At 54.7% G+C, this 68902-nt stretch overlaps 3 protein-coding genes across 3 annotated transcripts; all 3 read left to right on the forward strand.

Annotated features, from left to right (window-relative positions):
* Positions 1 to 2656: 2656 nt before the first annotated feature.
* DUSP2 (dual specificity phosphatase 2) lies at positions 2657 to 6313 on the forward strand. The gene is made up of 4 exons (XM_045883736.3): positions 2657 to 3784; positions 3907 to 4028; positions 4463 to 4679; positions 4799 to 6313. Exons 1-4 carry the CDS (start codon positions 3397 to 3399, stop codon positions 5011 to 5013), a joined length of 942 nt encoding a protein of 313 aa, XP_045739692.1. The 5' UTR covers positions 2657 to 3396; the 3' UTR covers positions 5014 to 6313.
* Positions 6314 to 10289: 3976 nt separating this feature from the next.
* Positions 10290 to 23567, forward strand: ASTL (astacin like metalloendopeptidase). The gene is made up of 9 exons (XM_045883967.2): positions 10290 to 10335; positions 10984 to 11109; positions 13077 to 13138; positions 14416 to 14506; positions 14965 to 15082; positions 15807 to 15988; positions 18265 to 18346; positions 18436 to 18590; positions 23025 to 23567. Exons 1-9 carry the CDS (start codon positions 10290 to 10292, stop codon positions 23519 to 23521), a joined length of 1359 nt encoding a protein of 452 aa, XP_045739923.1. The 3' UTR covers positions 23522 to 23567.
* A 6366-nt stretch (positions 23568 to 29933) lies between these two features.
* ADRA2B (adrenoceptor alpha 2B) lies at positions 29934 to 34023 on the forward strand. The gene has a single exon (XM_045884500.2). The coding sequence runs from the start codon at positions 30688 to 30690 to the stop codon at positions 32017 to 32019; it is 1332 nt and encodes a 443-aa protein (XP_045740456.1). The 5' UTR covers positions 29934 to 30687; the 3' UTR covers positions 32020 to 34023.
* The last annotated feature ends 34879 nt before the right edge of the window (positions 34024 to 68902 follow it).

The following is a 68902-nucleotide window of genomic DNA, read 5'->3' on the forward strand; positions in this document are numbered from 1 at the left end:
CATGTGACAGCGTGAGCCACGTGTGTCTCCCCTTCTGCCACGGGAGGACCCTCTTCTGAGTCGGCCTTTCTGAAGGCTGGACGCCCAAGGTGAATGTCCGCTCTGCCCCATCCTCCCCACCGTGCTGGACAGGGCCATCTTCAAAGAGCGTGGAGTCTCTGTCCCTGCCTGGCAGGAGCCTGTGGGGGTGGCCGCCACGCCTCCTAGGCAGAGGCCTGGCACAGGAAACCTGATGTCATTCTGACTCACTGCTCAGATGAGGTTGGGGGTGGCTACAGCTCGTCACTCTCACCTTCATCCCTACCTGGCACAAGGATGCTGGCCACACCATTCATTTCTTCCTTCCCCCCTGGGCTTGGGGTGTAGGTTTGGAAGGAGGAGGAAGGCCCACATCAATACAGGGCTTGGCGCTTCATGATTGTGGAAGAGAAACCACTTTGCATGGGGGTTGGGGGGCTGCACTGGTGGGGGCAGGGGAAGCCAGGAATTCCAAAGGCAGGAGGTGAATGACACTTCACTGTCAAAACAGGTGGTTACAAATAGTACAGCATCCTTTATTCCAGTTTGGTATTTTCATTAAAAAAAGAAAAAATAACTGAAGCTGGGCCCCAAACTGACTCGATGGTGTCTGCTCTGTAACAGCCAGGCCAGGAACACAAAATAACCCAAAGCCTCCGTGTCTGGCACCCCCCCTGCTGCCATCTCTGATGGTCTAGTGATGAGAAGCGGGGTCGTCCCTCCAGATCCTTCCGCCTGTGGGGCATCGGTCTAACCGAGACCCCTCCTCACACTGTCTCCACCTGTGTGCCCAGAGCCCTGCCTCGTCTCTGCAGCGGGAATGGTGTCCCTTCAGGAGGTGGCAAAGGAGGGAAGACATCCGGCGCCGTGACCCACCAGAGGTCTGGGGATCTTTAGTCAGAGCAGGTGTGGGGGTGGGACGTGGGTTTGCCTCTCTTGTAAGGCTTTGGGCTTACACACAGTTATTGGGGGTGGGGGTTACCCCAGTTTGGGAAGAGGGGAAGGAGGCAAAAGGGAAGCCCCGCTTTCATGGCTAAGTCAGGCCTCCGTAAGCCTCTGTTCCAGAGCCGCAAAAGGGACAGCCCCGAAGCAGGTGGCATTGAGGGGGTGACATACGTGCAGCCACCTGAGGCGGAGCGCTGGGCAGGGCCCCTGGGACTGCCGCTAGAGCAGAGCTTTCACAGTGCACTCCCACTCCTGAGCGGGACTTCCCAGCAGGGCGCAGGCCGTTTTCCCCAAGGAGGGAGAGAGTCTGAGCCCGGCGTGGGACTCCGGGGTCTGCAGCCCCTACCATTGAGCTGGTTTTCACTCCTGAGCCAGGATCTCAGCTGGCCAGTTCTCTCCTCCTCCCCGAGGAGCTGGGAGGCTATGGCTCCTAGCAGGGCAGGTGACGCCAGCCCCACGGGTTAGCAAGACTGAACCTGACTATTCCTTTGCATGCTCTGTAATTTGCCCTCAGAATCAGCCATTAAGTCATTTGCTGGGCTGATGCCAAGGATAAGGGCCGCATATCAGCCTCTGGGATCTGTGGCCCAGACTCCCCGGCTCTGTTGTGGGCTTTGCCACATCAGCTTCCAGACTGGCCTGTAGGGAGGGACAGGACACTGCAGTGCCCAGACAGTGGTGTGGCCTCAGCCTTGGAACCAGTGTGGGTGAATAGCTAGCTGGTCTATTATGAACTCCCATCTTACAGATGGGGACACTGAGGCATGAGAGAGTGACTTGGCCCCAGGAATCTTTGGAGTCCTTTTGTCCCCTGGGTCCCCTCTTCCTCATAAGCACACACGAGCTACAAACTGTCTCAAACCTTGTACAACTGCATTCAGATCATGCTCCAACATACACAGACACATTGACACACCTTTTGGAGGAGTTTAGAGTTTATAAACCAAGTGGAGGGCTTGGGGGTCAACATGGGTCCTATCTGCAGCCCTCCAAGACAGTCTGGACATAGGGGACTGCAAGGGAGCTGGAAGGATCTTAACAGAGGGCACTGAGTAGTGATGCAGGCGAATGGGAGCCTAGGGGCTTGGGTTCTGAAATCCCACCCAGCTAGCGGTAGGGATGAGGGCAGCTCCAGGATGCTCTTCCATCCGCCTGAACATCTCTGCTTTGGAGTTCAGCTGTCAGTATCTCTTGCCCCCAACCCAGGGGCCCCGCTCCTCCCCACCACGCACACCTGGGCCTCACCACATCCCGTCCCTGGGCTGTCAGCCAGGGTGGGGTTGGACAGAAGGGATGTGGATGACCCAGCTTACCATTCTCAGTGCTCACTGCCTTGCTCAGGTGCCAGTCCGAGGTCCCTGCTGCCCAGGGGGCCTGCTACGGCCCAGGGAGGGCTGAGAAGGGGCACGGTAAAGGGGTGGAAGAGGCAGATTCTGGTAGTTCTTCTTCTTCCCCTTCGTGAGGCTCCTTGAAATTCCCACAAGGCCCCAGGGAGAGCCCAGCAACGTCAGCAGAGTTCCCCTTCCGAGCTGGTCTGTGACTTGGGGAAGTGCTTCACCCTGGGCCTCTGGGGTTTCCCTGGGCCCCAGGGGAAGCCTTGCCCCACTCTTAACTGGAAATGTATCATGGGCCACCTGCCTCTCCCCTGGAAGGCCCAGGGGGTCCTTCTCATGCCAATGTCCAGGGTCTTGGGCCCAGAGGATAACGGTCTGGACTAGCTTGGCCACTAACCTACTGCAAGACTCAGAGTGCTGGTCTCAGCCATGCCATGCAGGAGGGGAGGGGAGGGGAGGAGAAATTAAAGTTCCTCCTGGGCAAGGTTTCTAAGTAGAAAAAGAACATCTCAGCATGGCTCCCCATTCCCCGGTGTAGAAATCATGGCCATGTCCATTTTTGTTTGTAACAAATTCCTAGAGGGAAAATCCTGGAACAGAAAGGGAGAAAGGAGAGGAAGCGTGGCAAGGGGCACCACTGGCCCCAAAGTCTCTGGGCATGGGGATGTGCATCCGAGACACCAGTTCCCAAGGACTGAGCGGCGTGGTCAAAGGGTGGGAGCGTTCTTCCAGGCCGGGGCGCAAAGATGGGGGGCTGGCACCGGGGCCCCACTGACCCCGGCAAACCCTTTCCTTCAAGAGCTAGTCTCCGCTTCCTCCCCCGGCGCACCCTCCCCCCTCAGCCCGCCCCGTCCCCGGGGCCGGCCCAGCTCGCGCCCCTGAAGGCCGCGGGGGCGGGCGCCGGCGCCTTCCTGCGCTGCCCTTGTATGGTGACCCGGGAGGCCGGCCCCCGGGTACTTAAGCCGCGGCGCCGCCCAGGGCGCCCAGAACACTCGTTTCGGGCAGCGCGGCCGCCGCGAGAGCCGGGAGCGCGCGGTGGAGGGGGGGCGGGGCACGAAGAAGCGCCGTGAGAGGGGCCGCCGGAGCCCGGGCCGGAGCTATGGGGCTGGAGGCGGCGCGCGAGCTGGACTGCGCGGCGCTGGGCGCGCTGCTGCGGGAGCCGCGGGAGGCCGAGCGCACGCTGCTGCTCGACTGCCGCCCCTTCCTGGCCTTCTGCCGACGCCACGTGCGCCACGCGCGGCCCGTGCCCTGGAACGCGCTGCTGCGGCGCCGCGCTCGCGGCCCGCCCGCCGCCGCCCTCGCCTGCCTGCTGCCGGACCGCGCGCTCCGGGCGCGCCTGGCCCGCGGGGAGCTGGCCCGGGCGGTGGTGCTGGACGAGGGCAGCGCCTCGGTGGCCGAGCTCCCCGCCGACGGCCCGGCACACGCGCTGCTCGCCGCGCTGCTGCCCGAGACCCGCGCGGGGCCCACGGCCGTGTGCTTCCTGCGAGGTGAGCGCCGCCCGCGCCGGGCCCCCCACCCCCACCCCCACCCCACCGACCCCCGCGTTCCCACCCCCCCACCCCCCCGCCAAACCCGCCGAGCCTCTAACCGCCCCTCGCCCTCCCTGCAGGCGGCTTCGATGGCTTCCAGGCCTGCTGTCCCGATCTGTGCTCCGAGTCCCCCGCCCCGGCCATGTCGTCTGCTGGGGGCGAGAACAGCCGCTCTGACCCCAGGGCTCCCTTCTACGACCAGGTGAGCTGAGATCCGAGCTCCTTTCACTGTTCGGCACCCCCGGCCCCCCTCATTCGCGGGATAGGCACCTCTGGGGAAGGGGGCTGCCACTTGTGGATTCGAGGAGTCTCTCCATGTCCGCACTCACGTGTGTGTGTGTCCCCGCAGCAAACGGGAGCACGTCTTCGTGTGTCTGGTGCGGGCTGCTCATGAGGGCTCTGTCGGTGTGTGCCTGCAGCGTATTGGGGGCTTTGACGGGGAGGTGTGTATTTGTGAGCGAGTATCTCTGTGTGTCCCCTTGTGTCCTATTTCCCGAGCGTGATCCTGGTCAGGACAGGCTGAGGGCTCCTCTTGCTGGGGCCAGCTGGCCCTGTCTGCCCCCACGGGTGCTCAAGCCCTGGGGCGGCGCTGACAAAACCCCCTCCTCATTCTGCCGTCTCCCCCCCCCCATGCAGGGCGGCCCTGTGGAGATCTTGCCCTACCTGTTCCTGGGCAGCTGCAGCCACTCCTCCGACCTGCGGGGGCTGCGAGCTTGTGGCATCACCGCGGTCCTCAACGTCTCCCGCTGCCCCAACCACTTTGAGGGCCTTTTCCGCTACAAGAGCATCCCGGTGGAGGACAACCAGATGGTGGAGATCAGTGCCTGGTTCCAGGAGGCCATAAGCTTCATTGGTAAGAGGGGGGCCTCAGCCCAGGGAGCCCAAGGGACACCCGGGTGAGGGGCCTGGGCGCCTCTCACCTCCCCTGCGTCCCTTCGTGCCTGACCCCCCTTTTCCCCATGTGCCTTGCAGACTCGGTGAAGAACAGTGGGGGCCGGGTACTGGTTCACTGCCAGGCGGGCATCTCGCGCTCGGCAACCATCTGCCTGGCTTACCTGATACAGAGCCGCCGCGTGAGGCTGGACGAGGCCTTCGACTTTGTTAAGCAACGCCGGGGAGTCATCTCCCCCAACTTCAGTTTCATGGGGCAGCTGCTACAGTTTGAGACTCAGGTGCTCTGTCACTGAGGCAGGGCCGCACCAGGCTGCCCCCGCCCCCCCCCCGGGGGGGCGGGGGCACTGATTCCCTCCAGGTCAGGGAAAGCTGCCCCTTCTCCGAAGTTTGAAAAGCCCCCAGGTGGTGGTGCTGGGAGTGCAGGAACTCTGGACTTTCTCACCTGGTGCTCTTCTGCTAGGTTTGAGGGCTGGTCCTCTTCTGGGGACCAGCATGGAGGGCGTGTCTGCTCCCCCTCCCCCCTCTGTCTTCTGGTGGAAACTAACTGGACCGCTACACCCGTGGATTCCCACTGGTCCCACCACCCTGTTGAAGCCCTTGGCAGCCCAAGCGCTCCAAGGAACAAGCTGTGACAACCGGGAGCCCCGTCTGGGGGGTGGTCCACTACAGGCCTGGAGCCCGCGCCTTGTGCTCCTGGGGAGCGCCGCGTCTGCTGCGTGTGGGCGTCTTGCTCACGTGCGTGCATGTGCGTGTGTGTGTGAGCATGTCACGCCTGTATTGGTGCTGGAAAGTTTTTTGTGTTCAGCTGACATTTAACACTCCCTCCCCCACTTCCTCCCAGCCCTGTGGGCGGGGGTTGGAAACTTAGCACTTTATATTTATATGGAACATTGAGGATGTGTCAATAAAATACTGTTTTGTTTAAAAAGCAACGTCTCAAGTCAGTGCCTGGGAAAATGCTCACAAGCCGTTTCCTCATCAGACCTCCCCTTTCCTTGGGCGGCAGTGCCTGAGGTGTGGAAGGGAGAAGGTGCTCGTGTGAGCTCCCCCGTAGGAGGGGCCCTCCCGGCCCTGGCCGCCCTGTGTCGGTGTCCTAGCCCGGCGGCCTTCCGTCTCCAGAGCTGAAAGAGGTGGTTTCTGGGAGGCTGTCTCCAAACCTCATTCCTATTACTGGCTTTGGGCCCTGTGGGGAGAAGCCTATGTCCATGGCTCAGACCCCACTTCCTTTTTGGAACACGGATGGATATGTACGTGTGTGCACCTGGGTACGTGGCTGTTCCCGCGGCTGTTCCCGCGGCTTTGGGTGTCTGGTGTCCTCAGCTTGCACACACCTGCGTGTCACGCGTGCCTGAAGGTATCTGTGCATGTGCCCGTGTGGGGGGCTCTTCCAGTGGCCGAGCGGGCGTGTGCTAGGCCAGGCCTCCTTTTCCCCACAGTAGGGCAACACAGCCTCTCCCCTCTCCTCTCGCATCCCCAGGCAGGGCCTCCAGGCCTCGGGATGCCCGTTTGTGCTGGGGCTCATGGCAGCCTCTGTTCCAGAGTTCCTTCTTGTCCCCAGAAGCCATGTGGCCTCATGTCCGGTGCAGAGAACACGTCACCAGGGATGGGCTTAGTTGCTCTTTACACCCACCCATCTAGCATGTCTTGATTGAATATTGGTTACTTGCCTGGCTCGGGACTATGCCGTCCGGGGGTGGGGGGCGTGAGTCACAGGCCCAGCCGCAGCCAGAGTGGAGGGGTGCACGCGGAGGCTGCCGGAAACAGGCACTGTGATTTGCCTGGGAGCAGGGGTGCAGAGGCCCTTGAGGTCAGCTCTTGGACAGCTCCCCCCGCTTCATGCAGCCCCCGCTCCTGGCCACTGGGAGCCTCGCCTGGCTAACTCTTCGTCCTTCCAAACTCAGCTCAAGGGTCCCCCCTGCAGAATGCTGGCTCTTCCTCATGGCATTCTGCCTGCCTGGCAGGGTACGCCTCAGGGGTGGAGTTTGATGGCTAGGAGGCCAGTTTTGCTCCCTGTATTTCAGTTCCCTTGTCTGTAAAATGGGGTTTTGTCACTAGCCCCTGCCAGTTAGCATGGTATGGAGAATGGCGGGAGTCAATCCATTTAAGAGGCTTAGCCAAGCACCTACACATAGTAGGTGCTCAGGAAATGCTAGCTACTGAATGCCCGTGAGGAGAAGGTTCTCAGGTGTGTAGCTGTGCGTCTCAACCATGCTCCTGAGGGCAGGGCCTGTGGTCTGCTCTGCCCTCGGTGCCAGGAATCTGGCACAGGTCGGCATTCATTCCAACAGGCCTGGTGAAGGACGAGCAGCCTGCCCCGTGCCTTGTTCCCTCTGCTGTCTGGGGGTGGGTGAGGCGCTCCCTGGTCGGAACTGAGCAGAGCTGGGCTTGCGATCAAGGCTTTCTTAGGCTCTGAGTGGGCTTCCGTTTGGACCTGCCAACAACACTTAGCTTGGGGTAGGAGTGGAGGGCAGCTGGGGCTCTGAGTCACGGGGGCCTTCCCAGCACACGGTCCTACCTCACAAACAGCAGGACTGGTGGCTGAGGCCCCTGCCCATCCCACCCTCAGCCCTACCCCATCCCTTCCACCCACCCTCCCTGTCCAGCTTCCCCTACCTGTGTTTTTAAGTTTGTTTCTTTTTTTTGAGAGAGAGAGAGAGTGTGCAAGTGGGGGGAGGGGCAGAGGGAGAGAGAGAATCTCAAGCAGAGTCCACGTGCAGCCCCACGCCAGGCTCACTCTCACCACCCCGAGATCATAACCTGGGCTGAAATAGAGCCCATTGCTTAACCAACTGAGCCACCCAGGTGCCCCTTTCTGTCTCTCTCCTTCCTTCTTATTTATTTCTTTAAAAATTTTAAATTGTGGGGCGCCTGGGTGACTCAGTTTGTTGAGGAGCCCGCTCTTGATTTTGACTCAAGTCATGATCTCAGGGTCCTGGGATGAGCCCTGAGTTGGGCTCCGTGCTCAGCAGGGGGTCTGCTTGAGGATTCTCTCTGCGCCCCTCCCCACCCCCCCACCCCTACTCACGCTCTCTCTCTAAAATAAATAAATCTTTTAAATAAATTTAAATCATGGTTAAAAATATACAGCAAATCCCTCCTTATCCAAGGTTTTGCTTTCTGTGGTTTTAGTTGCCCATGGTCAACCGTGGTCTGGAAGCAGATGATCCTCCTTCTGATGTATTGCTGGAAGGTCAATAGTAGCCTAACGCTCTGTCACAGTGTCGACATCAAGCACCTCGTTTCATCTCATCACGTAGGCATTTTATCTCACATCCTCACAAGACGGGCAAGTTCAGTACAATCAGGTATTTTGAGAGAGAGAGAGAGACCCTATTCACATAACTTTAATTACAGCATTTATTAGTTGTTAATCTCTTACTGTGCCTAACTTGTAAATTAAATGTTCTCATAGATATTATGTATAGGAAAAAATAGGGTTTGGTATCAACCACAGTTTCAGGCATCCACTGGGCGTCCTGGGATGTATTCCATGTGGATAAGGGGGGACTACTGTATAACATAAAATTTACCATCTTTACTATTTGTTTTAAGTAGTCTCCACGCCCAGCATGCAGCCCAACACAGGGCTTGAACTCATGACCCTGAGATCAAGACCTGAGCTAAGACCATGAGTCGGACACTGAACTGACTGAGCCACCCAGGTGCCCCATCATCTTGACTTTTTTTTTTTTAAGATTTTATTTATTTGCGAGAGAGAGAATGAGAGACAGAGAGCATGAGAGGGAGGAGGGTCAGAGGGAGAAGCAGACTCCCTGCTGAGCAGGGAGCCCGATGCAGGACTCGATCCTGGGACTCCAGGATCATGACCTGAGCCGAAGGCAGTCGCTTAACCAACTGAGCCACCCAGGCGCCCCATCTTTACTATTTTTAAGTGTACAGTAATGTTCAGCATATTCAAGATCTCCAGAACTTTTCCATTTCGCAGAACTGCAACTCTGTGCCCATTAAACAACAGCTCCCTATATCCCCTTTCCCCTAGGCCCTGGCAACCACCATTCTACTTCCTGTTTCTGAATCTGACTATGTACCTCCTATAAGTGGAATCATACAGTATTTGCCCTGTTGTGAAGGGCTTATTTTGCTTCGCATAATGTCCTCAAGTCAAACTGCATTTCTTTTTCTTTTTTTAAGATTTTATTTATTTATTTGACGGAGAGAGACAAAGCGAGAGAAGGAACACAAGCAGGGGGAGTGGGAGAGGGAGAAGCAGGCTTCCCGCTGAGCAGGGAGCCCGATGCGGGGCTCGATCCCAGGACCCCGGGATCATGACCTGAGCCGAAGGCAGACGCTTAACGACTGAGCCACGCAGGCGCCCCTCAAACTGCATTTCTTAACTAAGAATCTGTTTCTCTATCCAAGCAGGGTGATTATTAGGATGATTTTAGCCAGCTCTCATCAGATGTGGCCAGTCCATGCATGTTTACATACACTAATATCCGGCCTGGGCGGCAGGGGCATCTGTCTGTTCTCCCCGTGGTTCCGACTGGTATCTTTTGAGAGATGTTGGATTCCAGGCATGGCAGGATGCTGAGAAGCACGTGTAGACAGTGGCTGGTGACCTTGCCTCAGCTCTGTCACTTCCCTTCACTGGGCATTGGTGGGGGAGGTCCCCAAATCCTTCACCTCCAGGATTTAAATCCAGGTGGGCCCCCTGGTGACCAAGCTCTGAGAATGGGCCTCTTGAGAGGCCCAGGAGCATAGAAGAGGAGGAATACGGGTAAGGAGCTTTAGTTTCTGGATCTGTGAAATGGGGATAAATGCCGATTTTGCACGGCTGTTGTGGGGATGACAGGAGCAGTGTCCATGCAAGAGTCCAGGTATCCAAAAGCTCCCCCATCTACATGGCAGGCTTCTCTGGGGTGCTGGTTACGCCGGGTGTTCAGTGTGTAAACTTTTCCGGATCCCTGCACTTGTGATTGTCCACTTTCCTCTATGTATATAAACACATAAAAATTAGTGACCTTTTCCTTCTTCCACAGATAGGCTGGGGGTGCCTCAGGGTCTCGGGCAGCTTTTCCCAGGTGTGAGCACAGGGCAGGGCGTGGCAGGAAAGGGGTCTTCCCCTGTTGGAGAACGAGGTCCCCTGCCCCCTCCCCCCTCCCCACCCCCCCCCGCCCACCTTAGCACCCTTCTGTGATGTTTCCCTGCCCCCTGGTGGAGAGAGGGGACCTCAGAAGAGGCACACTCCCCAGTGGTACCCTCCCTCCCTGCAGGGTGCTTGGTGCCTGGCTTCTCACCTTTTCCCCCACTTCAGCCAGGCTGAGAAGGATTTGACCGGGGTCCTGAAGGCTCCGGCCTGGGCTGGGGGGGTGGGGGCGGGGAGCACAGGTGGGAGCGGGCAGGGCTGCAGGTGGCGTTGATGGAGGCGGGGCTGCAAGTGAGGTTGGTTGGGGTGGGGCTGCAGGTGGGGGCTGGAGAAGTCGCTATTTAAGGGCTGGGTGGGGGCGGGGATTGGCGTTAGGTCTGCTATTAGGCGGGCTTGTCCTTGTGGGTGTTTGGGCTCCTGCTTGCTGTGGGGCCAGCGGGGCCCCCCACAGAGCGCGTGAACATGGGAGGCCTCTGGCCGTGGGTGCTTGGTCTACTCTCCATGCCAGGTAAGTGGGCTGCCTCGCCCTTCTCTTCTCCTCCAGCCACAGAGTGGGGGTAGAGGCAAGAAGGGTGTGGCCAGAGCCTGCAGGGATCCGAGCTGATCTGAATAACTCAGAAAACGGGCTCTCCAGGGATGCTCCCAGAAACCCGTTCCGAGGGGTGCCAAGGGAAGGCCTCCTGAAGACCCTGAACGCAGAGGGCCTGCCTGGCAGGAGGTAGCAGGTGCGGCACTCCAGACGTCCCTGTTCTGCTTGCGTGCCAGGCTTGCCCAGTCTGAGTCCATTTTCCAGAGGTCTGGGCTGAGAAGGGAGGCATGGGGCAGGGTCCAGGCTAGCCCGCACTGCCTTCAGTGTGGGTGTCTGAGGTCTGTCCCCGCCTCTCTTCTCCCTCCCCTACCTCATACCCACAGATACTCAGAGCCCAGTGTTGGTCCCCTTAAAGGAGCTCCTTCCTCAAGGTTGTCTAGCTATTGTCACCAGCTGGGACTGAGGGAAGGCCAGGAGGTCTTCCAGGACTACTTTCTGGAGGCCTGCTTTCCGTGAAGGGCCTGGCTCTGGCTGTCTGACCCCCTACCCCCCACTCCCATGTGCTATTGTCCTCTCTCACCAATGAGGGCGCTTCGGGCATCATGGGTATGCACCTGTCTGGGCCAGGTTTGATCCTAGGAGCGCCCTCAGCCTGCAGCTCCCCCGAAGCCTGTGGAACCAGCTTCTCAGAGGGCCTCAACCCTGAGGAGACCCAGACGTCCTGGGACAAGGACATCCCTGCGATTAACCAAGGTGAGGGCATGGCGTCGTCTTGTGGGGTAGAGGGGCTCTGAAGTGGTCCATGTGCTGTGGTGAAGACCATGCTGAACATGCAGCCGAGCAGAACGAGCTGAATAGGTGCCAGCTCACTGGGCTCTGGATGAGCAGCAGTTCCTAGTTCTATGGGTAACTTTTTAAAAAGTCTCTATTTCTGTATCTTCTCTACTGGATTGTCATTTTATAAGAAGATAGAAAAGCATAGGTTTTTAAAAAATGGCCTCATAAAAGTACGGGTCTTTGGGGTGCTCCAGCTAGTGTTGAGCAAAGTCATTAGTGGGGGTTTGAGATGGCAGCCACCTGGGGCAGGATGGTCTGCAGGTGTGAGGGCGTGCGCTGGGGGGCAAAGCCAAAGCCGCATGAGGCCTCACGCCTCCCTGTCTGGGGATCTCCGCTGAAGAAAGAACATAGAGATAGCCCAGGGTGCAGCTGCTGGGGGGAAAAAAAAGTCTGGATTTTGGAGGTTGGAGCTGAAGTGTTTGGGGAACAGGGTGACTGCCTGGGGGGATGAGAACCTCCCAGTGACCGCGTGGTCATGCTCCTCTTTCCTGGGAGCCCCAGCATGGTTGAGCGGGAGCAGGGCCGTGTGCCACCTTTCGGTGACTGGTCCGGAGGGAGCTAGAACCTAGAATCTGAGGCTTCCCCGGGATTGATTTTTTTTTTTTTTTTTTCAGTTGCCATAGAGGCTACTTAGCCAGGGCTGCTGGAGGCCCACTGGCTACCTGAGATGCCCTTTACTGGGAAGGACACGCCATCCCCAGCTGCCGGGAATGTTGGCTGCTAAGATCTCACAGCTGAAGGCCCTTGGCCAGGGATGGCTGGGAAGCTACTCCCTCCCCTGCCCAGGGCGGCCCACAGTGACTCGTAGGGGCCATGGGGCAGCCCCCTGCCTCAGTGTGGGACAAGTGTGTGGTGTCGGTTGGGGTCCAGAGCTCCTGTGGGGTCAGGTTGAGGCTGCACTCCAGCAGAGCCTGGGTCTTCCCCAGTGCCCCCTCAATAAATCACTTGCAGGTGCCTCCCCAGCTCAGGCTCTGCGTCTAGGGAACCCAACCTAATGTGCCTGAGGGCCAGACCCTCTTCCAGGACTCCTCGTAGGGCTGACCTCTTGGTAAGGAGGCTGGGCAGAACGGCTGCCTGCCCTGGCAGAAACCGAGGCTGGAGAGGGAAGCAGAGACAGGCTCACCGGAGCCAGACACCTTCCTTCTATGGTGGTGCGAGCTGGAATTGGGCACTTGTCACTGCGAGGGCCCTGACTATCACACAGATGGGGGATGAGGAAGGACAGGAGAGCCCAGGGCATGTTGGAGTGTGGCCGGGGTAGCTTCCCAGCCATCCCTGGCCAAGGGCCTTCAGCTGTGAGACCTTAGCAGCCAACATTCCCGGCAGCTGGGGATGGCGTGTCCTTCCCAGTAAAGGGCATCTCAGGTAGCCAGTGGGCCTCCAGCAGCCCTGGCTAAGTAGCCTCTATGGCAACTGAAAAAAAAATCCCGGGGAAGCCTCAGATTCTAGGTTCTAGCTCCCTCCGGACCAGTCACAGTCACCGAAAGGTGGCACATGGCCCTGCTCCCACTCAGGCGTGCTGGGGCTCACAGGAAAGAGTGTGGCCTGGGTTGGAGAGGGGGATGACATAGGGGACAGCTGAAGAAATGGCTGCTCCTGATTAGCAGAGAGGAAGGAGTTGGGCCTGGATTTGCGTGGGCTGGGGGAGCCATGGACTGTGTTCTAACAAGGGAGAGATGTGATTGGGCTGAGATCCATCATGCGTGTTTGTAGACTAGAGACTCAGAGGGACTGTGTGACTTGCCTGAGGTCACACAGCCTCAGGGTCCAGGGAAGCTCCACCTTCAGAGTCAGGAAGGCCAGACTCTGGGGTGGCTGCTGGGCCTGTCCCTAGAGTCTGGATTCTGGGTGGAGGGTCATCCACATCCCTCCCTTCTTCCCAGGGCTCATCCCAGAGGAAACCCCGGAGAGCAGCTTCCTCCTGGAGGGGGACATCCTTCGGCCAGTGAGTGTGAGCATGTACACACATAGGTGTGAATAACTTCACAGATAGCGTTAGAGGCCTTTGAGCTCAGCCTCCGGTGTCATGGGGGCGTGATACGTGAGGGATCCAAAATCTGTTGCTCATAGCTTGATAGATACCCTTTCTTGCTAAAGTCACAGTGAATGCTCTAGTAGGAATCAGCCAGACTGAATGGGAGGGAGGGTAACCTCTGCGGTGGTAACAGCAGTCAGCCTGGGAGGCCTTCCTGAAGGAGGGGGTTTGAGCCTTCAAGGTCCATCTTGGTGCTCTGCCCAGGGGAGGTGCTCTGCCCAGGGGAGGTGCTCAGAAAGTACTGGAATGAAGGAAGAGATGAGCACAGAACAGCAGAGGGGCTGGTGGGGCTGTAGGGAAGTGGTGGTGGGGAACCCCAAGGGTGGTAGCCATGGTCTGGGACCCCATCCTGGTAGGAAGGGAGGGGTGGAGTCAGAAAAGGAGAAGGCTGGGTGGGAACTGGGGTGACTTGCTGGGGAGAAGAGGATGCTCGGTGTTCAGGAGAGCAAGGCCATCTTCTTAGGGACTGGGTGGTAGAGGTGTCCTGAACAGGACAGTGACCTGGTGAGAGCAAGACAGTTTTGCTGGTTGGAGGCTGCCTACCATTCGTGCAACATGAGGCTGGGCTGCAGAGCCAAAGGCTGGGGCTGGTGGGTGAGGCGAGGCCCCTGTTCCTGGTCACCCAGTGAGGACAGGGAGGGGAGCGCGAATCCAGTAAAACCTGTGGTAGCCAGTGGGGCAGGACCGGCCAGGGTGCCATGGAGCCTATGCCTCGCAGGGTTTTGGTTGGCACAAGAGTGGAAAAGGAGTTGCTAAGGCCAGGGAAGTTGCCTTAACATCAGCCTGAGAAGGACCCTGCCTCATCTTTCTGTGGACGTTCAGGGATGCTCGGCTGACTGCTGGGTTTCAGGAAGGACGGGGCTGTGGCTGGAGCTCAGCCTTTCTAAATGGGGCCACCCTGGGGAGCTGGCACTCCTCATCAGCCTCCTCAGGAACAAGTGTCAGGTTTTGTTCCGCTTGACGGAATAGGTTACAGTTCTGTTCTGTAGGACAAAGGGTCGTGTTGTATATCGTAACTCACCTAGCAGGCCCCCAGATGTCCCACCCCTCTGTCCCTATCCTCCTATGCCTGCGTCCTGCTTCTCCCGTCTTTCGGGTTCTTGGGGCCTGAGACACGGCACCTCTGGGGGCAAGAAGCTTGGCTGACCTGGGTCCCCAGCGGTCCCTGAACTGCCCTCTCTCCTCAGAGTCCCTTCCGGCTGTTCTCAGCGAGCAGCAACAAGTGGCCTAAGAACGGGGGGTTTGTGGAGGTCCCCTTCCTGCTCTCCAGCAAGTACGGTGAGTGAGCGTGTGCACTCCGTCCTGGGAGCTGTGGGCCTCCCTGTGGCCTCAGCCTTATGCCCTGTGTAGCCTGGGCTCTGCTGGGGTTCTTCCCTCTGCCTCTACTCGCCTTCACCACCAAAGAACCCTTCCCCGAGAAGCCTTTGTTCCTGAGGGCCTCGGGAGCTGGGAGGGCTAAAAGCCCGGAAGAGCTGATAGGGGTACATAGAAGGACTGTTTGCTCCATTTCAAGGCCGACTGGCCCAGAGGACAGGGACCTACCCAAGGTTGCACAGCCAGGGCCTGTCTGGGACCCAGCTTCCCCTCCCCGTGACACTCAGGCTGCCCTTTCTTGACCTTTCCATTTTGGAAGAGTGCTTGGAAGCTCCGTTCCCACCCTGCATGCAGACTTGAGAGGGGTCACGAGGGCTCTGGGGTCTCTGCTGGAGGTTCAGCCGAGGTGTCGCCTCCCCCAGATAAACGCAGCCGCGAGGTCCTCCTGAAGGCATTTGCCGAATTTGAGCGCCTCACGTGCATCAGGTTTGTCGCCTACCAGGGCCAGAGGGACTTCATTTCCATCATTCCCATGTCTGGGTACGTGCTCCTGGGGGTGTCCGTGTGTCCATTGGTGGGGGGGCTTCCTCCGCGTTCTTCGGAGTTCAGCCAGGACTTAACTAAGACCTCGTCTAAAACCTGTCTCGAGGCCTGGCTTCCCAGGTCCAAAGCCGCCCTGCCCACTGAGTGGTTTGCTGGGTGGGAGCTGGACCTACAGATACTCAGGGCGGAAGGTGGAGAAGGAGGGGCAGGAGGTGCTTGACTCTCCTCACAAAACCCTGCTCTGCGGAGACTTCATGGTCTGGGGAACGGGTGCAGCTTCTGTGGGGCCCACCTGGCCTCCGATCCAGGTTCCACAGTGTAGGAACCACCTGACACGGGGCAAGAGCCTCTGAAATGGGGATGCTGGAGGTACCCACTTCCTAGCTTGTTGGGGACTGAAGATCATGTGTGAAAGCATTGACTCGGGGACCCCTGCATGGGGACGTTCACTCCATGAGCTGCTTCCATTATTGGTGCTCCTCTCCATCCCTCAGTCCTCCTTGTACCCCAGGCTGGGAATGGGAATTCAGTGTACCCATTTCACAGATGGCCAGGCAGTGAAGGGACTTGGGAACAGCAAGCCTGGGACTAGAATCTAGGATGGGGACTACCTGTTGGTGCTCATTCATCCCAGGACCTGGGAGAGGAAGGGGAAGGGGGCCTGGGTCTGCTCTGGATCTCTGGGCTGGTACCTACCCAGTACTCTCTCCTGGCCCTGCAGATGTTTCTCCAGTGTGGGACGCAGTGGAGGGATGCAGGTGGTGTCCCTGGCACCTACCTGTCTCCGGAAAGGCCCAGGCATTGTCCTGCATGAGCTCATGCATGTGCTGGGCTTCTGGCATGAGCACTCACGGGCTGATCGGGACCGCTATATTCGTATCCACTGGAATGAGGTCCTCCCAGGTAAGCCAAGTCGCGCACAGCACAGGCCAGGCCTGGGGGTCCTGGCGTGAGAAGCCAATGGCCAGGGCCGGAGTTGCCTGCCACTTAGAAGAGCTTATCCATCTTCCCCACCATCTGCCTGTCTACCGTGGGGAAGGTGGGGGCTCCTGGTTCTCTTTGAGACCGGGAGGTGGTCCCAATACTACTGCTCTGGGCTCCCAGCCTTCCATCTGCCTGCCCGTACTCCTGCCTGAGCTAGGGCATCACTATTTGCTTTGTGTCTCCTTTTTTTCTCATGAACACAGCCAGGTACCTGAGGATGGACCCTTGTTCATGGTGTCCTTCCTGTGCCAGACACTGCTGGGTGGGGTTGGGGCAGGGGGCTGTGTTCCAGGTGCACGGGTGGAGCCGAGACCGAAGCCCTGGAAGTAGTGGGCTGTGCGTGCCAAGTGTCTGATGCAGGAGGCTGAGGACAGCCTGCAGGGGCTCAGTCCTTGTGAGCTGGGTACCAATGGGCATGTGGGACAGAGGAAGCCCAGGGAGACCATGTCCCAAAAGGTGGCAGTGGTAGAGCCGAGGCTGTTCCTCCGAGCAGGAGCTGTGTGCTGGGTGTGGGGCTGAGTGCTGGGCATCTGATCTCAGGAATGGTGGGATCCCTCGCTTGTGGTGGGGGGGGGTACACAGCTTGAGTCAGGAGGTGAGAAGAGGAGAGGCCACTGCTTCATGAGGGATGGAAGTGGGGCAGATACATGATCAGGAATTTGGTCTGGGGGAATGTGGGGGTAAGGGGAAGTGTTGGAAGGCTTCCTGTAAGCAGAGAGCTTCTGGTGGGAGCACTTCCACTGCTGTTGTGGGGTGAGCCAGGTAAAATGGGTGGGGGAGGGTACTCAAGAGACCAGCATGCACGGAGCCCCGGAGAAAGGGTGCCGTGGGAGGAGGGGGCACTTGGGTAGCACCTTATAATGAGACAAGGGATGGAGTTTGAGATCTGAGATTAGCCTAAGGAAGGGGGTGATGATAGTGACTATACCCTGAAAATAGAGCCTTTATCCTTCCAAGTGCTCATGGAATACTTGGGAAAACTTACAATATGATAGAAAAACTTCAAATTTGAAAACGTTAATTTAAATGTTTTGATCATGATATAAAAATAACAAAACCCAAAACTTCTACTTAGAAATTAAAGTTTAAAAAACAACGATAATAATCCTTTCTTTTAGCTCCAGGGTTAAAGAATTGCAGGAATTCTTAGAAAAACAAAAACCCAACACACTAGAACTGATGGTTCTCAGCTAAAGCAATGCTCAGGGAAAATGTGTAGACTTAAATACTTCTATCAATAAAAATAGAAAAAATTAAGCATTTCAATCCAAATTAAGAAAAAGGAAAGCAGGAGGGAATTAATGAAGTTAAAGACAGGAATTAATGAGTTAAAAAACCAACAGCACTCAAACTCAAGTGGTTTTCTTAAGTAATTTTTCCCATTAAGAATGAAGAAAAATGAGAATATATTTGTATTATGTATAGAACAAACTGCTAAGATATACAAACTAATGACAGTAATGAACTGGGGATGGGGAGGCAGGACCTCAGAAGGGGGATGGAGTGGGAGGCTTATTATACATCTCAACATTTTTTGACTTTTGAACCAGATGAATATATTGTCTGTTCAAAACTGTTTTAATATCTTAAGGGTTTTTAAAAGGAAGAAGAACTCTGTAGAGGCAGGTATGGCAGTGACGGGGAAAAGTGGGTGTTCTGGCCAGTGGGAAAATGCTGGACTCAAACCTGGGGGGTGGGTGCGCCGGCCCAAGGCAGAAAGAACAAGGTGGCTTGCTGCTGGGGAATGGGAGTTCAACAGCAGCTGATAGGCTAGTGGGTCTCTAAAGCTGGGTTGAAGGGTAGGTACTCCATCTCTTGGGTAAGGGTGTTGAAGACACGGAGTGGTATGCGACTCCGTGGAAAAGTGTAGGTTCTACAGAGATAGTTGCATCGGGTGAGCTTGAGCAGGGCTAGAAGTGGAGGGCACTCTTTAGGAAGTCATGAGGTCCCTGTGCTTCCACATCAGCTAGTGCAGGTCTGGACCCCTCCTGGGGAGGGGAGGAGTAGGCAGAGAAGGCACTAAGGAGGTGGGGACCAGGGACTGGTGGTGGGGGGCACATCTGGCTATAGTTTTGGATCCTTCAGCTCACATAGGTTACAAGTGGCTGGAAGGCCCCTATCACCCGACCCCTCACTCCCCCACCCTCTTTCCCATCACCAAGTTTTGTGGTTGTTCCCCGCCCCGCCCCCCCCAGGCTTTGAAATCAACTTCATCAAATCTCGGAGCAGCAACATGCTGATGCCCTATGACTACTCATCAGTGATGCACTATGGGAGGTGAGGACCCCCTTTCCTTTCTCCCTTCTTCACTGCCCCTCCAGCCCCCATTGTGATCTGGACTCAGGTCCCCACTTGCTGGGTTTCAGGTTTGCCTTCAGCCGCCGTGGGCTGCCCACCATCACACCGATCTGGGCTCCCAGTGTTCACATTGGCCAGCGATGGAACCTGAGCACCTCGGACATCACACGGGTCCTCAGGCTCTATGACTGCAGCCCAAGTGGCCAAGGCCCCCGTGGGGGAGGTAAGTGACAGGGGGCAGAGTGATCTGAGGAATCTGGAGCAGGTTTCTATGTTGAGGGTGGTGTCCATGAGGGTGAAGTGGTAGGACTGAGGTTGCAGGGGTGAGCAGGGCGAAATCATCAAGGGTTTACCACAAGAGATGTAGAAAAAGCACTTGAAAATTCTCACTTATGATTAAAAACTTAGTAAACAGGAATAGAGGTCACTTTCTTAACCTTAACATGGGTATCTACCAAAAACCCGGAGCAAAAATCATGTTTAATGTAAAAGCACTAAAATCAGGACCAAAACATGTTTTTCCACTATTGTCTCATCTGTTCAATGCTGTAGTGAAGATCTTGGGCATTGCAGTACAGCAAGAGAAATAATGAAAACTCTGAGGATTGGGAAGGAGGCAAAAACTGTCACTACTCATAGATGACGATTATCTACACTGAAAGCAACAAAACCTATTAAATTATTGGAAGCAATTAGAATTTTATCTTATTCTTTAAAGATTTATTTTGGGAGGAGGGGCAGAAGGGGAGAGAATCTCAGGCGGACTTCCCCCTGAGCCTGAGGTGGGGCTCAATACCATGACCCTGAGATCATGACCTGAGCCGAAACCAAGAATGGGATGCTTAATTGACTGAGCCACCTAGGTGCCCCAGCAATAAGAATTTTAAAAGATGTATAGAAATTTCTATATTGATTATATCAGTAGTTGGAAAATGTAATTTTAAAAAACCCATTATAATAGCAATAATAAGGTCCCAAGGAATCAGTCTGACAGAAGTTCTATAAAAAGTTCTATGGAAAATTAACCTTTATTAAAATCATTAAAGATTCTTAAATACATAGAGAGATGTATCCTGTTCATTAATAGGAAGACAATGTAAAAATGCCAATTCTGATCTATAGATTCCATCAGTTCCCACTAAAAATCCCAAGAAGCTTTTTGGCAATCTTGACAAGGTGATTCTAAAACTTAAATAAAAATACAAGCGTTGGGACACCTGGGTGGCCCAGTTGGTTAAGCGTCTGCCTTCGGCTCAGGTCATGATCCCAGAGTCTTGGGATCGAGCCCTACATTGGTCTCCTTGCTCAGCGGGGAGCCTGCATCTCCCTCTGCCTGCCGCTTCCCCTGCTCACTCACTCTTTCTGACTAATAAAATCTTTAAAAAAATTATTAAAAAGAAACAAAACACAAAAGGCAAACAATAGCCAAGATACTCTTGAAGAAAACTAAAATGGTGGGACTTGCCCTAGCAGATATCAAGCTTTATAGTTTAAAAATATATTTATAGAAATGTATACCATACAAAATACATACATGAAATGTATGTATATAAAATGTCTAAATGCATAGAACTAGTGCAAGGATAGACAATTGCCCATTGAAACAGAATGGAGAGTCCATAAATGAATTCTACTCAGAAGTGGAGCCTTGATAAAGGGGCATTGCTGATCATTAGGGAAAGAATAGACTAGTCATTAAATGGCTCTAAGATAACTAGTTATCTATTAAAAATTCCCATCTCATGCACAAATACATCTCAGATATATACAAGACTTACATATAAATAGAAAATACTTTAGGAAAAAAAATAGTAAAATCCTTCATGACCTTGGGATAAGTAAGGATTTCTTTAATAAGACACAAAGCAAACCATAAGACTGGAAAGATTCACAAATCCAACTACATTAATAACTATTATGTAATTATTATAGTATAACTACTAATCAAAAGGCAAAGTGAAAATACAAATTACAAATCAGAAGACAACTTTTGTAACACATAACTAATTGTACCCAAAATACATATTATATAGTTAATATAATATACATAATAAGAAAAAGCTGGAAGTACAAAGTAGAAAACAGGCAAGACCCCTAATAAGCATCTCACGGGGGAAACCAAATGAGAAGTAAACACAAGACACTCAACCTCCTTCACTTGTATGTGAGTGCCCCTAACCCCAGTTCTAGATGACTGCCAATCTACATTCTGTCTCTCTAGGTTTGCCTATTCTGGAAATTTCATGTAAATGGAATCCTACAATACATGATCTTTTGTGACTGGCTTCTTTTACTTAGCATAATGTTTTCAGGGCTCATCCATATTGTATCATGTATGAGTCCTTCATTCTTGTCAAATGACACTCCATTGTATGGATATACGACATTTTGTTCATCAGTTGAAAAAGATTTGGGTTATTTCTACTTTTTGGCTATTATGATTAATGCTACTATGGATGTTTGTATATAAGATTTTATGCAAATGTAGGTCTTTTCCTTTGGATATATACTTAGGAATAGATTCCTGGGTCCTATGGTAACTCCAGATTTAAATGCTATGTTTTCCAAATTGGCTGCATCATTTTTCACTCCTACGAGCAGTGTGTGAAGGTTCAAATTTCTCCATGTCCTTGCCAACACTTGCTATTATCTACTCTTCAGATTATATCCATCCTAAGTGGGTATGAAGTGGTATCTCATTGTCGTTTTGATTTGCATTTCCCTAATGATATCTTTATATGCTTATTGGTCATCTATATATCCTCTTTGAGAAATGTGTTTAAATCCTTTTGCCGGTTTTTCATTTGGGTTGTCTTTCTATTGCTGAGTTGTAAGAGTTCTTTGTGTATTCTAGATACATGTCCCTTATCATACTTGTAATTTGGAAATATTTTCTCACGTTCTATAGGTTGATGGTGTCCTTTGAATACAAACATTTTTAATTTCGATGGGGGTCTAACTTCTCTATTCTTTAACCGTGCTTTTGGTGTCCTATCTAAGTAGCCTTTGCCTAATCCAAGGTCATGAAGATTTAATCCTAAATCTTCTGCATGTGACTATCCAGTTCTAGCACCATTTCTTAGGCTATTCTTTCCTATACATAATATCCAATATTACATGCTTTTTTTTTTTTTTAAGTTAAAAAGAATAGATGATGTGGCAAGAGCTTTGTGGGTGGGTATTCCAGAGGTTGGACTACTATGAGGAATGGAACTGGGAGGTGGTTGGAAGGGGCTGTGGGTCAAGAGGAGGTTAATCATAATGGTAGACATTCAAGCATGTTTGGATGCTGAAATGACCCAATGGAGACGGGAAAAAGGGTGGATTTAGAGAGCAGAAGGAATAATATCTAGAACATTTGGGTAGGAGCTGCCCTTGGTGGATAGGTCTCTGAGAATGTCTGAGATTCCTTGGACCTAATAAGGAAGACAGGAGCAGACCTAACTTTGCATGTGGATCTTGATGTGCAGATGCATGGGCTTCTGAGGGCTTTGGTCACAAAGCATGACAGGTCACTAGCCTAGATGTTGGGGAGAAGGGGATGAATGTGCGGGGAAAGGTGCGACGCTGCTGACTAGGTGGCAGAAGAACTGGCTGGAGACACCCCATAGGGCTGTGGGTGGTGCTGGGGCAGCTGGTGGCCAGGTGGAGGCGCAGCGTAGGTTGGCAACTTGGTTCTCCAGGACTGGGATTTTGTGGGCGGATGTGACAGGGGAAGGTGCTTGAGGAGTACTTGCAGTGAGGGCTGTGGAGCCCAAGTCGGGTGCGGAGAGTGGTCTGGAAGCGGGGAGGTGGTAGAGCAGGAAGACCTTGGGGTCCATGTGCTCGGTGGAGCTGAAGAGTTGTGATATTTAAACAAGTGAGCTTCGAAGTATAGGAGTGGGCAGCCGGGAATGGAGACTTCTGCAGTGGTGGTTTCTGGTACTGCCCACGTCTGGGGGAGCGAGCTGTGAGGTCAATGCGACCAGGAGGGAGAAGAGCCGCTGGTTGAAGCAGATCAGCCCTGATATGGTCAGTGTCTGTTGATGGAAGATTGGGCTCATTGTGAAGCGTTCGGTGCATGGGCAGGTGTGACGGGTGAGAGGCAGCACTGAGGGGATGGAGGGGCCTGGCCAGATATAACTTGGGCTTAAGAGGAGTTTTATAAAACTCTAGGGCCATGGTCCAGGAGTGGCCGTGAAGAGCGAGGAGGCCCTGTCCTGCTGAGTGCATGTGCCTGACCGTGATGGAGGTGGTTACAAGTGCAGGAGAAATTTGCAGGAGACCTCAAATGTGGGGTGAGAGGCAGGGGGTCGCTCAGTACAGAGGGCCCCAGGAGGTGGTGGGACAGTGGGGGCTGCTGTACTATTAGCCCTCGGCTATCCGGTGAGTTGACCGTCTGCAGCTTGGGCTCGGGGTGGAAGGTCATGGAAGATCCCTGTGGCCTGACCTGCTGGTGGTGACTGAGACCAAGAGGGGAGGGAATGGGATGGTTCTGTGGTCCTTGTTTTTCAGTGGGAGCTGAAAATTTGGGTCTTGAAGGTGTTGAGCAGGGGTGTGGCAGGCTGTCTCCAACGAGCTGTGGATAAGACTGAAAATGGCCAGGGCGCTCTACAGCGGGGCGGTGCATCTTCCCTCTGGGATTCTGGGATGTAACCTCTTATCTTTCCTGCTTCAGGGTTCCAGCCCCCCAGCGATGGTAGGAGCCCTACTCCTGTCTCTAGACCATACCTGCAGCGGCTTCTGAAGGCATTGTTGGCAGAATCTGGGAGCCCTGACACCGGTGGCCCCAAGGCTGGAGCCTTGCATGTTGCTGCAGGGCCCGGAGAGAGCCCACGTAGCTGGGAGCGCCCTGCGCCAAGGAAGTTCGCTATGGGGGCATCTGCAGGGCTGCTTCAGACCCCAGCTTCCTCCCTGAACTCCAGGCCTGGAGCAGGTGTTCCTGGTATTGCTCTAGAGACGTCCTGGCTGGCCCGAGTGCCCTCTGTACCCCCAACCACGGCTCCAGAAGCAGAAGACCAGCTAGTGCCTATCCAGGATGCTTTGGGGACCCCAGATCTGCCAGGAGCACATGTACCTGAAAGTCCTTTCAGGGGGATGCCAGGAGGTCGAGCCTGTGGCTTCTGTCCCCAAGGGGGAAGGGCATCCTCAGTCTCCAAGAGCTGGGTTGTGTAACCCCTGGCCTTCCCGGACAGTACCCGCTCTTCCAGCCCCCAAGATGGCTCCCCTGTATGAGGCCTAGGACTCTCCCTCTGTCCCTTCCTTCCCCATATGTTCTCCTGGGGACAAAGGGGACTTCTAGGTCCATCGGGGGCGGTGGGCGGGGGGGAGGCAGGCTTAGAGGCTGCTGGGAAGGGGAGAGGATACTCTCCAGGGCTCTGGAAGCCCAGGGGTCTGGAGAGGTGGGGCAGAGGCAGCTTCCAGCCCTGAAGGCCCCTGGGCATCCTCCCATGGGTGAGTCCCAGCCCCCCAGCATGCTCAGGTACTGCCGCCTCTCTCAGGCCAGGACTTGGGGAGCCTGTGGCTGGGACCCTGGGGCCAGCCTCCCATCCCTGGTGTTTGGGTGCTAGGAATATTACCCTGCAGCCTCCAGCTCCGCTCCCCAGGGGGCTTTCAGCTTGCTACCCTGCAGTGCGGGGAGGCTTCAGCGCCAGGAACGCTACCCTGGGGGTGCTGAGGAAGGGGTGGAGGCCTCCAGCACTGCACAGCGGGGAAACAGCAAGAACAGGAGGCCCTGAACGCATGACTTCAAGCTCTTCTCCACCCTGCTTTGCTGTTCCCAGGAGCCTTCCCCTCTCTCTCCCCACCAGCCAGGGACTTGGCCAGCGGAGGTCCTGGAAGATGGGAAGGGGCTAGGGAGGTGGGGGGTGGGGTGGTCAACCTGCTTTTCTTCCTTCAGCAAAGCCCTGTCCTTACCTCCTGGCTTGCTGTGTGAAGGCTTATAGGCTAGGAGCCCCCCAGTCCTGGAGAGGCACTATTCTGGTGGCCTGTTGGAAGCCCTGCTTGGAGTAGGAGGGAAGTAGGAGCCTGGGTCCGGGCCCCATGGGGCCAAGCGCCTCAGATGTTCTGGGGGAAGGCACAAATAAAATTGGGTACTTGCTCTAGGAACCAGGTACTGGGCTATGCATGAGCGCATTTAACCCTGCCGACTGACGTGGGAGGGGCCCTGGGGAGGAGAGGGACTCAGGGCAGCAGAGGGGCATGGCTGAGGGAGCAGCCCTGCAGGGCTGAGGCTTGCCGCGTTTCAGGGCTGGGGAGAGCTTGGCCTTTGCCTGCTTCCTGAGCCCAGTCAGGGGACATGAGGGCATGCTCTTGGGAGGCTGGAGCCTCTGCCCTTGGTCCATCTTGAGTCTGGGATTTTCTCAGACCGAGCAGGGGCCTGGTCTCAGGTATTAGCATCAGGGAAGGATCATGGGTTGGGGAACACAGTCCCTCTGTTTGCCCCCAGACAGGAGAGGATGATTGGCTGAGCGAGCTGAGAGTGAGTGAGGAGAGGTTCGGGCCCTGTTCCTACCGGGGCGGGGGGGGGGGGGGGCGTTCCTCTGGGAGATTCCCAAGCAAAGATCGAGAGCGTACATAGTACCCCCATTTATCAGAGAAAGGAGTGGGACCGCCTTACCCCTATGGGTCTCTTTAAGTAGTGGAGCCAGGCCTCTGGTGCTGGGTTGGGGTTTCTTAGTGGCCACACTAAGGGGGGGTGAAGTGCTTTGTGCCCTGTGAGGCCCTCCTAGCTCTCAGAGGCTGCCTGTCATTAGCCTCCATTAGGATGTGGCTTTTAGATTCTCCAGAATTTGGGTTCTCTAGGTGGAGCTGGCCGAGCCTAGTGGCTCAAGGGGGAAGAGTGCTTTCCCCCTCTTCTTTGGGGGTGACCAGGGCCGAGGCTGTCCTTGTCCTTACCCCATGAAGCCCCCTATCACTACAGACCCCGTTTCCTAGGCTTATTCCACAAGCCCCACCCTGCCCCTGTGGTCCAGCCTTGGTTCAGCCCCTGAAGCCTTGGCATGGGGTATGTGCTGTGGACGGGGCGCTGGCTGTTAACAAGAAGCTGCTGGCTAGCCACCCATCCCAGGGTCTGTGGCCTATTCCCTAATCCCCAAACACATAACTATGTGGCTTCACTCATCGATTTATTCACTCATTTGACAGAATCTGTTGAATTAGGTGCCAGGCTGGCTCGGCTATAGGAACTGGGAGTAACAAGGTGAGCAAGGCAGGGTTTCCATTCTCGTGGAGTTTATTTGGGGGTGGACGAAGGATGGACAGTAAATAGATAAAAGAAGTCATCAGGGATTTAGAAATGATGGGGGAGGAGGACATTCCTTTAGGATGCTGGCATTTCCACTGGGACCCGAATGATAGTAGACGACTCTGAAAAATCCAAGGAAATAGGCAGTGCAAAGGCTCTGAGGCAGGAGGGAGTTAAGGTGTGAGTAGAGGGATGAAGTGAGGTGGGGTAGGGGGAGGTTGGCAGGGCAGGGATAGAGAGGGATGGTTTTATTCCAAGAGCAACAGGGAGCAGCTGCTGGAGGATTCTAAGGAGCAGAGTGAGAAGATCTAAGCTTTTAAGTCATCCTGGATGCCCCGTGGAGAGTAGATTGGCAGCAGGGAGGACCGGTGGAAGGCACTACAGTTGTGCAAGCCGAGCGATGGGGCTGTGGAAAGGGGCAGAGTGGATGCTTTTGGAGCATGCTTCGGCAGGTGAGGCAACCGCACTTGCTATTGCCTGCAGGGGCTGAGGGCTTCCCATATGGCGCGGAGAGCTCAGGGGAGGTGAGGGAGTGTGTGGGCTGAATGAGCCTGGGGTTCAGGGCGGGAGACGGACTTCGGGGAGTCCTCAGCATCTGGTTGGGAGGTAGGGGCCTGGATGAAATTACGAAGAGTTTGGGTCCAGAAGAAAAGGGGCCCCAGGACTGAACAGGGGTGCTGCGACATTAGGGCAGCGTTATTAGTGTTTTGTGCCTCATAATTGTTTGTTGCGGGGGCTGTCCTGTACTTTGTAAGATGTTTAGCAGCATCCTTGGCCTCTACCCATTAGACGGCAGTAGCAACCCCCTTCCTCCTGCGTGACAGTCAGGAATGTCTCCAGGTGCCAGATTGCCAAATGTCCCTGGAGGAGAAGGGGCAAAAAAAAAAAAAAAAATCAGTGAGACTTGGTGATTGGGAGTTCGGGGGAGAAAAGGAGGCCGAGAAGAAGGGGTGGCCTCGAGCCTGCAGTGTTCTCAGGGGAGGGGGTAGTCTGTGGTCTAAAATGTTGCTGAGAAATTAGGACACGCTGGGTGGCATGGAGTCACAATGACCCACCAGGAGTAGATGCAGCGGAGGTCAGGGTGCAGATACCCAACGGAGGGTTAAGGAGTGAGTGTGAAGGGTGAGAGATGGTGCAGTGAACAGTCGGAGACAGCTGCAGGAGGCACGGGAGGCGGGGGGGGGGGGGGGGGGCTGGCCCTGGATCGGGGGAGGAGTGTTAGTGGAGGGGGAGGATTGCAGCAGCGGAGTCCTGGAGGACAGGAGAGGGCTTGGGATACATGCAGAGGTCTTGCCCTTCCAGCAGAGCTGGGGCTCGGATGAGTGAGTTCGGGGCGAGTTCCTGCCTGAGGGCTTTCATCTTCTAAGTCAGAGGCAAAGTCATGGCTTGGAGTGGAGGAGGGTGTGCGGGTGAGGAGGATGAGCAGGATACGAAGACGGGGAAAGGTGAGCAACACTAGGCAAGTCTGGAGATTTGTGGTCATAGCTTTAAAGCGAGGCCAGTCGATGCAGTGAGTGTTTTGCTCTGGAAGGAGCAGCTGTTCTGCCAAAAGCTGGGTGGATGATTTAGGTCGGCCCAGGATTGGGGTTTTGTCAGGTGAGGTGTGATGGGGGAGAGGGCGGCGGACTTGCATTATGGAGGGCATGACTCAAGGGTCTGGGAAGGTGGGGAGGCTGGGGCCTACAGGGTGGTGTGAGGATAGGGTCCCAGGGATTTGAAAGGCTGGGGCAGCTGGGGTGTGAAGCCCAGTTGGGCCTCATCCCCGTGGAGCCCTGGCATGGGAGAATCTGGGGCCACTCTTGGCTCTCAGGCCTGGACAAGTGGCTCCAGGGCTTTCAGCCAAGGGGGCATATCTCTTGCTGTGCTCTCACAACCAGGGATGGGACCACGGTCCCTGTGTCTTTGGAAAAGATGGTACTAGGTCACCTCCCCCCACCCCTTTCCAAGGGCATCCTTTGGGGACACCTTCATTTTAGGACACTACATGAGAGAGGCTCATGTATGTCATCCACTGATGCCAGGCTGCCACCCCCCCATCATTCAGCAATCTTGGCCAATATTGGGGACGGAGAAGGGATGTGTGCTCGGGGGTGGGGGTGCGGGAGTGATGCAGCAAACCCATCCACCAGCATCTCAGTACATCTCCGAGTGCGAACGTGGTACTGTGTACATGGCGTCAAAGAACTTGGAAAGCAGGGTACCTCTTTCTCCCTGGAAGGGCGGTGGGTGAGAGGTGAACGGACCTTGGAGCGTGGGGGGCCCACCAAGCACCTGGGAAGAACTAGAGATGTGGGAGCTCAGGACATGTCCAGGGATCAACAGGTAGCCTGGTGGGGCCAGGACGGCGGGCCAGTGCCCATCACGGGCTTCCTCTCCCGCTGCAGGTGGCTGGGGATGCTCTAAGGCAGCTCCTGCTGCTGGCGGTTCCGGGTCTGGGTCTGGGATTGAATTCTGCCAGCCTGGTGGGATGCAGGGACAATGGAAGGTCAGCTCTAGTCTGGGGACGGCTGATGCCATGGCCTGAGGCTCGGATTCATGCAGGGCTGGCTGGAGGGCAGCACAGGAGGGTGTATGTGGGGGGGACAGAGAGCTGCAGAGAGGAATGGGAATCTACTTATGTGATGGCTTCTGCTGCCCCAAGAGCCAGCTGCACATCTGGGAGGTGGGGCTGGTAGGTGGCAGCAGGGGGCACAGACCCTGGGGCTGTGGCTGAGCCCCACAGGTGCCTGTAGGCTCTCCTGGCTGCCCCTACCTGGGCTTGGGCCCGGGAGGGCGTGACACTTGGTAGATCCAGAGCTGGCTGCCGCTTCGGGGAAGGCCCAAGTGGAGGGAAGGGGCAGGGGGGAGAGAGTGAGCAGCCCTGGCCACAGCTCCTTCAGGGTCCTGGTGCCTTTCAAGGAAAACTCGGGCCAGGAAACAAAGGGCTGATGCTGATCACAGTGTCTGGGGAGATAGCCCCTGGCCCCCCAGTGTGAGTATGATTGGAGCAGGTGAAAGAGTGGTCCCTCAGTCCTTCCTCAGGGAAGGGGCTACTGAGACTTCTCCATCTCTGGCAACCACAGGCCCAGGCTCAGCCCAGCCAGCGGGTGGGGGATGCATCCATAAAACCTGTCTCTGGAGGGGCTGTCCTGTTCACCATCAGGCTGTGGCACTTAGACTTCACAAAGGCACTAAGTAGGATGGCAGGAGGCAGGGATAGCCCTGGATCGAGGAACCCTTCCACCCCTGCTGTGTGAGCCTGGGGAGGGGTAAGACATTGTGGGCACTGTGAGGTCATTCCCTGGTCCCGTGAAGATAGAGCAGGCAGGCAGGCAGGTCCAGTATGCACGCTGTCTCAAGGCCGGGTCTTCTGGAGGAGCCCTACTTTCAGGGGTGGCTCGATGCTCATTTATACAGAGGATGTCATGCAGAGCCACGGGCTATAAATACCAGGCCTGGCTCTAGGCTGGGGTTATAACACCAGGGGCTCCAGGAGTGGTGAGAAAATGTGCTCTTGAGGCTGCCCAGGCTGACGCTGGCGGCAGTGGCCACAGGGAGAGTGAGTAGGGCTGGGGGTGCCTGAGGGGGAGCCTATCGCTCTTGGAGTCTGGCATGGGGATGGGGTGGGGTGATCAATCTGAAATTTCTTACCCAGCTCCTTCTACAGCCTCTCCAAGAGGGGTGTGCAGCATGCATGTGGGGGGGAGGGGACTCAGCAGGAATGCTCTGTGTGTGTGTGTGTGTGTGAGAGAGAGAGAGAGCGCGAGCGAGCGAGACAACATAGTCAAAGGGATGCTCCTCCTTGCCTAATTGCCCCGGAGACCTACTTTTTCTCTGAGCTGTGTTAAAAAGCTGAGATTGGAGTCCAAGCCAGTTTTCCTCTTACCTCTTTGCCCTTAGTGGAGGAAACCGAGGCATCTGCGGGGGAAACCGGACGGCTGAAGTCCTAAATCTGAGCTTGCCCACCGGCCTTGGGAACCTCAGCGCCCGCAGAGCGGAGCGAGGACGCGGGTCTCCCGGGGGCCGCGGACCACCGCCACGCGGGCGGCAGCAGGGGGCGCTCGCAACCTGGCCACCGCGCCTCCCAGGGCTCGGCAGGCCCGACGGAGTCCGGTCGGGGCAAGGAAGCACCTGGGGAAGGGGCTCCGGGCAGTCTCCCCGCTCCGCCCTACTCCTTCCACTCGGCTTCCTCCTCGAGCGCCGGGTACGAGGTGTGGTTCATTACGCTGCGGTGCCGCCACACCCCACCCACCCTCTCCTTGGGGCTCGTACGCGGCGGGAGGAGAGATCAGCCGGAGCCCACCGTCCTAGATCCCGGTGCTCGGACCGGGTCTGCAGGAGAGAGGTCTCCCATCGGTCCCAGCTCCCCGTGCGCACCAACCCTTCTGCGTCTGCAAGCGTCCTTCCCGGAGTCCCGAAGACCCCAGACACCGGTCTCTGACCTCCCGTGGCGCGGAGGCCGGGAGGACAAGGGGGAGGGGCGCCAGGGCGGAGGCCCGGGGCTGCGGGGAGGCTGCGGCCGGCCAGTCCTCCCGCCAGGCGCACCTTCCACCCGTCCTCGGTCCGCCCTCCCGCCCGCCCCACCTCCCTCCCCTCCTCCTGCTCCCGCCTCCAGTCTCCTCCCTCCTCCCGCGCGCTCGCTCTCCTCCCATTCCCCTGCCGCGGCGGGCTGCCTGCAGGCGCGGCTCCCGGCTAGAGCCAGCGAGCGGAGCGGGCGCCTCGGCCTCTGCACCGCCTCCCACAACCGGTGGCGCGCCCCCCGCCCGGCCCGCCGGGCCCTGCGCCCCAGCGCGCGTCCAGCAGCCTCGGAGCGGGAGGGCGCAACTTTCCCCCGGTCCCGGGCGGGGCGGGGACGGCAGCGGGACAACTTGGAAAACTTCGGGGAGGACGGCAGGGGTGCCGGGTGCTGGTGGAAGAGGATGTAGGAGGGCAGTGGCTGGCCCCAGGCATCCCTCGATCTCTTAGGCCCCGTTCGGCCTGGCCATGGGGCTCCAGCGCCTTCTGCGCCGCCAGGGGGTTGATCCTCCCGTCTAGCCTAGCAGGGTAGGACAGTGCTGTCGCCGGCTGAGCAGGCGCTGGGAGAGCAGCGACCCCTCTGGCCGCGTCCCACTCCGCCATGGACCACCAGGAGCCCTACTCGGTGCAGGCCACCGCGGCCATCGCGGCGGTCATCACGTTCCTCATCCTCTTCACCATCTTCGGCAACGCGCTGGTCATCTTGGCTGTGCTGACGAGCCGCTCGCTGCGCGCCCCGCAGAACCTGTTCCTGGTGTCGCTGGCCGCTGCCGACATCTTGGTGGCCACGCTCATCATCCCTTTCTCGCTGGCCAACGAGCTGCTGGGCTACTGGTACTTCCGGCGCACGTGGTGCGAGGTGTACTTGGCGCTCGACGTGCTCTTCTGTACCTCGTCCATCGTGCACCTGTGCGCCATCAGCCTGGACCGCTACTGGGCTGTGAGTCGCGCGCTGGAGTACAACTCCAAGCGCACCCCGCGCCGCATCAAGGGCATCATCCTCACCGTGTGGCTCATCGCAGCGGTCATCTCCCTGCCACCGCTTATCTACAAGGGCGACCAGGGGCCCCAGCCCCGCGGGCGCCCCCAGTGCAAACTCAACCAAGAGGCCTGGTACATCCTGGCCTCTAGCATCGGGTCCTTCTTTGCACCCTGCCTCATCATGATCCTTGTCTACCTGCGCATCTACCTGATCGCCAAACGCAGCCACCGCAGAGGTCCCAGGGCCAAGGGGGGCCCTGGGCCGGGTGAGTCTAAGCAGCCCCGCTCAGTCCCTACGGGAACTTCAACCAAACTACCAACCTTGGCCTCTCTGGCTGCTTCTGAGGAGGCCAATGGACACTCTAAGCCTACGGGGGAGAAGGAGGGGGATACCCCTGAAGATCCTGGGACCCCTGCCTTGCCACCCAGCTGGTCAGCCCTTCCCAGCTCAGGCCAGAGTCAGAAGGAAGGTGTGTGTGGGGCATCTCCAGAGGAGGAAGCTGAAGAGGAGGAGGAGGAGGAAGAGAGTGAGCCTCAGGCCTTACCAGCGTCTCCTGCGTCAGCGTGCAGCCCACCCCTGCAGCAGCCACAGGGTTCCCGGGTGCTGGCAACCCTACGTGGCCAGGTGCTCCTGGGCAGGGGTGTAGGCACCGCGAGTGGGCAGTGGTGGCGGCGGCGGGCACAGCTGACTCGGGAGAAGCGGTTCACCTTTGTGCTGGCCGTGGTCATTGGCGTTTTTGTGCTCTGCTGGTTCCCCTTCTTCTTCAGCTACAGCCTGGGAGCCATCTGCCCACAGCACTGCAAGGTGCCCCATGGCCTCTTCCAGTTCTTCTTCTGGATTGGCTACTGTAACAGTTCGCTGAACCCCGTCATCTATACCATCTTCAACCAGGACTTTCGCCGTGCCTTCCGAAGGATCCTTTGCCGCCAGTGGACCCAGACGGCATGGTGAGCCACCTGCCCGCCGCCCATGTAGGGTTGGTGCCAGGTGGCACCAGGGCCACCCCGATTCCTGCCCTGTTTTCTGTGGCCACCTCCCTGGGGCTTTCTGGCTCCTGCCCGGGTCCTGCAGGCCTCCTCTTGGGAGCCCCCCTGGAGGGGTAGGGGCAGGGGTGCTGTTCACTGGGGGTCCATTTGAAGCCTCCAAAGCCAGCCAGGATAGAGCCCCTCCCTCCCCGGACCCCAGACCCCGGCAAGCCAATGGGTGGGCCTTCCTTCTGGACTCTGTGTTCCCTGGCCGGTCACTTGTTTGTGGTGGTTTGTTTCCCATCTTCCCCGGGTAAAGAGCAGGAAGCCAGCTTTCCATTTTCCCCAGGAGCACCTGCCACTGAGGAGGAGGCAGAACTGAGGGACCCACGCCGGATGCCCGGGGTCCCCATCCGGCACTGGGTGGGGGGGGTTTATGGTCTGACGCTGCTTCTGGGGCCTTCTCCCCTTTCTACCTACTTTTGGATTTGTAGCTCCTTTAAAAGCCAAAACGTTTTCTGGAATCATTTTCCTCACCTGGCACCCCTCTGGGAGGTGGGTGTGTGCCAGTGGACGCCTCGCCTTGGTGGGGTGGTCTGGAGGCCTGGCGTCTGCCTGACGGGAGATCCCTGATCACTAGCATTCACCCCCTGCAAAAACCCCGGGGACTTGCTGCTGGGAGATGAGAGGCTTTGCAGAAAGCTTTGAGCTCCGTGGCGGAACACACTAGAGAACCAGAAAATGTGATTGTTTGGTGATATAAAAATCCCCTTTCTCTGTGTTTACCACCACCTGTCTTCCTGTAGACTTTTGTTCTGTGCCTGGGGTGTGTGAATTCTTACCCCAAACTGGACGTGGGGAATGGTAGAGAGAACCACTATTTCTTCGAGAACGTGTTCTTGCGCCTGCAAGGGTTTAGTTATTATGCTGCATGACAACTTCTCGACATTTCATCCACAACACCAACGGGGTTTTCAGGGGCTTGGGCCCCCCAGTGGGGGAAAAGTCTTTTGTCATCGAGCAGACTAATTGTTTTCCCAAGATGGCTAAAAATACCCACACCATGGGAGCAGCCTGAGATGAGAGCCTGGGGTGGGTGACAGAGCCCCCAGGTAGGGTGCTGTGGCCAGAACAGGTGAGTGAGGGCCCCGTGGACTCCTGCAGGGGCCTCCCACCAGAGCGCTCAGGCAGGTCTCCAAGCCCCCAGCGGGTCCCTGTGATGTATAAGCGACCCTACCCCAGATGGGGTGGGGGCCGGCTGGCTATCTCTGCCCCAGCCACGTTGCTCCATCCCACTGATGGGGATCCAGGGGTCTCTCCCTCCTGGTTGTCTCCCCATCCCTGGGACCTGGCACCCAGAACACTTGGGAGCATTTGAAGGACGTTTCCCATTCTTCTCCAAGGAGCGCCTGGCTTGGACATTAAGTCAGCGGGCAGCTAGCGTGGGACAAGGGCTGAGCAGCCCAGGCACTGTCGGCACTCTGATGGGCCTGGCTGGACCTGGAGAGGTGCTGAGAGTTTTCCCGGGCGGAGAGAATGGAGGGGACCAAAGAGAGTCCCTCCTGGGGAGAGGGGCTGTCTAGCTCCTTCCTCAGTCTCAGGGTGAGGCCAAGGCTGTACCCAGGGGAGTGGCTGACTTGTGACATCTGACTGGTCTTGTGTATGTCCCGTGGGACTCCTGCTATTGTGGTTGCCTGTGGGCCCCTTGTTGTGATATGCAGGTGTTTTTGTTGTTGTTTTTTTAAAGTCTGAGCTATTTTATCAATAAAAGATATTTTGTAATAAACGAGCTGTGTCCTTGTTGCCCAAAGGCTGCCAGGAGTAATTATTTCTCAGCCACTCGGATAGTATCTCTAAGCATGGGCTCCCTCCCGGGGCCGGTTGCCCTTTCCTGCCCTAGGCGTGGCTGCCCAGTACCTACCCACCTGCACACCTGCTTTGTCCCCTCAGCATCCCTTATCATTGCAAGCCAGTGAGAAGAGAGTGGCCAGAGAAGCCTGAGATTGGCCTCCTGGCAAGGAAAGAGAAGGAGGGCTTCCCAGAGTAGGGGGCCTTGGGGCTGGGTCTTGGGGGAAGAGACGGAGTACACCAAGAAGCAAGATAGGAAAGGTGTTTCAGGCAGGGGACAGCACGGGCAAAGGGTGAGTTTGGTGGATTTGTGACAGTTGGAGAGTCAGCCTTGTGGTCAGGTGCAGCAGCTGAGGGCCAGAGGAGGTCGTTGGACACCACCCCCAGGGGGGCCGGAGGAACATGGGGAGGAAGGGCAGGAGGACGGTAACTGCAGAGTGTTTTCAGCGGCTGCCTTCAGGGAGGGCAGAAGAGTGGACCAGAATGCTCTGCTTCGGGCTCTCCCACACAGATTCAGTCACCAACGCCAGAGTTGGAAGACCTGTGGATGTCACTCCTATCAATCTTATTTCCCAGATGAGGCCTCCAAGGCATCTGGTCCCACCTCGGTGAGGGCAGCCTCTGGGGCCTGAGCCAGTGTGGCCTTGTTCTGAGGGCAGGGGAGGCCCCAGAGAGGGGTGAGGCCCGGGAGGGAAGGGCAGAGGGAGGAGCGCTGAGGTCCCAGGGTCGGGTGGTGGGAGGCCATCTACCATATCCAGGATTCACATTTCCCCGGGCCGGGCTGTGGCTTCCGCCATGGGCAACCAATGGAGACTCCTGGGACAAGCGGCTTCACGGACTTGATGAGAGAGCCACACCCTGCCCTGAGGAGCTCCCAGCAATTTCTACCAGCCTGGCTTTCCAAAGCCAAGGTCCTGAGGCCTGATGAGGGTAGATTAAAGTAGCTCATTTGTTCCTGTTTACTGAGCCCATCACTTTTCTGGCATTTTGTCTAATTACTTTGTTTAATCCTCATGCCCACTGTGTAAAAGAAGTATCAGCCCATTTTATCCAGGGGAGACTGAGGCTCAGAAAGGTGTACTGACTTGCCAGAGGTGCCCCAGGCCCACACTCTTTCCACGGGACCGCACTGTGTTGCCCGAGGGTCTGTGAGGGGCGGGCCCACAGGCCTGGGGGAAGGGCTCCCCGCCCAGCCTCTAGGGACAGTGACAGAGTTAGCGCGGTAACTGAGTACATTATTTTACTTAATCCTCACAATCTTGCTGGGTGTGGCCATTTTGCCAAAGCGGAAACTGAGGCTCAAGTTCACCCAGCTGGGTCCCTGAATCGCAAAGCTTCAAAATTCAGGTGCAGAGGAATCGTGCTTCTGTCTCTCGCTCCAGCTCTCGTTCGGGGGTGCTGGCCGGTGGGGGACCCCGAAACTGCGCCTGGCTGGGCTCAGTAGGCGGCGGTGCGGTGACAGACCAATCATGTCTGTCCCTGCCACAGAATATGTAAGTGGTGGTCTGGGCTCCACAGGTTTTCCATTCCTGACAGCTCAGTCAAACCCCAAAGTTTATTAAAGAAGTGACTGAAGCCCAGAGAGAATTGACTTGCCTTGGGCCCCCCCCTCAGCCAGGCGGTAGCAGAGCTGGTCTAGAAGGCAGGTTGTCCACACCTTCATACAGAAGGGATTTTTTTCCAGACTTAAGGAAAAACAGGTCCACATTCAGGAAGCATCTGGGACAGACTGCTGTGTGCGAGGGCCTGTGCCTGGCTTGTCCCCATTTTGCTACTTTGTTCAGTTCTCAGATGAAGAGCCTGAGGAGCAGAGCCCCGGGGGCCTGCCCATGGTCACACAGCTCATAGGTGGTGTGGCTGGAGCTGGACCCCGGGACCCCTGGCTCCTAGGCTGTCTGCTCCTCCTCTCACACCCCATTCCTGCTGTTCTGTGTGAGTAGCACCTACTTTGGGTTTCACCCTGAGCCCATCTGAGGGTTAGTGGGTCCAAGAGGTGGGCTCAGAGCAGCAGAGATGGGGGTGGGGGGATCGCACGCCCCCTCCCAGGAGTAATCAATCCCCCACACACCTTGGGGGTGAGTGTGGGGGACAGGAGGCGGCACGGATTCTTGGCAGTTCACCAGCTGCATGTGAGCTGTCGTGGAGGGGCACTTCTACCTTCTGGAGACCCTTCTAGCTTCTGTCTTAGGACATCCCTGACAAAGGGAGGGACCAGTAAAGAAGACAGTTAAAGAAGAGGTGGGATGGATGGCTTAGGAAGACGTCTCCCCTCCCGTTTCACTCGCGGCGTAAGAATCTGGGTCCTTTGAGCACAGGGGATACCCTTGAAAGGGAGTACAGTCCTACCCTCTGCCTCAGATCAGCTGCTGAGAAATTCAGGGCTGCTGGGAGTTCCTCTTGGGGGCATTGCTACGGGAAGCCCCCCCTGGCCCACCTGCTCAAAGGGTACCTGTGCCGGGAGGGCTGGCTGACCTGCTGCCAAGACTCCAGGTGGAGGGGGCTTGTGAGTTCATCAGGCCCCTGCGTCTCCCCAGCCTCGTTTCTGTGTTTGGGAGGTGGCGCTGAGAACTGGATGTGAGACCGTGCAAACGGGGTTGCTGTTGGCTGGGCCTGGGGAGGCATCTGCCCAGGTGGAGCTGATCCCGGGCGACCTTTGGCTTCCCTGGTGCTGGCCAGGAGTTCTGCTTAGAGGGCCTGGTCGCTGGGAACGGCCAGGCTGGTGTAGGACTTGGTGCTAGTGGAAACCACAGTGGGGACGTGGTGGGGAGGCCGGGGTCATGCTTTGCTTCTGCCCTCATTTGTCCAGCTGCCCCTGAGCAGAGCTGGGTCCTTCTTGGGGCCTCAGTGTTCCTGCCTGCCCACGAGGTGTTGACCCCGTGGTCTCTAGGGTTCCCTAGCTGGAGGCTCCATCTCTGCCGTGACCCCGGCTTTCTGGAAGGTCCAGATTCGGAGGTTCCTGGAATTAATCCGTTGTTGTTAGGGGCAGGCTCTTGGGCAGGCTGAGGGCTGTGTTTTCTTCATCTTTGTGCCTTTAGTGACCGCTCAGTTTGGGGCCCTCTGAGATGGGCGGTGGCAGAGGAATAATGACAGTTCTGAGTCATCGGGACTAGTGCCAGACGTGCATCATCTGGGATTAGAGCGACAACTATTCCCATTTTATAGGAGAGGAAACTGAGGCCGAGGGAGATTGAGCATCTTGCCTGAGGTCATCCAGAGCCAGGATACCAACACACCCAGTTTAATCTGAACTGTGTCACTAACTGGCCTCAGCATCTGCCTCCTCAACAATGGGGGAGCAGGCCTGGGGCCCTCCCAGCCCAGCAAAGCCCCTGCTCTGTGCTAGCTGGAGGGCCGCCCCTACAGAGACCCCACGGCTTCCGGGTGGGGGGTTATCTCCTGGCCTGCTGGTACCTCCGTTAGAGCAGGGGTGGGAAGCTCTGTTCACTGTTAGCAGGGGAGGCGGGAGCACTCAGCTAAAATTAGATTCTGGGATTTTTCGTGCTCCTGCATCCGTCCAGTCCATCCTTCCGTCCGGCGTGGGGAAGCCTGCTGTCAGCACGCCAGAGCTGGAAGGAGCCTGGATGTCAGCTTGCACCCTCCCCAGGGCTCGCTGGCTCTGATCTTCTCACACCCTCCCCTGGCCTTTGGCCAAAGGCTCCTGCCCTTGGCTTGGCCTTGTGGCCATCTATTGATTAGCAGTGATTTCAAAGGAAGAGCGCCCCCCCACTTCATACCCATCCTCTCCCCCTGGGATTCTTCCCCTCTTCCCTCCTCTCGTCCTCTCTTCCCTTCCTCTCCTCCGCTCTCCTGGCCCTTCCCACGTCTGGGTCCTTAGAGGCTGGCTCCCCCTTCCCTGGCTGTCCCCTCTGCCTCCTGCTGACCCTCTGCCTCCTGCCTCCCCCCTTGGGGATAGTCCTGCCTCTTCATGGGGCCTGCAGGCTCCATGGACAATTGTGGTTGCAAGGGGACCAGAACCTACTAGAGTCTGAAAGAGAGCTTCCCTTCCTGGCACGTTGGGGCTATTTCTGGCCCTGCTGCAGCCCTCTGGGGTCCCAGTGCTCCGGCAGGCGGGGGAGGTGCTGGGCCCCAGCCCCAGGGTGCGAGGGTCCTGACCTTTGATTTCCCCGGGTTGCAGTGAGGGCAGACCCCTTCTGGAACTGGGGATGGGCCCTCCAATTTCAGAGCAGCCAAGGCTCAGATGGAATGCCACTCCCTCTGCTCCCACGGGGACCTGGGCTGCTCCAGGAGGGAAAAGGGCTGGGCCATGGAGTGTGGGTGGCAGTGTGGAGCCCAGGTGTCCCTGTGTCCCCGTTCCCACCCTAAGCTGGCTGCAGCTGGGAGAGAGGGAGCGTGGGAGGCTTCCTGAGCCTGCTGCTGGGGTCCCTGGACACTGCAGTGGGGGGGTGAGGGTTAAACCCAGCCCTCCCTCCCAGTGTGGGAGGGGGCTGTGTGGGGGGAGCTCCAGGCAGCAGGCTCCACGAGGTCCCTGGGCGCTCTTGGTCTATCCCCCGGTGCCACTGTGACACGCTGTCCCGGCTACACATCTGGGCAGGCTATGGCCTCTCCACCCCATGCTGGCCTGGCAGCTGGAGTTAGGGTGGGTGCAGGACTGGTGACCGTTTCAAGGATTTCCTCGGCTCTTGCGGAAGCATTGGCCAGGGGCCAGAGGCTCGGGTCATGGTCCCAGTAGGGCCATCAAATTGCTCGGTGACCTAGGGCAAATCCCTTTACCTCTCTGGGCTTCAGATTCCTCATTGTCAGATGAAGGAGTTGGACTGGAGCATGTTCCAATGATGTCCTGGGTTCTGCCTAAAGAACCACTGGGCAGGGGCAGAGAGAGGAGGGGGGCCCAGTCAGTGGCCTCCTGCCCCCAACCTACCCCTGCTTTTTTCTACCTATCCATTTTCCGGAAGCAGCTCCCCCCTCCCGCCCGCCAGGCTTCCTCCTCTGTGGGAGCCTATGACCTCCATCCCCTTCCTACCCCAGGCTCACGTAATGTACCCTCAGCCACCTCCCTGTCCTGCCCTTGACGCCTGCATGCCCGGGGAAATCTTGGGGGCGTGAACTTCAGAAGGGTCACCTCAGAAGACATCCCTCCGTGGCAGGTCAGGAGCTGGTGGGAGGGGGGGAGTGGACATGTGCGTATGGGGTGGCAGATGGCAGCCCTTGGTCTGTGTTGGGTCTAAAGTAAGGCAGGGAAGGGGAAGGAATGTGGGTGAGGTCCCCTGGCAGGGCAAGCAGCAGAAGGGCTCCTGGGGAAACCATGCTCCCATAGAGTCCCGGACTAGAATGACGCAGAGAGATGCGGCCCCTGAAAGGAACCCCACTTTAGCCCCAGCTGTGGTGCTGTGCCTCTCGCCTTCCCAGATGACGGAGGACAAGGGCAGAGACTCAGCTGCCCTGTTGGTACCTTTGCTCCCCTCACAGCCCAGCTCAGAGCAGCTACCAGGACACATTGCTCATTGAGTGAGTTTTCCCAGCAAACTGGGGCAGCCTTGGCCTTAGTCACCTAAGGCTGGGGACCCTGCGCTCTGGGAGTGTGTCTCCGATTTGGGGTTTAATTATTTTGTTTTGTTTTGTTTTCCATCGTTTCCTAGAGAAATTCTGTTGGAAGATTCCATCCTGGTCTTGGTGGAGCTAGGGGTGGGAAAACTGTCCCACAGAGCTAGAGAAGAACCAGGACATCCTAGGAGGTGGTGGCAGGGACCTGTCCAGGAGTGTGGAAGAATCCACAGGGCTGGACAGAGAGGGGGCAGGTAGAGAGTGTGCATGGTTGGGTCATCCCAGTGGCAGCATGAAAAGGGTACTGACTTTGCAGTCAAACCTGGCTTCATTGTCAATGGGTTGTGTGGTCTCAGGCAGACCATGAAACCTCTCTGTGCCTCAGTTTTCCCCATTTGAAATGGGATGATAACTACATTAAGATTGGAGAGGGGCGCTGAGGGGTAGAGGGGTCCTGAGAGGTAGAGGTGCTGGAAAATGTCCTGGTAGAGTGAGGGGGGGTGCAGAGTTGGTCCCCGTGAGTGGCAGAGCCAGTATGATTACTCCTCTCAAAGCCCAGGTCCTCTCCAAGGTCAGCTAGCAGAACCCCTTGTCCCCCGGTGTCCCCTGAGTCACTGCTCAGCAGCCTGATGGAAGGAGGGTAGGCTCTGTGGCCAGGAAGATGGCCCCATATGGTGCAGGGAGTCTCTTCTTCCTACCTTCCCTCACCCCTTCCTTCCAGGAGCTCCAAAGCCTCTCCCTCCAAGAGCTTCTCTCCAGCGTGTAGCTGGGAAGGGAAGGTTTTTGGGCCAATGTGTCAAACGTACCATGTGTATGCCTACCCCTTTACTGCTGTGCTCATGACGGACATCAGGACGGAATCCCTGAACTCTGTGAGCTGAGACAAGGCAGTGCTGGGCAGGCCTCCTCAAACAGTGGCAGCTGCTGTGCAAGATGAAACCTATTTGGCCCCCGGGGCTAGGGAGAATCCTGGCCTTGGCCTTGGCGGGCGTGAGGGCAAGGGCTGCCCAGCCTGGTGGCAGGGGAGCCACTGGGGGTGGTAAGGAGGGCTGTCTCTGGAGACCCGGAGGCTATAGCAGGGGGACACAGGGGACAGGTGTCAGTGCCCAGGAGAACCCCAGAGAGTCTGAGAAGTTTGCAAGTGGAAACACAGCTGCCAGCAGAGGGAATGGGGCTAGGCAGCATGGCGGATTGGGTGAGAGTGGGGTCTCCTTGGGCCAGCACACCTTGATTGGAGCCAGAGCTGGGCAGGAAGAGGGGAAATGGGGTGCAGGGGCACTAGGAGTTCTGCTTCTCTTGAGAGTGTGTAAAGCAAGGCAAGGATGGTTCAAGAACCACCCAACCCCCACAGTTGAACGGCCTGTTATGCTGCTTGTGAGTCTGATCACCTGGTTGGAGCAAACGTTGTTGCTCCCTGTGTTCTAGGAGTGGACTCTGAGCCCAATTTCCCTCCACCTGCAGAGCAGAAGGCCACCCTGCAGCCTCCATCCCTCAGGATGCATCAGGACCCGCTGAGCCTCCCCCGACCCCTCCCTGACCAAACACCCCCCTTTCCTGCTGTAACTTTTCTCAGCACTTATGACCAGCCATCATGCTGGATATTCCACTTACCTGTCTGCTCCCTGTCTTCATTCCCTACTAGAATGTAAGCTCCGTGCGGGGTGCGATCATTAACTGTCTGGTCCACTGTGTATCCCAGGCCTGACCGTGCCCGACACATAGTGAAAATGGCTAGCTGCCCGGACACCCATCTCCAGGGCTGTTAAAATATCCCTGGAAATGTGGCGAGGGGCAGAAAACCATATTTATAAGAACTCCTTCCAGGGAGGGAAGAAGTGTGGACAAGAAAGAGGGTGGGAAGTTAGAGCCTCAAGAGATGGTCTCGAGCAGTAACAGGTGTTGGTTGCTGTTTGGGTGAGGCCACGTGGGCTGTGAGTCCCCCCAGCATAGCTTTGGTTTGGCTGGGCAGCATGTGAAAGTCTGGGGTCCAGGCGGATTGCTGGGACTGTGGAGGCGGGTAGAGGTTGTCCCCCATGATGCCCTCCACACCTCACTCTCTGCCCCATGCCCATCTTGACTGTGGTCATGGGATGGACAGCTGGTCCATGATAAGCAGAGGGGAGAACCCTGTGTCTGAGAGAGAGACAACACCTAGGGGCGAGGTGGGGGGCCTGTTGGGGGATCCAGGGGGCAAGGAAGGGCCCCCACCCCCAAGGTTACAGAGCACGGGGGATGGAGGGCGGTGGCAGAACACTTAATACTCCCGGAGGGAAGGCAGGGTGGGGGCCGGGGGAGGGCAGGAAGCAGGAGGGAGGGCTGCGGGAGGGCTGCCTCTGCGGGAGGGCTGCCTCAGGCAGGAGGGGAGGGGGAGGGGGAGCAAGGGGGGGCCATACTGTCCCCACTATGGCTTGGGTGTGGGTTTGCTCAAGATCTGAGGTGCCTTCTGGCCCTGGGCTGCACCCCCAGGGGCAGGGGACAGGGTGGGGTGAGGCCCAGGGCCAGCAGCCCTGCTCCAGAGGCAATGGACTAAAAATAAGTTGGGATGTCAGGGTCTCCTGGCTCCAGGAAGTGGGGAAGAATGCTGAGTGTCAGGAGGAGGAGGAGGCAAAGGGGAAGGGACAGTCACAGCTGAAGGCGGCCAACAAACTTGTTTGTTTATTTTCTTCTCTCTGGCCTGAAGTCTCGCAGGCTGCTGCTCCCTGGGCTTGGGTGAGGGGCGCGGGTCTCCACGGACCTGTGGGCGTCCCCAGACTCCTGGCTACATGCCGAGGACCCCATTTCCCGTGCACTCCTTTGAGACTCTTTGTCAGTGGAGAGCAGGAGGTGGGAACTCTGTGGGTAAAGGCAAAAGGGACCAGGTTATAAAGACCCTGTTGGGAGGAAGAGAATAAACCCTGTGCATCAAATTTCATTTCTACCCTTCTATTCTGCACATGCAGAAACCGGGCCCAGGTAGTTTAGGGACTTGTCCCGGTCACAGAGCTGGCTTCGCCTGGAACCATCCCAGAGCCCGGATCCGCCTGCAGGGGACTTCTGCAGGGGGCATCAGCCCAGGTATGGGACAACCGCCCACACGGCCCTTGGAAGAAGGGGCAGTGTGAGGGCATATGATGGGGAAAAGCCCATCCTGCAGGTGCACTAACAGGCCTGTAGGTATGGGGTGGGGGAGGTGCGAGGGCAGGACAGCACAGGCTACCCCACGATCGTCAGGGTTTACACGACACCCACCTTAGCCCACCTGCCGGGCTTCCAGACACCTTGGGGGCACGGCTTGTTGGCAATACGCCTTCCCCTCCACCCTGCACTCCAGAGGTGGGGAGTGGCTTTTTAGATGCCAGGGTAAACGTGGTGGATCCTGTTCCCTCTGCCCCCGCCTCTGGGACAAAGACCCATGGGGAGCTCACCTCTCATCCTGGCTGCAGAGCACATCGGGGTGATATAGACACAGCCCCTCTTGTCCTGCTCCTGGGCATCCTGACCTCTGGCCTGGGTGGGCCTCAGCAGGTGCGGGTTGCTCTCTGTCTGCCCAGGCCTCCTTGCCTACTCCCTGGCACCAGCTCTGCTAGACTTGGTCCGGATCCAGCCTGTGACCAGGGCAGCCTGCTTTCCTTCCACCTCCTTCCTGTCCTCACACAGAAGAGCCCCTGTTGGGGTGAACCTTGACCACCCAGAGGTCCCGATCCACTCCACTCTCCTTGAGCCTCAGTGCAGGGCTACCCTTGCCCTGCCGAATGCCTGTCGACGTTTATCTGCACCCTGTGCGGTCACAGTTGGCCTGGGCAGTGTGAAAGGGCAGTGAGGTCCTCAGGAGGGGCTGGGCTCAGGCCCTGTGCCACCTGCAGCTGCAGGGACGGGCCTGCATCCAGGGACCAGGGGAAGGGTCCACGGGTGGCAAGCAGCTTGCAGGAGGGACCCCCGTGCAGGGCTGTCCGTCCCCTTTATTTCCTCTTCTTGATTCCTCCTCCTCTTTGTTTTATGAAGTCCGTTGATAAATTCTCTAGAAGGGCTCAAAATCCTCAGTCCTGGGCGCCTGGGTGGCTCAGTTGGTTAAGCGACGGCCTTCGGCTCAGGTCATGATCCTGGAGTCCCTCATCGGGCTCCCTGCTCGGCGGGGAGTCTGCTTCTCCCTCTGACCCTCCTCCCTCTCATGCTCTCTGTATCTCATTCTCTCTGTCTCAAATAAATAAATAAAATAAAATCTTAAAAAAAAAAAAATCCTCAGTTCTGCTTCACCAACTGCAGCTCCATCCAATTAGTGACTCCCCCCACTCACAGGCAGGTGCATGTGCATCCTCCTTACCCCCCAACAGCCCTACTCCCCAGTGGCAGGCAGCCCAGATTCTCTGGAAACCCCCGGCCCCTTGGCCCTCTCCCCTCCCAGCTGGGTCATGCTCCAGCCCTGGCTAGCCTTTCTAGATTCTAGGGGTTGTTGTAAGGAGGCCCTGATCTGGGTCTCATCCTTGAGGAAGCTCCCTCGGGAGGGGCCTGGGGGTGTTAAGAGGGCCCCTGCTGTCACCCTGACGCCAGCCAGGCAGAGCTCTGGGCCCGGGGCATGGAGCCCTGAAGGCATGTGAAAGGCCAGAGCCTCATCCTCCCAGAGCCGGATCGCTAACAAACATGCCCTCCTGCCGAGGCCAAGCATGCACTTCCGCTGCCCTGCATGGCCTGGCTAGGCCTAGGCCACTCCCTCCCCTGCCCTGGGTAGCTCTGGGAGCTGGGGTGTCCCATCCCCCGCCCCTCGGCCTGGTAGCCCTGAGATAGACATCTGTCTGGGGGCTCTGTGGATGTGAGGCCAATGGCCTGGAGGACAGAAACAGCAAGTGCAGCTGGGGACTTCACAGGCTTCCTGGTGGGGGACGGCCCTGGGCTGCAGGAAGCTTCATGGGAGACTCGGCCTGTGAGCTTCCCCAAGGCCTCAGACTCAGGACCCCTGACGATCAGAGTCCAGGCCCTGCAGTCTCCTGCAAGCAAGCTCCTGCAGTCCCCAAATCCTGGGGTACCCCGTGATTCGCTGGGCCACCCTGCCACCAGCTCGATCAGGCCTGGAACAGCCCCAGCACAGAGAGCTGCTCATAAACAGGGCAAGTGGGCTCCTTGGGCAAGTCACTTCTCTCTGAGCCTGTTTTCTCAGCTATAAAATAGAAAGAATGATCTCCAGATGACATGGGATGTCTGTAGAGAGCCAGGGGCATTGAACATTTTCTGTAACACACCCCCTCCCCTTCTTCTCACCCACAAATGCTGTCTCGGACCCTTTCCAGCAGGTGCTGGTGGTGAGGTGCTCAGGAATAGCCTGTTTCTAGGCCAGCCCAGGATCAGCCTAGGCCCCAGGAACCTTCTAGGGAGCGCTGTGCAGAGAAGCAACGCTGGGTTCGGATGCTGGCTTATTTGCTATGTGACCAGAGAAGTTTCTCAACTTCTGAGTCTTGTATTGTCATCTGTAATATGAAGTCCCTGCTGTACCACACTCCGAGGGTCGCGGAGAAAGTTGCGTTGAAATGATTGTCACGGAGACCATACCTGTGTTTGCTGGCAGGCCTGGGTAACCTAGGGACGTGGGTGTAGCTCAGAAGGTCGGACCCGGGGCAGACTTTTGGACTGGAAAGGTCCTGGCTAGGTCAAGCCTCAGGCAAAGGTCTGGGATGGGGCCACGGCAGAGGGGGCCCTGGGACTGCCTCCAAGACCACCCCCTCCCTCCCTGGGCTGCAGCACCAGCGAGGACTGTGCCACCTCCTCTCTGTTATTCATCAGTAATTACCCTAAATGCTACATCTGTTGTCATGACAACATATTACCAGTCCTTAGGTAAAGCCCCGTTTGCAGGGGAGTCAGGCTGTCTCCAGCTCCTTGAGCTCCATCGCTGTCCCTGAAGGCCCCCCTTGGGGTTCCCCAGCTGGTCCCATCTCTCCCTCCCTCCCATTTTGTCCTTTTAGAGAGGTCACTCCTAAACTCTTGTTTTCTAAATTTCCAGAATTTTTCTATTACTTTTGTTTTTGGTCTCACTTTGTGACTACAGGCCTCCCTCCTCCCTTCATTTCCTCTTGGCTCTCCTTCCTTCTCCCCTTCTCTTTCCTTTTCCTGGATCCTGGCCTCTTTCTTGGTTTCCCTCTGTCTCCTTCGCTCTGCCTGTCTCTTGTCTCTCTCCCTCCTTCTCCCCCCTACCGTTGAGTGCAGTGGGATAGCATGAAGGTGGGTGGGGACAGGGGCCTTCTGTCTGGGATGGGTCTGATCTGCGGGGCCTCGGGAAGCCTATGGGGCTGTGCGGTCCGGGCAGAGGTGAGCCCAGGTCAGGCATGCCCCAAGAACCTTCAGCCTATGAGGTGTGTGGCCAGGACGGCCTCCAACTGCTTCTGAGCAAGGGTGGGCCAAAGGAGCTGTCCTTCCTCCTCCCCTGCCTCCCCCAACCCCCGCCTTTGTCCGTCTCTGGGGCTCCAGCTCAGACACTAGCCTGACTGGGGACTTGCACACTTACGGAGCGCTCACTGCACGCTCAGCACCTCGTAAGGGCATCAGTGTAAGGAGCCTTGCAACAGCCCCAGGAGGTAAGAGGTATTATTCCGTTGTCCAAGGCAGGAAATGAAAAATCAGAGGAGTCAAGCAAGTTGCTCAAGGCTGCACAGCTGGTCGGTAGAGGAGGCTGGATTTGAAATTCCCTTCCCCAGCAATGCCCTTAACCGTGGTGCCGTAAGAATACCATCGATGGAGTGCTCGCTGTGGGTCAGGCACTGTGCATTTAGTAAGAGCTGGAACTCACGTACCCGCACAGCAACCCTCCAAGCTGGGGCCTTGGGCATCTGTTTTACCAGTGAGGGAGTCAGGCCACAGAAAGGGGAGGTAACTTGTGCAAGGTCACTCTGTGATCAAAGCTGTGGCAGGATTTGAACCCAGGTCTTTCTGTTTCCAGGGCCTGGGCTCTCAACCCTGAGTGCTGTTGCCACCCTCTTCCTCTCCTACAGGGCAGAGGCCACAGGAGAGAGGGACAGGACATGGGCTTCCCATGTATACAAGTCCCTCCTTCTCTTTCCTGATCCCCTGCAATGTTCCCTCTGGGCCCAGCCAAGGATGTTTTTGGGAATCCAAGGAGGAAGCCACATGGGTCGGCAGCATCCTCTTCTTTGCTGGGTTCCATGCAAGGGAGGGAGAGTTCCAGGTCACCAGGAGAAGCCCCCAAATCCTATAGCTTCTCGCGGGCCTCCAAGGCAACCAGAGCACCCCACAGGCACCCCCGGGATTGTCGCCACTAGACCCAACACCCCAGGATCTTGGGCAGGGGTAGGAAGACTGATGTGGCTGGGGAGCCCGAACGGAGTCAGGCCTGTGGGGTGCCAGCCTCTGGGCATGCTCTCCTGGCCTGGGCACAGCCCTTCTTGCCCTGTTGCTCCAGTCCCCAGAGAGCAGCTTGGGCCTTGGAACATGCTGTCCCAGAGTGCGGCTGTCGGGATGATGGAAAGGCAGGTTATTTTTAACAGCGGAGACTCACTCCAAGATAGAGCCTCTTCCTCGCCGGGGGAAGAGACCTCAAGGGAGGGTGGGGACCCAAACTCCAGGTGTTCCTGTCTTATCCCTGCCCTCCCTTCTCTTTCCCCCCACTTCTGGGCCTGAGAGTCTGGTTGTTGACAGTGAGGGAGGGCCTGGCAGTGGTGGGCACCTCAGAAGAGGGTCCCTCTTCTAGAAGCCTCAGGTCTGGGAGCTAGTCAGAGCTCACATGCCACACAAAGCCTGCCCCATCCAGCCCCAGCAGTCCCGGACCCCCTTCTTTTCCTGTGCCTCTGAGGGAACTAGCTCATTCTCAAGATTCCCCGGCCTTTCTCAGCTTGAGCTGGAACCACTGGATGATGGAGTATGGGCCCCACTGGGTCCCAAACTTCTTTCGACATCTCAGGGCTTGCTCCTACCAGTCCTGACACCCAGTTTATTGAGTCCTACAAGGAGCCAGGTGTGTGTTGAGCACCTGGCCTGTGTTCCTTCCTCCCTTTGAGCCGTTTACCCAGCTGAGGGTGGGTGGAAATGCCTTACCCACTCCCATCTGGATGCTGAACATTTCAGTTCTTAGGATGACCCTCTCCTGACCTCCTTTGTCCCCTTTTAGGACTTTCAAAGGACACACAATTACTTCTCACAGAGCGGCATATGAGAGCAGCCTGCTACCTGGAGTGAGGACCAGGCTGGGAGCCCATGACTTGGTTTCTCCCCTGTTCTGCTGCCACCTGTGTGGGATGAGTCCCTCCTCGTCTCTGGCCCTGAGTCTCGTCACCTAGTCCAGGGCAGGGTGGGAGAAAATGCTCCTCAAGACCCTTCTTGCCTGAGGCCCAGACTGAGTCCACTCTGTGGTTTAGGCCTGACCAGCCAGGTCAAGGAGATGTTTGCTGGGCGGATGTACCCGTTACATCATGCCCCCCACTGCCACCTCAGCCCCCTGCCAGCCCCTCTCCACTCTGCACTCAGAAGGGCCTCTAAGAACAATTACTCCGGTCAGAGAAGTGCACAGCCCCCATGGGCGAAGCTCTAGGACCATTCATGTACATGTGTATGCCACCCAGATCAAGGTGCAGAGCGGGGACGCCTGGGTGGCTCAGTTGGTTAAGCATCTGACTCGATTTCAGCTCAGGTCATGACCTCGGGGTCCTGGGATCAAGCCCCACGTCAAGTCCCACGTCGGGCTCTGTAGCTCAGTGTGGGGTCTCCTTGAAGATTCTCTCCCTTTCCCTCTGCCCCTCCCTACTGCTCGTGTGCTCACGTGCTCTCTCTCTTAAATAAATAAATACATAAATAAATAAATCTTTAAGAAAAAATGGTCCAGAGCATTTCCTTTACCCTGGAAAGTCTCTTTTCTCCCTTCCCAGTCAACATCCCCCAGGAGAGGACATCATTCTGATTTCCATCACCACAGATTAATCTTGCCTCCTCTAGAACTTTCATATACATGTAATCAAAACACATCTATTCTTTTGTGTCTGGCTTCTTTTGATCAATATCACTCTGGGAGAGATGTCCAGGCTGTCTCAGTATTGGTCCAATACCACAGTTTACTTATTCATTCCCTGTCGATGGACATGTGGATGGTTTCCAGTTTCTGGCAACTCTGAATAAAGCTGATAGGAATGTTCATGGATGTGTCTTTCGGTGGACACATGCACTCATTTCTTTTGGGTAAATATCTAAGAGTAGAATTATTGGGTCATAAGATAGGCAAAGATTTAGCTTTAGTGGAGATTGCAGTCAGTTTTTCCAAATGACTCTACCAAGTCCACTTCTATCAGCCGTGGAAGAGAGGTCCTGTGGCCACAGCTCCTCACCAGCACTCTATGCCAGGCTGAGCGTGTGGTGGCATCTCCTTGTGGTTTTAATTTGCATTCTCCTATTGGTTAAAGATGTTGAGCACCTTTTCATGCACTTACTGGCCATTCGGATATCTTCTTTTATAAAGAGCATGTTCAAGTCTTTTGCTCATTTAAAAAGTTGGGTTGTTTGTCATTTTCTTATTGATTTATAGGAGTTCTTTATGTACTCTGAATGTAAGTATTTTGTCAGAAAATGTATTTTTTGTTGAGGTAAAATTCACATAACATAAAATTAACCATTCAAGAGTGTACAATTTAGTGGCATTTAATACATTCGCAATGTTGTGTGACCATCACCTCTATCTCATTCTAAAACATTTTCATCTCTCTAAAAGGAAAACTCACTCCCATTAAGCAGTTATTCCCCATTTCCCTCTCCTGCCACCCCTGGCAACCATGAATCTACTTTCTGTCTCCATGGAGTTACCTATTCTGGATATTTCATATAAATGGAATCCTACAGGGGCACCTGGCTGGCTCAGTCGGTAGAGCATGAGACTCTTGATCTTGGAGTTGTGAGTTCGAGCCCCATGTTGGGTGTGGAAATTACTTAAAAATAAAATCTTAAAAAAAATAAATGGAATCGTACAATATGTGACCCTTTGCAGCCGGCGTCTTTCACTTAGCATGGTTTTTTCCAGGTTCATCTACATCGTAGCTGGTATCAGAACTCTATTCCCTTTTATGGCTGATTGTTATCCCACTGAATAGATATACCACACTTTTTTTTTTTAAGATTTTATTTATTTATTTGAGAGAGAGAGAATGAGAGACAGAGAGCATGAGAAGGAGGAAGGTCAGAGGGAGAAGCAGACTCCCTGCTGAGCAGGGAGCCCGATGCGGGACTCGATCTCGGGACTCCAGGATCATGACCTGAGCCGAAGGCAGTCGCTTAACTGACTGAGCCACCCAGGCGCCCTATACCACACTTTTTTAATCCATTCAGCAGGTGATGGGCATTTGGGTTGTTTCCACCTTTCGACAGCTGTGAATAGTACTCTTATTTTTAAAAAAATTTAAATTCAGTTAATTAACATATAGTGTATTACTAGTTTCAGAGGTAGAGGTCAGTGATTCCTCAGGTGTGTATAACCCCGCAGTGCTCATTACATCATGTGCCCTCCTTAATGCCCGTCACCCAGTGAATAGTACTCTTATGAACACTTGTGTACCTGTTTTCAATTCTTCTGGGTATATACCTGGGAGTGGAATTGCTGGGTCGTATGGTAATTCTATGTTTATATTTTTGAGGAACTGCCAGGATGTTTTCTAATGCAGCTATTCCATTCTACATTCCTACCAGCAGAGTGTGAGGGTTCTAATTACTCCACATCAAAAAAACTTCTTACTCTTCATTTAAAAAATTCTGACCATTCTCATGGGTGTGAAGTGGTATCTCATCATGGTTTTGATTTGCATTTCCCTGATGGCTAGTGACATTGAACATCTCTACACGTGCTTGTTGGCCATTTATAGATCTTCTTTGGAGGAATGTCTATTCAGATTTTTTGCCCATCTTTTAGGTGGATTATTTATCTTTTTATTATTGATTTATAAGAGTTCTTTAGGTATTCTGGAAACTAGATTCTTTTCAAATCTGTAAGTATTTGATTTATAAATACCATCTCCTATTCTGTAGGTTTTCTTTTCACTTTCTCGATGATGTCCTTTGATGTACAAAAACCTTTTTGTTGTTGTTTTTGTTTTTTAAAGATTTTATTTATTTATTTGAGAGAGCGAGAGAGAGCATGAGCAGGGGGAAGGGGCAGAGGAAGAGGGAGAAGCCCCCTGACATGGGGCTCGATCCCAGGACCCTGAGATCATGACCTGAGCCGAAGGCAGACACTTAACCGACTGAGCCACCCGGCACCCCGATGTACAAAAGTTTTTAAAAATTTTTGAAGAAGCTTAATTTATCTGTGTTTTCCTTTTGTTGCTTGTGCTTTTGGTGTCATGTCTAAGAAATCATTGCCAAACCCCAGGTCATGAATGTTTTCTCCTGTTTTCTTCCAAGAGTTTTATAGGTTTAGCCTTACATTTACATATTTTGAGTTAATTTTTGTGTATGCTGTGAGGTAGGGGACCGCCTTCATTCTTTGGCAGATAGACAATTCTGTTGTCCCCAGGACCATTTGTCAAAAAGATTATTCTTTTCTCATGGAACAGTCTTGGAACCCTTGTTGCAAATCAATTAACTATAAATATGAGTTTATTTCTGGACTCTCGGTTCTATCCCATTAGTCTACGTGTCTATCCTAATGCCAGTACAACACTGTCTGGATTGTAAAAAGTATTTTTGTTCCCTGGAGAAGACAGGCTTTTATTCTTTGCATTTGCTATTCTCTTTGCCTAGAATGTTCTTCCCTTCAGTTTTACAAGCTTCCTTTTTGTCATTAAGATCTTCTGGAAACGGGGCGCCTGGGTGGCTCAGTTGGTTGGGCGTCTGCCTTCGGCTCAGGTCATGATTCCAGGGTCCTGGAATCAAGCCCTGCACCAGGCTCCCTGCTCGGCGGGAGGCCTGCTTCTCCCTCTCCCACTCCCCCTGCTTGTGTTCCTGCTCTCGCTATCTCTCTCTCTGTCAAACAAATAAATAAAATCTTTAAAAAAAGAAAAAAAAAAGATCTTCTGGAAACATTTCCTTAGAGAAGCTTCCCTCTTGCTATATTGCTAGATATATTGCTATATATATTCCTTCATGCTATATTTTATTTTCTTCATAGTACTTATTGCGTTTGAATTTGTAAACTACATGAGAGCAGAGTCTTCTGTCCTAGTTACTAGACATAAGTTGCCTGCACACAATAGGCACTTAAAATATTATTGAATGGATAGTTTGCTGTTCCCTAGCCTGGAATGCCCTTCACCAGCTCTGCACTGATTCCAATACTCCTTGGTTTTTAATATCTCATCCAAGTGCCACTGGTAACCTTCCCAGTCTGTCTTTGTGGACAGTTCTGTTGGTGCCCCTCCTATGTCATGGAGAAGGTTAAACAAGCCAGCTTTCTGCATTAAAGGGAAGTTTCCTGAGGCTAGGGCCCCACCTCCATCCCCACCCACACCCCAGAGCTCATATAGAGGGCCCTTGCCGTGGACAGGATCTGGTCTTGACCTTGGTCTGGGTATGGAGGACTGGGATGAAGGCAAGTTCGGGTGAGGGACTTACCCAAGCTTGGTGATCATCAGGTAGAAGGATTTAAGCCAAGAGAAAAAGTCAAAGATGATTTCATAGCTTTTAGCCTCAGTGTCCGGGATGATCATCATTCTCAGGTTGGAAATGTATAAGTTACATGGGGAACCTGGTGTGGAGACCAACAATGAGTCCAGCTTTCCACAAGTTGACTTGGAGGCCATGGCAAAGTGGATAGACAGAGTGCCCAGAGGCAGCCAGGATCCTGGGAAATCAGAGTGGGAGGTGACAGGGTCAGCTCTTGACCGTGAGCCCAGGTGTGGTCTGCACTGTAGCCATGGGATCCTCACAACCGTGCAAGTTAGGCTATGTTGGCCCATTTACACTCCAGGAAGCTGAAGTTCAGAGAGGTGAAGTGACTTGCCCAGGGGCACAGGGCTTTTAAATTAGGGCTTCAGAACGACACCCAGGTCTCTGACTCCACAGGCTGCCTGCTCAGCAAGGCTAGTGCTACAGGGTTAGTTCTGTTCCCCAGAGGCGCCAGCTGAAGGCAGAGAGACGAGGCAGGTCAAGGCTCAGATATGAAGGAGGGTGTGAGGCCATAACTTTGGCCCCTGTAACTGTCTGTGAAGGAGCTTGGACAAGGGGAATTTTCATTCAGGTGCTGGCTTGGAGATGAGACCCCGTTACACCAAGCGGCTGAGGTGAGGAGAGATCCTAAGACAGCACTGGGCCTCCCATTGGCCTTTTCATACGTCTTTCATGTCCTCTTCTTAAGCCCCTCTCAGCCCCTCTTCCGCTCTCCACAGAGAGAGAGCACTCAGAGCCCACCTGCAGGTGAGCCTCTCGCTCAGCTTGACCTGCTTCCCTAGCCAGCGGAGATCCTCTCTGGCTGCTTCTGCCAGTAGGAGGCAGACCTCTGGCTTGCCCCTGCTGGACCCCCCGCGGTCCTGGGCCAGCAGGGAGGTGTGGGGAGGGAGGTAATAACATCCTGGGCTCCATGGGGACCCACCCACTGCATGCAGCTCCCTTAGACAGAGGCTGCTTTCTCTGAAGTTACTCCTGCCTTCCCTTTGCTCCTGTCCACTGGGATGGAGCCCTAAGGCCACCCATCAGCCGATTTCACCCTCCCAGACCTGAGGGGCAGGCTGTGTCCATAGACATTGCACCCCCCAAAAAGCCTGAGCTCTTCTCCCCAGGATGGGATGAAGGGTGGCTGGAGTGGGAGAGCAGAGGGAGAGGACAGAGGGCTGAGGACGGGGCAGGACCCGGAGGGGAAGAGATAACATTTCTGGCTCTAGACACTCTTGCTGTGTGACCTCAGGCAGACTCCCTGCCCTCTCTGGGCAGCAGTCCATCACCTGTGGATGGGGGAAGCACAGTGCTCACAAGCTTACTCATGGTGGGGTGAGGTAATGCAAGTGGAGCCTGAGAATAGGTCTGCCCATGGCCAGCGTGGGGGAACCGGGTGTGTGATGGCAACCACTGGTATTAGCTGGGAGGCTGTGATGGGGAGTGAGGACAAGGGAGGGGGAGAGCCAGCAGCTATGGTCAGGGGCACGGGGCTGGGAGGAATCTTGCAGGAGTCCCTCCCAGCACTCTCTGAGAAGCCTGGGAGGGACTGTGGAGAGGAGAGGGTCTAGAGAGGACAAAGAAAGGAGAGGTACTGTCACCAGGCTGCGTAGGGACAGAAAGGGGTATGAGGAGGTTTATAGAGGCTGGCATGTACCTGGACACCAGGTGGCCCATCCACATCAGGAAACACCTGTCCTTCTCCTTGGGCAATGAAGAGCCAAGATCCAGGGCCAGATGCCTTACGTGCCCCACCAATGCTCTCCCCCTGGGGAGGGACACCCCCAGTCTCCCCAGTGGCCCCACCTTACCCACCCCCTTGTGTCTTGCTGTAAGGCCCTGTCCTAATGAGGCTGCTGGGAGATGGTTTCCCTGCAGGGCACACTTGATCTAGGTTAATGGCTCCTCATTGGGCTGAGTGACGTCCCGGCACCTGCCAGCTCCCAGACACAATAGAATTACAGCCCCATGTCCACCCTCCCAGAGCAAGGGCAGCCTTCCCTTAGCTGTCCTTCGGGGTGGGACTGTGGTGTCCTGCCTAGGGCCCTTGCAGAGATCCTGTGGCTGAGGCTTCCATGATGGGCTGGGATAGAGGAGGATGAACACAGGAGCAGGGGTCCAGAGACTCAACTCTGGGTCACAGGGGACACTGGGCCATTCACATGACCTCCTGGTCTGGTTTCCTTACCACCCCCATCCCCAGCAGCCTTATCTCTTTAGAACCCAGACTTACCCATGGCACTTCCCTGCTTGAGGGCTGTCAGTGGCTCCCCATTGCCTAAGGAGAAAGTCCAGACACCCCGGCGTGTGCTGGAGACTTTCACATTTGGCCTGCAGTCCTCCAGGGGGCTATTTCTTCCACACCCTTGCATTTGAGCTATCCCAGCTGCCTGCCATGTGGCCAAGGTGCCTAGTTCCCCCAGAGTGTGTGGGAGGCGTAGCCTATGGTTAAAGACACAGGTTCAGGGTCAATTGCTCAGGGATGAGTCATCCAGTATCCCTGACATCCTTGGGTTCCCCTTCTTCCTGAGCACCCAGTAGACCACACTTCCTGGCCCCCTTGACCTCGGGATGAATCGGGCCAGTGGGGGGGGCGGGCAGAAGAGACGCATGCCACTTCCACTTGGCCCATACAACTCTCCCATGGGCAATCCTCAGCTCAATTTCTGCTCTGCAGCAACCTCCAAGGCCATAGGCTAGACACGGTGGTACCAGAGGACAATGGAGCCTGGGTCCCTGAGTCACGGCTGGGAGGAGGGGTGCCTGACTCACACAGGACTGTGATATGAGCAAGAAACCAGTGTGCACTAAGCCACGGAGATCTGGGGGTCCATTGTTAATGGCGGTTCACCCCGACTTAGTAAAATCTTAGGAGTAACTGTGGGCAAGTTGGTAACATAACACTCAGTTTTGCCATCTGTGAAATGAAACAGGAATGCCTACCTGGCAGAATTAGGCAGGCACTTAGTGAAACTGAAGCTATCTGATGTCATCCCTAAGCCTTCCCACATATTGCCTGGCCTTCTCTCCGCAGCCTCCTCCGCTCTGGGCCCGGCTGCTGCGGGAGGCCCTTCTGAGCCCCCAGCACTCGGGCTGCCACACCTGGGCTCAGCAGCCAGCCTGACGACGCGTTCTGCCGGCCTCCTTACTCACTGGGCCATTCTCCGTCATCTGTCTGTCTGTCTCTCTCCAGACTGGGCCTGCCAGCAGCCGGTGCAGAGCCTGGCACCACACAGGACCCACAAGTGGCTCTTTTGTTTGTAAGACGAGGCTTGTCCTGCCTGCCTCCAAGGATAGGGCTGAATCTGGAGGGTTGGAGGCCCTGCATGTGAAACTGCTTTGCAAAACGGAAAAGCCTGCGTGAGACTCTTAAGAGTCGGTTCCTTGACCCAGGGCACCCCCTGTCTCCTGCCCTGGCCTCGGCCCCACTCCCAGGAGTCTCGGCCACTGAAGTTCTTCTCTCTGCCTTGGCTCTCTCTGTCCCCGAGGCTTGAGGACAGCAGTGGCCCCACCCAGACCTCCGGTGAGACCTGTAACCTCAACCGGAGCCCCACCCTCTTCCCCAGCCCCGCCATGCCCCAGACCCCGACAGCCACTGGCCAGGGGTGGCTGAGGACAGCCAAGTTTGACCAACAGAGGCCACCAGACAGTAAGGGGCTCTCAGGACAGAGCCCAGATGGAAGCCAGCTGCTCAGTCTTCCCTCACTCCCTCATCTCCTGTCGCTCTCCTCCCAGGGGCAGGGGGTCGGGTCAGGAGTGTGGGATTCCCCTTGGCTCAGGTAAGGCCGTGTGGCCAGCCTCCTTTGTCCCTGTGACATGGAGGGTGGGGGTGGGGCTCCCGAAGGCTTGCAGGGAGCTACCCATAGGAGGAATGGGGGGGGGGGAGCTCACAGAGGTGAGGAAAGCCCATACCCACTGGGCCCCAGGGCTCTGGTGCGGTTGTGACCTGGGCCTGTGGAAGGAGCGCTGTGCTGAGTTCACTGGGCCAGACCTGGCTCGCCCCTCCGCCACTGCCCCGGCTGCCAGGCAAGTCTGGGAAGGGGAGCCCCCGCCTCGGGCAGTGGGTGCACAGGCTGGACCATGAGGCGACACCTCCCTCCCACATTTCCTCCTCACTCCTCCCCTGATGCTCCTCCTTGTCGCCCAGGCCGCCTGCCCCGGGAGGCAACAGCAGCCTGCAGGTCCCCTGTGCCACACAGACCACATACTGAGGAACTGATTTCCACTTTGTAGGTCACACGAACACCGTCGTGGTGACATTGGTGGGCTTCCTGGTCGAAGCGGGAGACGTGCTCAGTCTCATGGCTTCTCCCCAACAGGTCAGCACCGTCTCTGCCTGTTGCTTTCTTGGTAATGCTTACGTGGTCTCAGCCCCTGTCCCCACTCAGCCCTGTCCCCACTTGGCTCCAAATGTCACAGCAGCAGCATTTCCCATGTTTGCCGGGGTTTTCAGGCCCCGTTTTAAACGGCACAACCGCAGTTTATGTAACTGTTCTATTGTTATTGGAAGCTTAGGTGGCTTCTGGCTTTTCAGCATTACAGAAAATGCCGCACGGAACATTTTTTGAGCATAGTGCTTTCTCCTGCCTGAGGACGGCTCTCCGGGCAAGATTTCCGGAACTGGGGCTGCTGGCTCAAAGGGCTCCCATGTTTTGAGTCATGACACTTCAGGGGTGGAAAGGCACTCAGAAATGACCTGGTCCCTTCCATCCTGGAGATGAGGAGACAAGCTCCGGACAGGGGAGATGGCCTGGTTAAGGTGACCAGCAGGGCTGGGGTGTTCCTGGGGGGCTGGACCCAGAAACTGCTGCCCCTTCGCCTCCTGGGAAAGAGAATTGAGCCACCGCAGATGCCCCTCCATGGGGAGTTTTTAAAAAGTCTCTATTGAGATATAATCCACACACAATTCTATGTCTTTCTTGAGAGAGAAGAGATAATATGCCACATAATTCATCCATTTAAAATACACACTTCAGTGGCTTTTAGTATATTCAAGAGCTGTGTGACCATCAGCACAATCAATATTAGAACATTTTCATCATCCCCCAAAGAAAGCCTGTCCCCTTTGTCTCTCAACCTTCTGTTCCCCTTCCTGCCCCTAGCCCCTGGCAACCACTAGTCCACTTTCTGTCTCTATGGATTTGCCTATTCTGGGTATTTCATGTAAATGGAATCACACAGTCTGTGGCCTTTTATGTCTGGCTCCTTTCACTTAGCCTAAGGTTTTCAAGGTTCCTCTTGTACCATGTACCAGTTCTCCATTCCTATTTATGGCCAAATAATACTTTATTGTATAAATACACCACAATTTGTTTATCAGCCCATCAGCTGATAAACATTTGGGTTGTTTCAACTTTTTGGCAGCCTGGCTGGAGCCTGCCTGGCCCTTGGGAGAGGACTTGAAGGAACCACTGGCTGGGCTTCCCCTCCCCAAGTGCCCGCCCACTTCCCTCTCCCTTCACTTAGCTCTGCCTCCAATGAGCCTTTCCCTCGCAGCCTGCAGGGAAGTGCTCCGAAGCTGCCCTCTCCAGCTCCATTTCCTTGGTGTGTGGGTGGAGGGCACGGAGCAGAAGTACCTCCAGGGAAGGTACAAGACAAGGCTGGGACTCATCTGGGAGACCTGAGGCCATTGCTCTGGGGGCAGCAGCCCCATAATATGCAGAATCCCGCGTGAGGCACGGATTAATGTGTCCATCCACTAACTCATTCACTCACTTATTCACTTATTCTTTCATTCCCTGGATGAACATGCCCCAAGTACTGGGCCCTGGGTGGGAACGAGACCCTAGAGGCGACATGGTCTGGTGGGGACACAGGGCAGCCGAAACCCTGGTGACATTGGGTGATGCTTCTGGAACATAGGTTGGCTCAGGGCCACAGCCCAGAGAAAAGGGAGACTGAACCACAGGAGAGAAAGAAGATATTGGAATCTCCTTGGATATCTATATAGTTGCAATGAACAATCTGACAATGAAATTAGGAAAACAATTCCATTTACAATAGCCTCAAAGAATAAAATACTTAGGAATAAATGTAACAAAAGAAGTGAAAAGCTTATACTCTGGAAATCATAGAACACTGTTGAAAGACAGTAAAGCAGATCTAAATAAATGAAAATAAATGTCCATGGATCCAGAGGATTTGATACTGTTAATATGGCAATAGTCTCCAAATTGACCTACAGATTCAAAGTGATCTCTATCAGAATCCAGCTGGCCTCTCCAAAAAATTGAAAAGTTGATCCTGCTGTTGTTCATACGGAAAGGTAAGGAATCCAGAACAGCCAACAAAGCATTGAAAAAGAACAAAGTTAGAGAATTTCTGATTTCAAAACTTACTACAAAGTTGCCTTAACTAAGATTGGGATGGGGCGCCTGGCTGGCTTAGTTGGTGGAGTGTGTGACTCTTGATCTCAGGGTTGTGAGTTTGATCCCCATACTGGGCGTGGAGCCCATTTAAAAAAAATAAATTAATTAAATAAAAATAAGATCTTAAAAAAAAGATTGCGTGCTACTGACACAAAGTTACACTCCCATCAGTGGAATAGAACTTAGAATCTAGAAATAAACCCTTGCATTTATATCCAATTGATTTTTGACAATGGTACCAAGATAATCCAATGGGGGAAAGAACCATTTTTTTCAACAAATGGTGTTGGGACACTGGATATGTAAAGAATGAATTTTGATCTCTGGGTCATAGCATATACAAAAATTAATTCAAGGGGCGCCTGGGTGGCTCAGTTGGTTAAGCGACTGCCTTCGGCTCAGGTCATGATCCTGGAGTCCCAGGATCGAGTCCCGCATCGGGCTCCCTGCTCGGCGAGGAATCTGCTTCTCCCTCTGACCCTCCTCCCTCTCGTGCTCTCTGTCTCTCCTTCTCTCTCGCAAATAAATAAATAAAATCTTTAAAAAAAAAAATTAATTCAAAATGGATCAAAGATTTAAATGTAAGAACTTATATTACAAAACTCTTACAAGAAAACAGACACAATCTCATGATGTTGGATTGGGCAATGGTTTCTTAGGTATGATACCAAGAGCACAAGCAACCAAAGAAAAAAATGGGTAAATTGGACTTCTTCAAAAAAAAAAAAAAAAAAGCGCTTCAAAGGACACCATCGGGAAAGCAGATGGCCCCTGCATGCTCGCCCCAGGGTGAGTGGGAAACCTGATTAGAGGCTCAGCTCGACACAGAGCCTGGCTCCGACATGGCGCAGGTGACCACGGCAGAGGCTGTGTCTCCCCCCGTCTTCAGCGGGGCACTCTGTGATGTGGGAAGTGACAGCCTCAACGATGTCCACATCTGCCAGGGAGCATCATCCAGGTGCCAGGAGCATCTGCCCACCGTTGGGATCGAGGTCAGATGGCCAAGAACCCCAAAGCCCATGCTCTCTGGGGGGCCTGAAGCCCTCTAGGAGGTCTGTTACTACCAGGCAGAGCTCATGGACCCCATTCTTCCCACTTTGGCTCCCACACCGGTGTCTGGTCGTCGGGCCCCTAAGAAGCCCCCTCACATGAAGCATCGTGGGGACAGTGGATGCCTCTGACCAGCCCTCATTCTGAAGAGGGCTCTCACCACATCCTGCAAAGAAAATAACTTTACGATAACATTTGGACAACGCCAACTTTGCCCATGGGGGCACTTGGCCTCCCCCCATAGTGACTCCTTCTCTCCTCCTCCGCCATTCCCCACCTTGTCCTTGGAGACCTCACCACAGCCTCTTTTGGGCAAACCGAAGCTTGCCTTCTTTTCCACATCAGTTCCTGCCTTGTCAGGGAGCAAAGACTTTCCGGAACAGGCACGTCCTCTCTCCTCTCACCGCGCCAGCTGGTGGAGTGGGGACCAGTGTGGCGGCTCGGAAGCCATCTGACAGCGCCTGGGGTTTGAGGTGCGCGTGGCGGCCACCAGCCCGGCGCTGGCTGCTCCTCACAGGCAGCCGCCACTCAGGCCTCTAGGAGCCTTCACGAGGATGTTTCTCGTAGTGTTACTTGGGGCCGGGAAGCGTGGGATTAAATCAATGGTCCAACATTGGGAGAACAGGTAGGTGTGAGCCACATAGCCATCAGGAGCCACCAACAAGGCCACGTGCCATCACCGGGAGATCCTAAAAATACGGTGCTGCGTGAAAAGCCACGTGACGGACAGAGGCCATGCCGGGAAACCACTTCTCAACTGAGAACACAGGCGTACAGAAACCATACTAGATAGTTCTAAGGATACCTGGGTATGGAAGGACATCCATGGGAGGACAGGGAGGAGCGGGGGGACGAGGGGAACACTGGAATAAGTCTGCATGTGGCACCTCACAGGGCCTGAGCAGAGGTCTGTGCCCTGACTTGGGCACTTGGGGAGAAGAGGCAGGCGTGGGGAAGGGCGCCGTGGCTCGAGGGAGAGGGTGAGCCACTGCAGGGGGTGTGAGGCGGTCGCAGGGAGCTTGCATGGGGAGACCTAGGCAAGGCAGCAGCCCCGAGGGTCAGCATTCGACCGTGCAGGTCTGGGGCAGGGCAGGGGTGGGAGGGCTTGGAAGACGTGGCCTTCTGCGTGCCTCTCGGCTGAGGCCGGAGTGCGAGGCTGAGCCAGGCAGAATTCTTGGGCCACCTCTGGCTGAGTGCAGGAGGCGGCTGTCGCCAGTGGAGGGGCGGGAGTCTTGGCCCCTGGAAGCGAGCCAAGGGATGTGGATGCTCAGAAATGTGTGGACGTGAGCAGCTCTGCTGTCCCTGACCTCTGGCTGGCCAGCCCTGAGCCAGGCCTGCACTTTGCCTCTCTAGCATCCACCACGCTGGAGGTCAATGGCTCTGCACTGGGCTTGGGTGGGAGGGACCCCTAGGGCAGAAGGGATGAGGAGTCGCTGTGAATGCCTTGGCAGCTTGACCTCATTTGCCTCCTGATTCAAATGACCTTGCACAGTGTGTGCCAAGGTTAACTGATCATTGACTCCAGTACGTGGAGGCTCTGCCACGGCTGGGGAAAAGGGAGGGCATGCTTCTTACTTGCCTAGAAGTGGTCCAAAAGCTGGCCCACGGGTGGGGTGGGAGGGAGGCAGCCCTGGGCTCTGAGAGACTGGAGACGTGGGTCCCCATCTCTGCCTGTCCCTTACCAGTGGCGTGACCTTGGGCAAGCTGCTTCCCTCCTCTCTAGGGAAGTTGTGAGGTCAGGTACACTCTTAGAGGTGGAGAAACTTTGTAAACTGTGAAGTGCTGCCCTAACGGGAGGTGAGGTGAGGAGCTGGCCTTGCAGCCCTATTTAGTGACCCGGGCTGGGCATGCAGAGTGGTCCCACGGGCAGGCAGGTGTCTGGGCTGCAGGCTGGGCCCTTCTCTTGTGCATCCCCTCCCAAACTAGCACGTGGGCTGGGGCGTGTGTGAGCCTAAGACTGGATCCCTGCCCCGTCCAGGACACAGGGTTGGAGCCTGCAGAGGTTCCAATCGGAAAGTACTATCCTCATGAGAAGGGTTATCGCAATGGCAAGATGGGTCTGCTACTTCTGAGAAGCAAATCAACAGTGAGAGAACAGCCAGTCTCTCTAGAGTCAGCAGGCCCACCGTGGGAGGGTGGCTCAACGGAACTGCCCACTCAGTGGTAAGGCCCTGAGTAGGCTGTGGGAGCCACACCAGACAGCTGGCCCACGCTCAGGGACCTGGAGATGCACGCCAGGCCCAGCTGCTTGAGCTACTCACAAGTGCACTTGTTCAGTGCCCCCTTCCCTGCAGCTAGATCCCTTGCCAAGATCATAGGTGCTCACTGGTGCGTCTGCCCAAGGCTGGAGGTCCGTACCTCATGGTCCTCTCCCAGGAAGTGTGTGTGTTTGGAACCCTGGTTATGTAGCAGCCCAGACGGCAGCTCTGTGAGGGGCAGGTGACAGCAAGAGAGAGCACAGTGTCCCTCCCAGGTGCCCCCACCCAAGCGTACTCTGGCGGGGTTGGGGGGCACACTCTGGTCTGACCTCACCCTTCCAATGCAGAGGTTCCATGCACAGCATCGTCACATGGCCATCCAGGCTCTGCTTACATCCTTCTGAGGACAAGGGACTCACTGTGTTGTGGGCAACTGGGCTGAGTATTTTCAGGTGGATAGAGAGGATGGAATGCAACAGTATCTTCAAGTGCTGGGCGCCGTGCGGGGCCCATGGAGGTGCCCAAGTGATTTGTGCTGTGCTTGCTCCCAATTGCTGGGTGGTCCTTGTTAGAAAGGGCTTCCTGTGGTGACCCAAAGCCAGTCACCCCCAGCCACTGGAAATGTCCTCGGGCTACCCTCTGGAGCCATGCAGAGCAAGTCTGTGTCCTTCGAAGTGTCTGAAGAAAACCACCATGTTGTCCCTCAGCCTCCTCTCCCGTAGTCCCCTCAACTCTCCCAGACCTCACACCATCTTAATGGAGTTCTTAGAGTATAGCAAGTCACTGTTGGCCACAGTCAGTGTACCTCTCCCGGCAGGAGGATGGGGCATCCACGTCCAGCTGAACCAAGGTGGAGTCATGTTACTTGTTTAGGCCAATGACATGTGGGCAGAAGTGTCACATGTCCCTTTTAGGCCAAAGATGTAAGAGCCAGCTTGTGGTTTGCCATGTCTCTTTTCCCTATCACCAAATAGAGAGAATTTTCCAGATAAAGGCTACTTTGTCAGCTTGGGTTCCAGAGCAAAGATGACATGGATCAGAGCCACCATGGACATGGAACATGAGAGAAGAGCCTTTGAGATTTGGGGATCTTTTGTTACTGCAGTAAAATGCAGCCTATCCTGATTGATACATACTCATTTGTTAATGTCTCTCCCAAGTAGGATCTCCAGTGTCAAGGGGTTGTGATCAGTGTGGATGAGCAGGGATTATGGAACCATCTATTAATTCAGCATCTCTTAACAGGAGCAGCACATGCGCTCATAATAAACCTATGAACTGAACATTTTTTGTGAATGTTCACAGCTGGTAAACCAGGACTTTCTCATTCCCTGCTCAAGCAAAGAAGCACCTACCCCTGCAGAGACCACTGTCCTTCATTGGCATTCAATTTCACTCTACTGATTCTTGGCCATCTCCATATCCTCTTGGGTTAATTTTTTGAACATCTTATTATGAAAATTTCAAACATGCAAAAAAGACTCACCACCTAGATGCTACAACTTATATTTTAACATCCTTACTTTATCACATATCTATCTATGCATCGTTCTACCCATCTATCAATCCATCTTGTCTTTTGATAACTTTCAAAGTAAGTTGCAGACATCAGTGCTCTTCTCCTGCTCCCACCAAACATTTCAGCATGCATACATTGACTTGAGATCAATATTTATTTACATTTTTGGGGGTATACACAACGAAATGCACAAGTCACAGATTTTGACCAGTGCAAATACCTGTGTAGCCCAAACTGTTATGAAGATAGAAAACATCACCATCTCCCCAGAAAGCTTTTAGGCCCTTTCTCTGGCATTGTCCATTTTAGCCCTGTAGAGGCAAGTCTGTCTTGATGGGGTTTGCCTACTCTAGAAACTCATATAAATGGAATCTTACAAATATTTTTGAGATTCACTGAGATTGCTGCATGTATCTGTAGCTTGGTCCTTTTTGTTGCTGAGTAGTGTTCTGTTGTGTGATTATACCACACTGTGTTTATCTGTTGTCCCATTGATGGACAGCTAGGCCATTCCCAGTTGTTGGCTATTATGAATAAACCTGCTAAGAATGTTTGTGTATGAGCCTTTGTGTGGACACATGTTTTCGTTTCTCTTGGGTAAATATTTAATATTGTAATTGCTGGCTCATATGTAGATGCATATTTAATTTTACAAGAAACTGACAGATCTTTTTCCAAAGTGGCTGTATTCTCTTCCCTCCCACCAGCAATGTCTGAGAGTACACCCACTGCTCCACATTCTTGGGTTAATTTTGAATCTGGATCCCATCATTCAGTGAGATTACCAACCTTTCTAGCCAGTGTGATACTCGGGGTTGGTTAATAGGTATAGTGTGTATATTGTAAATATGCAATTTACTGCCAAGCTTTTGGGGCAGGATGGAGCCCCATGGCTGAGTATTAGAGGCCCACTCTGTGAATAATTAGTTGTACCATCATCTGTGTAAATGAACCACTGAGCTATAACCTGTATGCATCACCTCCACTGTATCATGAGATGGTCTGGCAAATCAAGAAATGCTGTTTCCTCCTAATGCCAGTCAAATATCAAAGAGGGGAAGGGGCTTGTGTTGGCATGGCCAGCTGAGGAACCCTGAATGTTGGTGACCATTGCTTCCTTCCAGAAAAGCCTGCAGATGCCATTTTCCAGTTCTCATAAATAAAGCCATTGAATAATTTGAGAATCTTGCTGGAGATAAAATTCAAGCTTATCTGTATGTAGGTTTTTCAATCCCTTCTTTGAAATGGGTACAAAATTTCCCCATCACTTCTCTGCTGGCACCTTGCATACCTCCCTGATTTTTCAAAGGTCACTGATGGTGAGTGCTTGACTGTGTCTACAGGTTTCTGTAGTTCCTTGGACCTGGGAAGGGGAGAGAAAGGAGGGAGGCAGACAATGGACATTACTGAACACCTGTTTGTGCACTAGGCATGCATCCTACCTGAGCCATCTCATCTCAGGTGTCATCATCCTCCTCCTTTCAGATGAGGTAACTGGGCCCCACAGAAACTAAATAATTGCCCAAGGTCACAGGGCTGATAAGTGGCAGGGCTGGTATTTGAACAAGATTGCGTGACTCCAAAGCTTTCTCCTACAGACTCTAAAGAGCACTTTGGTGGCCTTGAGCATTTGTTGTGAACCTCAAACCTGTATTTTTGGGGAGGGAGGCCATTCCAATGGAGAAGCAGGAAGCTTTCCTACCACTGAGGAGCAGCGCTTGGGCCAGCCCAGACCTGACTGAGGTCAGTGGAGGACAAAGGGCTTGGAAGTAAGCACTCTCTTCATGACTGGTGCATTGCTGCCCGAGCCCTGGCTTGTCTTCACTAGGGCCAGGTAGGTGGAAGGCAAATGCCCAAGCTCAGTTAGTAAGTGGGGCAACCAGGATCCAAATCCAGGCCTCTCTACTCCAAAGCACCTATTGAACTCATTCTCCTTGTACCTTCTGTCCGTGACGTAAGTTTGTTAGGGTCATGGCAGGCCCAGGGTCTGATATTGGGATCCTGCTGCAAGTCCCATTGTGAGCACAACAGGCTTGCCCAAAAGATCCATCCCAGGATGTTCCAGGGAAGGGGTGGGGGTAATGACCTGGTCCTGGGAGATGAGATCGTTCATTGGCTTTCAAGGTTGTCAGTCACCACCACCCTGCAAATCAGGGTGGATCTCGAGGCATCTTTTATTTCTAAATTTGTGAGGGGGAGGTAGGATTTAGGAAGGCAGGCCTGGACCATGACAAGAATTAATTTTGGGAATGTGACCTTGCACATCCAGAAAGGTCCCCAAGTGCCCAGAAGACAAGTGGCCCTTGGAGGCAGCATGGCCAGGGGACTGGGACAGGGAGAAAGAATGTTTGTAGAGTTTGGCCAGATTGCCTATTTTTTTTTTTAAGATTTTATTTATTTATTTGAGAGAGAGTGAGCATAAGCCGGGGGAAGCAGCAGGGAGTGGGAGAAGCAGGCTCCCCACTGAGCAGGGAGCCTGACACAGGGCTCGATCCCAGGCAGACGCTTAACCAATTGAGTCACCCAGGTGCCCCCAGATTGCCTATTAACATGAAAGATTGTGGCATTACTGCCCCAAGCCTGGCATACAGCAGACACTAAACAAGACACTTAAGGTCAAAACTGTACATGTCATAAACAGAGCCATTTTCTGTGGGCTGTTACATTTCTTGGAAGGAAAGGTATAGCAGATGAGGACCCAGTCACCAGAGAGGGTTCCCAGGGCCAACGATGATGCCTATGTGGAATTAGCTTGTAGCTGAACTACTGGCCCTGGGAAACTGGGCTTAGAGGGTTTAACTCAAGTGGCTGGGGATGAAAATGCAGGGCTGTTTAGAGTCTTGATGGAACCAGAGGACAAGTTATATGTGTGTCTTAGAGGATGGGTTGGGCAAAGGTACAAAGGGTACGTACGTACAGCCTGCCTTTAGGGCTTCAGGGGTGGGGTGTCCTATAGGCTTCCTGAGTTTGGGGGGCACCCAAGCCTTGCTGGGGCTGCTTAAGCCTTTCCTCCAATCTGAGAGAGAAGGAGTGGACACAGGGCCAGGGAGACCTGAACCCCAGGGTCCAGCTCTGTGTGGTGCTTGATGGCCCACCTGGAGCTGGGAAGACAAGGAGCCTGATCATGTGAGAAGGAGCCCCATGGCAGAGCGGTGTGGGGAAGGGCACTGGGCTGGGGAACTGGGCTTCCAGTCCGGGTTTCATTATGTCTTCTGAGCATTTACAGATCCTTCTAGTCCTCTGTGACCTCGGCTGTGAAACAGGGACGATGATGCCAGTCCCTGACCTGACCAATTCACAGAGCTGATGGGAGGCTGAAAAGAGATAATAGGGACAGCTCTGGTAGGATATAGAAGGTGGTGACAGACCATTGTTCCTGCCATAGCAACAAGGACCAGTGAACTCAAAGGTAGATTGAAATAAATTATCCAAACTGAAGAGCACAGCAGACAAAAATTTTTAAATGTTTCCTTTAAAGCCATAGGAAAGCTGTGGAGACACATACACACACACACAGTCTAAGTGAACTAAATTAGAGAGAGGGCAAAGCCTTTCAGGAAAGAAGAGATTGACAGTTGCTTTCATTCTGCCTGAGTGGGGGTGGTTGCCTAAACTGGGTAGTGGAGGAGCAGGCCTGACAGGCGGAGGGACTTTGCTGGGAAAGGAGAAAATGTCCAAACTTTCTTTTCTTTTTTTAAAGATTTTATTTATTTATTTATTTGAGAGAGAGAGAGAAACAGCATGAGAGGGGATAGGGTCAGAGGGAGAAGCAGGCTCCCCGCTGAGCCGGGAGCCCGATGTGGGACTTGATCCCAGGACTCTGGGATCATGACCTGAGCCGAAGGCAGTCGCTTAACCAACTGAGCCACCCAGGCGCCCTAAAAATGTCCAAACTTTCAACAACCAGGTGAACTCGTCTGGTATATTAGAATCTAGAGGAGCCCCTTTGCCACCTGGGTGGCTCAGTCAGGTAAGCGTCCAATTTTGATTTTGGCTCAGGTCATGATCTCACAGTCATGAGATCGAGCCCCCACGTTAGGCTCTGCTCTTAGCATGGAGTCTGTTTGAGATTCTCTCTCTCCCTCGGCCCCCCCGCCCCGTTCATGCTCTCTCTCTCTCCCTCAAAATAAATAAATAAAATCTTAAAAAAAATTATTTAGAGGAGCCCCAAATATAGAGCTATCCTCTACTGGCTGGCCTGCCAGTTCTCCATGGAGCTTTGGCTGAATAAGCATCAACTGGGGGTAGGGCTGGAAAGCAGATAGATGATAGATAGACGGATAATAGATAAGTAGATAGATAGAGACACGGATAGATAGAAACAGGGAGGGAGAGAGGTCAGAGAGGTATCTCACAGTGCTTAGATCCAAAGCCCTGCTGGAGGGGGAGGGGAACTGAACTCACCCTTGAAATATTAAAACCTCAGTGAACTGAAACTAACCCAGCTGCAATCTTGCTCAGTTCTTGATAAGACCAAGGCTAGCAATCTGACAGAGGAAAGATAGAGTGGATAAAGAAATAAGATGCGACTATATGTCTATAAGAAACCCACTTTAACTATAAAGACACACATAGATCAAAAGTAAATGGAGAAAGATACACCATGCGAACACTAATCAAAAGAGAGCAGAAATAGCTATATTAATTTCAGACAACGCCAATTTCACACCAAGGGAAGTTATCAAGAATGAAGAGGAGCATTACATGATGACAAAGAAGTCAATTCTCCAAGAAATCACAACAATCCCTAATGCGTACATATGCAGCTAACAACAGAGTATCAAAATACATCAGGCAAAAATTGATAGAATTGTAAGGTGGAACAGATGAATCCACTCATTACAGTTAGAGGCTCAACAGCTCTCCATCAGAAATGGACAGAATTGGGGCCCTTGGATGGCTCAGTCAGTTAAACATCTGACTCTTGATTTCAGCTCAGGTCATGATCTCAGGGTTGTGAGTTCGAGCCCCACATTGGGCTCTGCACTGGGCGTGGAGCCTGCTTAGGATTCTCTCTCTCTCTCTCCTTCTGCCCCTCCCCACCAACTTCTCTTTCTAAAAAAGAGAAAAAAGAAAGAAATGGACAGAATCATCAGGCAGAAAATCTAGAGACTAACTCATTCAACATCACATCACATTCTCAAGCTCACATGGAATAGTCACCAAAACAGATCACAACCTGGGCCAGAAAACACACTTAAACAAATATAAAAGAAGAGAAATCATACAATATTTGCTCTCAGATAAAAAGCAAAGTAAACTTGGGGCGCCTGGGTGGCTCAGTCGTTAAGCGTCTGCCTTCGGCTCAGGTCATGATCCCAGGGTCCTGGGATCGAGCCCCGCATCGGGCTCCCTGCTCCGCGGGAAGCCTGCTTCTCCCTCTCCCACTCCCCCTGCTTGTGTTCCCTCTCTCACTGTCTCTCCCTCTGTCAAATAAATAAAATCTTAAAAAAAAAAAAAAAAAAAGCAAAGTAAACTAGCAATCAATAACAGAAAAATAGCTGGAAAATCATAAAATACTGGGAGATCAAACAACACACTTCTAAATAATATGTGAGTTAATGAAGAAATCTCAAGAGAAATTTTAAATTATTCTGAACTAAATGAAAATAAAAATACAACATATTGAAATTTGTAGGATGTAACAAAAGCAATGCTTAGAGGAAAATTTATAGCATTGAATGCATATCTTAGAAAAGAAGAAAGGTCTAAAATCAATCATCGGGGCACCTGGGTGGCTCAGTCGTTAAGTGTCTGCCTTTGGCCAGGGTCCTGGGATTGAGCCCCACATTAGGCTCCCTGCTTAGCGGGAAGCCTGCTTCTCCCTCTCCCACTCCCCTGCTT

The sequence above is a fragment of the Mirounga angustirostris genome, unplaced genomic scaffold (assembly GCF_029215605.1).
Source record: "Mirounga angustirostris isolate CCGP_5_RB_7025 unplaced genomic scaffold, mMirAng1.0.hap1 SCAF_10, whole genome shotgun sequence".
Classification (NCBI taxonomy): Eukaryota; Metazoa; Chordata; class Mammalia; order Carnivora; family Phocidae; genus Mirounga; species Mirounga angustirostris.

Excerpts from the sequence above, each read along its gene's own strand:
- ASTL (XM_045883967.2), top strand. The coding sequence starts at position 10,290 with ATGGGAGGCCTCTGGCCGTGGGTGCTTGGTCTACTCTCCATGCCAG. Across the intron at positions 10,336-10,983 it reads TGGTCTACTCTCCATGCCAG|GTTTGATCCTAGGAGCGCCC; the intron begins GTAAGTGGGCTG and ends TGTCTGGGCCAG. Across the intron at positions 11,110-13,076 it reads CATCCCTGCGATTAACCAAG|GGCTCATCCCAGAGGAAACC; the intron begins GTGAGGGCATGG and ends CCTTCTTCCCAG.
- DUSP2 (XM_045883736.3), top strand. The coding sequence starts at position 3,397 with ATGGGGCTGGAGGCGGCGCGCGAGCTGGACTGCGCGGCGCTGGGCGCG. Across the intron at positions 3,785-3,906 it reads GGCCGTGTGCTTCCTGCGAG|GCGGCTTCGATGGCTTCCAG; the intron begins GTGAGCGCCGCC and ends CCCTCCCTGCAG. Across the intron at positions 4,029-4,462 it reads GGGCTCCCTTCTACGACCAG|GGCGGCCCTGTGGAGATCTT; the intron begins GTGAGCTGAGAT and ends CCCCCCATGCAG.
- ADRA2B (XM_045884500.2), top strand. The coding sequence starts at position 30,688 with ATGGACCACCAGGAGCCCTACTCGGTGCAGGCCACCGCGGCCATCGCG.